General features: G+C 41.6%; 1 protein-coding gene across 1 annotated transcript; it reads right to left on the bottom strand.

Moving 5' to 3' along the window:
- Positions 1-10,226: 10,226 nt before the first annotated feature.
- Positions 10,227-28,891, bottom strand: GUCY1A1 (guanylate cyclase 1 soluble subunit alpha 1). Its single transcript, XM_056855008.1, has 8 exons — positions 28,589-28,891; positions 22,964-23,025; positions 22,123-22,181; positions 18,290-18,999; positions 15,779-16,264; positions 15,041-15,184; positions 12,163-12,317; positions 10,227-10,611 (listed from the first exon to the last, which is right to left on the bottom strand). The coding sequence occupies exons 1-8, from the start codon at positions 28,829-28,831 to the stop codon at positions 10,410-10,412; spliced, it is 2,061 nt and encodes a 686-aa protein (XP_056710986.1). The 5' UTR covers positions 28,832-28,891; the 3' UTR covers positions 10,227-10,409.
- Positions 28,892-60,969: the final 32,078 nt, after the last annotated feature.

Genomic DNA, 60,969 nt, shown 5'->3' with positions numbered 1-60,969 from the left:
CTTCCCTGAAGAATGAATCGGGACCTCCTGCATGCAAAACAGATGCTCTACTACTGAGCCATGATCTTCTCAGCTAGCCCCTGACAATAATTGGGCTGCCATATTCTGAATCAGCAGAAGTTTCTGGGTTGCCTTCAAGGGCATCCCAAAGAGTAACTGAACAAAAAGTATGGGTTAACATGTCCAGACTGATCGGAGAGACAGGAGATATTTGTTGAATCAGATGCTGATGACAGAAGGCACTCTTGGTCACTGTGCCAACCTGCTTTTCAAAGAGCAAGGCTGGGGCCTTAACCTGCTCAGCAAAAGCCAAATCTAGTCCATCCACTACAGGTAGATCTAACTCTTCTACAGAGTAAACTACACAATACCCTTCATGTGTCAGGTCATGGGTGGGTGACTGGACTTGCAGTCAGACATTCATTTGGCAAACTCACCTTAAAAAGCACTTGTTCACTCAGTGCTGTGAGGGAAAGCTGCAAGAGGGCAGAAGGAGCTTCCAGTTTCCAACCCATCCCGCTTTTGCTGACAGGGGTTAGGGAAAGTGATTAACCTGATTCAAGTTAAATTCTTTGCTCTTTCTGCTTTTGCCAAATTCAAAACTGCAAAACTGGCCCCAAATGAGGGGCAAGCAGATTTCCCAGGTTCCATTTTGTTTTGTTTTGTGCAGCACATTTTCTTTGTACAAAATCTTGAAGGAAAGCATGGAGAAATGCCTAATGCTTGTATTCATCTTTGAAAATAAGACAGGAAATGTCATATTCTAGAACCTTTGGAGAAATTTGGATGCAGTGAATTTTGGAAGGGTACATACTTTAACTCTGTATCTGTTATTCTGCCGAACTGGAGGGTGTCAAATTGCAGAGTCAGAAAAGACGCTTCTCTATTAATGGCCAGTGTTTTCAAGGAACTGAATGATGTTGGCCTGGTCACAGTAATCAAGATAGCCAAAGTCATCATAGTATCACTTTAGTGCACCAAAATATGAGCTGCACATCTAGAACATTGAGAAAAAACTTACATTTTGAAATTATTTTATAGCATTATTCATGGAAAATAGAATCAAATCATATTCCATTAGTTTCAATTTGTCATGGACTTCAGTGTTCTACAGATTGAATTCATAAAAGCGTTCTGTTGGCAGAAGATAATGATGAATTCAAATGTTTATATTACATTCTCTGATCATATGAATTTGCACTGTATTTTCAATGGGTCAGCATTGTCTAGTGGTTAGACTAGGGTCGGGAAACCCCGCTTTGCCATAGAAGCTCACTGGTTGACCTTAGGCCAGTCACACCCTCTCAGCATAACCAACCTCACAGGGTTGTTGTGAGGACAAAACAGAGAAGAGAAGACCAATGTGGTAAGCCACTTTGAGTCTCCATTGGGGAGAACAGTGGGATATAACTAACTAAATGAAATGTGTAATCTATTGTGGAACCATTTCCAATAGATAAATGGTAAAGCTTAACATTTTCTAAACACAGGACTGGATCCTAAAGACAACCAGTGGAATAAAACATGAAGATTGGTACTTCTTCACCTCCTTATGCTTACTGCATCTCACCAGATTTCTGTTCCGGGGCGGGGGGGGGGGGGTCAAAGGACTGCCAGAAACAGCATGGGAGGTATGTCCAGGATCTGCAGTTGAAGGGGGAAATTGGCAGAAATCATTGCACCTTGCCAATGAAAATGGGGTTCTGGCAGCATAACTACTGTTATGCTGGAGGAACAGCAACTTTGGATCCAGCCCATAATGTCTGTAGGGTATCCAAAGTATCAGATGGGAAGCCAAAATGGTTACTGCAGAAATGCATGAGAAAACACAGTTGCCAAGTCTGTTACTCATCTGACACAGACATCTCGACTTGGTGATGTGTGCCGGATGGAAGATGAATTCATTCCAACTGAACTTCTATACAGAGAACATGCAGATGTTCAAAGCCATGGAATCAAACAAAGCTCAGGTTTTAAGGATGTTTGCAAGTGCGAGGGCCTGCGGCTGCAAATGAACAATGAACACTTGGAACTGCAACTGGAAACAGGCTATGTGAAAGGTCAGCATGCAACCGAGCCAAAAAACAGTTTTTACTGAGTTTGATGTCATTGTTTGGGTGTTGGTTTATTTTAAAAAACCTCGTTGTTGTGTAATATGCCTATATCTTAATCTGTACTGTGGTTGCATACGGAATTTACAGTGTATTGCTTTAAATGGATTTATTCCTATATTGTTTTAATTGTAATTTGTTTGAGCAGTGTATTTGAGAGGCATACATAACTCCTTGAGGGCAACCCCATTGAGAACAGGGGATAACCTATTTCCTGGGTCAGACCTTCCCCCCACCAGTAGCATCTCCGTTTCATCAAGATCTTTTTTTCTTTTCTTTTTTTGCCGTCAAGGCACAGCTGACTTATGGCAACCCCGTAGGTTTTTCAAGGCAAGAGACATTCAAAGGTAGTTTGCCATTGCCTGCCTGCACATCACAACCCTGGTATTCCTTGGAGGTCTCCCATCCAAATACTTGCCAGGGCCAACCCTAGTTTGCTTCTGAAATCTGATGGGATCAAGCTAGCATGGGCTATCCAGGGCAGGGCAGGATCAATATGCCACAATTCAAATCTTTCTACAACTCATAATTATTAATACTGCTACCAGTACTCTCCACCACTTAAAGAAAGGAGTCAATTTCTGTTCAGGAGTTTGGGAAACTCAGTCCTCACTTCCAACTCAATCCATTGAGCGAACAATAATTGGAAACATTGCTTCCTGGCAGCAATGTTAGCATCCTTAGAAGATATCACTAGCATCTTCATTTGAAAATTAGGTTTGGATGCCATGGCAAACCCTTCTCACCATTCGGTTCCCACACACAAACACATCTTTTTGCCAGGATAAATGTTGGCAAAGGGGGAATCAGCAGGGAGGAGTGAGCACCACTGAGCTTAGTCTTTCTGAGTTTTTACAGAAGAAGCATTCCACAGATCCTGGGTCCACCAGAAAATTCTATATGAAAGCTCAGGGAAAGTGAATCAATTTTAAGACAAGCCAGAGAAAACTCATCATAATTTACTGGTGCAAAGAGAAAACTCATCATAATTTACTGGTGCTGCAGAACACTGAAATGCAGACCAAATAAGCTTTATTTGTGCAAATCTTAGTGCAAATGATCTGCACAGGACTGTTGCTGTAGGTGTCAGTTGTCTACTGGTGAGCCTCTTTTCTCCTTGTACTCACTGATGAAACTCACTGGTTCCTCCTGTAAAAGCTAAAGTACATAGAAGGAAGAAGAGTTGGTTTTTATATGCCAACTTTCTCTGCCAAGGGAGACTCAAACTGGCTTACAATCACCTCCCCTTCCCCTCCCCACAACAGGCACCCTGGGGTGGGGATGAGAGAGCTCTAACAGAGCTGTGACTAGCCCAAGATCACCCAGCTGTCTTCATGTGTAGGAGTGGGGAAACAAATCCAGTTCACCAGAAGAACTCCACTGCTCATGTGGAGGAGTGGGGAATCAATCCCGGATCTCCAGATCAGAGTCCACCACTCCAAACCACCACTCTTAACCACTATACCACGCTGGCTCTCAAGAAGAAGTACAAAGAGATGTTGTGTTTTCCAAACATCTCCCTCTAGATATAAAAGCTACTTCGTAGCCCTGTTCTCCTCTTCCCGCCCCCACCCCTCTTCATGCAGAAAATGAAGCTCTCCGATTTATTCCATTGTGCTAAGAGGTATTTCCTAACCAAAAGGCATTAATCCCTGTGCATTTAAAAATACCATTGTGCATGTGGCCTTGTGCCATAATGTACATTCACAGTTTAAGTTTGTGAAGACTGTAGAAATAAAGACTTCAGAAAAAAGGGGGAGTTTATTTCCACTTTCTGGCATAAGTAGAAAAGCTGCTTTACCATCTGCACCAAGCCCTCTGAAGCCCATGGGACGTATATCTTTAGAGGACTGTTTATTTTATTCCAGATTCCTGCACAGTTTATTATTTCTTTGACTGGATGTCTAACCTCATGTTCCAGCATAACTGCATATTTAACATTCAGATCCACCCATTGTACTTGGGAGAAAATACTCTCAAACTGTTGCATTTGGATACTGGGGAGGATCCAGATTGTTTGTGGGCACATGCTTCAACGTCCTTACAAACTACTGATAAAGTTACAGAGACGATACACTGTTCTCTAGTACGATATGAAGGAAACTCAGCTAGTGCAACTGAAAAGTAGGGAAAATTTATATCATTGTTGTTATTGTTACTATTACATTAAATTTTAATGGTGGGCAGCACAAGTATTATTTTACACCACAAAATGGACTAGACAACAGAGCACATATAGCATTAGGCAGTCATTGAACAATTTTTGCGTCCTCCATAAAAAATTTGTTGTGCTGGATCCCAGGAATCCATTTCACTAGTCGAAGCCTTGTATAGGGAGAAGCTTCCTATCATTGGATGAAAACAACTCTGCTAGTGGAAGGGATATACAGGATCCAAACCACTGTATCTTGCTAGGTAGATCTCTCTAGACAAGTTCTAATTTATTCCCAATGCTTGACAGTTATGGAAGATAACAAAAAGTGGGGGGGGGGAATCATTTTAGCTAGCACCATAATGACCGTTATGAACAATCCACCTTACTAATAAGCCAAACTTTGTCTAACGACAGGAAAAAATGGCACGTACGAACACACTGGATGGGGTATTCCATATGATACTGCAAGGTGTATGAGAATATCCTGCTATTCCTGCAAGCAATTGTATATCCCTGATGTAGATTCATATGTACTACAGGATAGGAGAAGCCAAAAAGTGAGTCTTTGGAAAGGGTATCTCTTTTATATAGGTTCTTGACTTGGTGAGAAATGTTGATTTTATAGTCTCATCGATTTTACTACAATTCACAGAAGAAAGCTTGGGTCTGTAATAGGGTTGCCAGCTCTCAGTGGGGAAATACCTGGAGATTTCGGGAGTGGCACCTGGGGAGGGGAGGGTTTGGGGAGGGACCTCAGCAGGACACACCCTCTAAAGCATCCATCTTCTCCATGGGAACTGATCTCTGTCATCTGGAGATAAATTGTAATAGTGGGAGATATCTAGGCCCTACCTGGAGGCTGGCAACCCTAGTCTGTAACCATATAGCCGCTCTGAGCCTGGCTTTGGCTGGGAAGAGCAGGGTAACAAATGGAAATAATAAATAAATAAATATTTTAAAGGACTCAAAATGTATCAATGTATTGCTGGTAATGGAACTGAAACAAAGAGTTGAATTCAAGTTCATTTTCTAGTTCTTAAATTTTTCTCAGCTTCAAAGTGAACACCAGAAGGTATCCTATCCACCCCCTACTTGAAAGTTCAGAATATTTGCTGCTACCAATTGTATAAAACTCTTCACACAGAGACTGGGATAAGAAATAGAGGTCGAAAGCCTAAGCAGGAATACTCTGAAGTAAGTCCCATGCAGAGCTTACTCACAGGAAAGTGTCCTTAGGATTGCAGCCATTGGAACTGTGTATCAAGTGCCATCAAGTTGCAACCAACCTATGGCAATCCAGTAGGGTTTTCAAGGCAAGAGACTTCAGAGGTGGTTTGTCAATGTCATCCTCTGCATAGCGACCCTGGTATTCCTTGGTGGTCTCCTATCCAAGTACTAGCCAGGACTGACCCTGCTTAGTTTATGAGATCTGATGAGAGCAGGCTGGCCTGGGCAATCCAGGTCAGGGCAATTGGAACTTTACCCTTTAACAATTCTTACATGAGAATGTAGTGTTAAGATTTTTTTTAAAACTGTATGCTGAAAAACTGCATCTCTCTTGTAGATTATTGGTTTCTACTTCACATCACTGTCACTCACTACAGTTCCAAATATTTCTTCAGGTAGGAAAGCTACCACTTACTATACCTGTGGAGATGAACTCCATATGTGGGGGTCCAGACAGGAATGTCAATAATACTGTGGAGGGGACACCCTTCACTTGTGGAGGGCTGCCTCCTCCTACGGAATAATTGTCTGTGGTACAGAACTACTATAAAATGACCCATAATTGCAGCTGTTTATCTTTCTTCCAAACATTGTAATAAAATCAAATTATGAAAATTAATTTACATTCATTTAATTTCTCATTATCCATTTTTCAGATTTTAGAATACAGTAAATGGACAAATATTGTGCTGTGCAAGTCATTAATGTCTCTATAGGCTACTGAATTGTCTTTGTACATAGTTTCCAATAATGGATTTCCAACTTTGCTCATGGTAGACCCATACCAGACCAAACCAGGTTTACCAGAACCCAGAATGGCTTTGCCATTTTTGAGGCTTAATTCATGCTGAAGGCCATACTATGCATATACAGGTGCAGTCTTAAGTGGTGCAGAAATATGCTGCTGGATTTCATATACAGTAGCATTTCTAGACCATAAGAGCCCCACAGAGCTCTACCATGGCTACTATTCCTAGATTCGCGTATTTATACACCAGGTCAACTACCTTCTTCAACCAGCCTGGCATCAACCATGTCAGACTGGCTTCAGGATATACCTGATTGTAGGATGGATTGACCATGGTTTACTGTACCGTGTTGGATGTGGCAAATACTTCATTGGCTTTGTTCCATCTGTTTTGAAGGAAGCCTTTATAGGACCTGTCCTTAAGAAAGCTATCCCGGACCTAAAACATTTTAATAGCTACCAGCAAGTAGAAATATACTCTTCTTGGGCAACATGTAAGTATATGGTAGCCATTCATATCCAAACTTTCTTGGGTAAAATGGTTATCTAGACATTTCAATCTGGCTTCTAAACTAGTTTTAGGGCTAAAATTGACTTAGTGACCTCAACATACAACCTTTGCTGGGAGACAGACAGGTCAGTGGAATTCTACTGATTTTCTTCAATCTCTGGCCAGCTTTCAATACCATGGTGTCTTCTGGCCCAACTGCCTGGGTAGTATAGGCACCACAATCCAGTGATTCCATTTCTATCTGGCTGGTAAGGTCCAAGGGAATAACTGCTTGGCATTCTGGATTAAATGTGAGATCCCACATCAAAGATTTTTGACACATCTACACACACTAGCCAAAATCTACATAAAACCATTGGGAGAAGTCATCCAGAGGTTTGGAACGAGGTGCAACCAAGACATGGATGAAATCCAAATCCACATTCTCAAGTGAGTCAGTGGATGTACTGAATTGGAACCAGAAATATTGCTGGTTGTTAATAAAGTCAGCTGGAACTTGAGGACTCAGTCTGTTCTGGATGAATTTGAACTTTTCCTGAAGAAGTGAACTCATAACTTGGGAGTATTATTAGATGGATGCACTGATCATCTCTGTAGCACATAAAGCCTTTAGTTGTCTATGCCTAGTGTGCTAGTTGTAGACTTTTTATGTATGATTTGGACAGTTACCAATGCGCTGGTTATATCCAGGTTCAGCTTCTGTACTGTGCTGCATGGTGGGCTTCATTTGAAGAGTGGGAAGAAGGTTCAGCTGATCCAAAACACAGCCAAGCTACTGTGAAAGAGCAAAGGGAAGTCCAATTTCCCCTCTTCACTGCAGCCCCCTGTGCTGCGGTGAATTTTGTTTACAAGCTCCAGCACATCATGTTGAGGCCAGTGAGGAAGGGCTGCTATGAGAAAGGGAAAACGGGGAAGATCCGCTTCCACAACCTCTCTCCATTTACATAAGTCAGAATCAGCTCATTTTACTGGGAGATTAAAATATCTGTATCTTAATCTGGAAAAGACAGTCATGCTAGAAAAAGTTGAGGGCAGCAGGAAAAGAGGAAGACCCAACAAGAGATGGATTGACTCAATAAAGGAAGCCACAGCCTTCAATTTGCAAGATCTGACCAAGGCTGTCAAAGACAGGTCATTTTGGAGGACTTTCATTAATAGGGTCGCCATGAGTCGGAAGTGACTTGACGGCACTTAACACACACACACACACACACACACACACACACACACACACCTTAATCAACCAATGCTTTGGTATGGGATGCCTGCGTTTAACATAGTCCTTTTGTTGAAGCCTCCACAGCCCTGGAATCTACCAGAGCTCTTCTCGCAGGGTCAACAAAGTGCTGGTAAGCTAGGGATTGGAGCAGATCACCTTGTCCAACCTGATGATATTCTTTTATTTACTACTAGACCTCAATTCACAACTGTTATTCAAAATATGCCACGTATCGGTCTACTACATTTCCTTTTATTGAAGTCATCATATATCAAAACACATTCACAGCATCTGAAGCCCATATATAATTTCATCTGAACCTCATTTCCTTGTATGCTTCTGTACCAAATGTTATGAAATATGCTTAGAAATGGTTGATACTGTAAAACACTTTATACTCTTTAACCTAAACACTTAAAATTAAATAGCAACTAAAAAGAAAACATTTATTGCTATAATACATTGTAGGGAAGATTTCTGCCCTATGCTGAAATAAAATTCATGATTTCAAGAATTAAAATGTTGTTTGATTATATTTGGTTATACAATATATTACACGTTTATATATATTTAATGTATAGACAATGAAAGTTCAGGAAGCAATGTGCCATATTCTTTATACTAGCACTGGAAACAGTTGACAGTCATACTAACTTAAGTATTTAGCCACTTGACATCTCGTTAACATCTGTATTCTTCAAGAAATGGGTAACACTGGACAGAACTATGCCTAAATGATGCAACAGAACTGGGATACAGCTTATCCCAATTTTTAGGAATATTTCGCCTACCTTGCTTCTTCCTGCTCTGAGTAAAACAATCTATATGACACTGTCTGGATCTTATGCCTTCTAACATAAGGCTTATGCCAGTGTGATGTGCTACATAGCATAACTACTCCCTGACTAATTATTTTGATGCATAATAGCACGCACCATAGTTGTATTTCACACAGAAAAGTGAGGGAAACAGAGCATCCAAAGGTATCAGAAAGCAGTTCTTTTTACATACAGGAAAGGGTAAGAATAATTGCGGGGAGTTATGCAGCTACAAAGGAACACTTGTGACCTTAAGAAGACAGGGGAGACAGACAGCTTTTACTATATTCCCTGACTTGAACCCAGAGAGGGGAGAAGTTCCTGGACAGAACTTGGTCAACTGACTCTAAACTGGTGGTCCCACAACCTGTTGAGTTTGCAAGCACTTTTGGCGTTTTGAGGAAGTATAGTAGACACCACCTCAAAATGGCTACCATGGGAGGACAATGAGAAAATATTTTGAGGTTCCAAGCAACACTTCTTCCTATGATGGAGACAACTATTTCTGAATGGTTGCTCCCTGCTGACTCAAAGCTGATGCTTTCTGGGGTCTTATGAGAAGCACATTCTGCTTCAATGAATTTGAGGAAAGCCAAGACTGGCTCTAAACTATATGAATATGTAGTTTCAAGTAGGCACACGGTGCTCTTATCCCACATCCCAATCTCAAAAGTGGAATACAGAATACAGCAAGCTTGCTCCTATTCCTCTCCTTAGCAGCTAAGGAGATAAAAGGGAGAAAGCCAATGGCTCTTTCTTCATGATGTGGGTAATTTCTCCAGCTTTCTATAGCTGTTGATGGGCAATCTTCCACTCTCGATAGACAGAGCTGACGGAGCTTTCACATGTCAAGTGTAACATGCAGCCCGGCAATTATTTTTAATAAGAATGTGATGATGACAACATGTGCCAACAATATTTTTTTGTTATCAAATCATAAACAGCAATTGACATTCAACTGACTCACAGGACAGGGTGTTCAGTACTTTTACACCAAGAGCCAAGCTACATGTTATGTTGCTCTTATGTCAGTTGCTTGATTCTTCTTGTCTGGCATGCTAAAAGCTTCCTCTGGAAGCTGTCCCTGAAGGCAAGGAAGGCTGGAGAAGTATGAAAGACCTATTCACTCATATTCTCTGCCCTTTTGGGAAGACGGGAGCTCTTATCAAACTTGCATGTCAATATAGCGCTTTGATAGAAAGGAGAAGCCGTTTGTTGCCTGATTTTTATTCTTCTGAGAACCAAATGATTTGCCCAAGAACAGTGTAACTTATAGCTTGCATTAATGCCTGAAGCATTATATGTTTGGTGCACTGTATGTTCAATGTTTTGAATACTCAGAACAAAAATAGAGTTTATACAATATTTGCAAACTGGTATAGGGAAAGGGGGCTTTAAAAAAGCATTTGAAACAGAGACATTGAAATGTAATTCAGTGAATATAGTTCTTACAAAAAAATAAAAATTTAAAATAGGTGATGTGCTTTCTGAAAATTTAATACTGGCTTTCATGTGTTAACAAGCTAAAGTGCTGTCATGGTTCTTTTTTCATTTTCAGTTTATACAAAACACAAAATATTAACTCATCTTTTTTTCCTGAAAAATGCAAGGATACACAATCTAATCTACTCCTGTCGGTGTCCCCAAGAAATTTGTTTTTCCATCTTCAGCACCCTTCTTTTGAAACCAGGCCTTTGAATTTGTTCCTTGAAGATAGGCATCAAGAAAGTAACAGATCCCAGGAATATCACTTGGAAAATTGGGAGGAAGTTCCTCTCTTGAACGAGCAGTAAACACAAACCCTGGGTAATCTTTTAGCAACCTGTAACAAAAATTAGTGTCATTAAATATAAAATCACATGTAAATTATAATCATTACAGAGAAAAAAATTAGAGGGGAAAAATCTGAAATAAAAAAGGTCTTTGCTGTCTGCATTAATGTGTGAACATTAAAGTTCTAAATGTGTGAACAAAAGCACAGCACGTTGGTATAACACCTTAATTATGACTATAGTGCTCAAACCATATTACTTCAACAGAAACTTAGCATTTTTTGAACTAGATGATCTCTTGAGGATTAAAATAAAGAACAGATGCCTTTATTTCCAGTATTTTTTAAGAGTTGAAAATAGAAATTGAGGTCAAGCATACCAAAGATGGCTGGCAGCTATAAAAGCATTTAGTTGTTCCATACTGACCAAGTCGGTATATAAATGCGAACTATTTGTGATTGTTGCTGTGTTACCAGGCTCTCTGAGAGAGGCTGCCCCTAGTTTTAAACACTTTGGTTCATGATAGCAGATTGCATTTAATATAGTAATATTTCCTTCTATGTAGTAATGGTGCCAACTTTTGGAACTGAGGAGTGCAGAAACAAATTATTTTAGGTTGAAATTCCTAAACCCATTGTAATCTGAGTCCAAACCACTTCAGGGCTGTTCTACAACAGCCAGCACACCCTCACCTAATCTTCCTCATCTTCCCTTTTGTTGCTCAAAACTGTGATCTTTACTATGAGACAGACCAAACAACTATAATAGAGAGACAACACTTCAGAACAACTACTTAGTAATGAGTCGTGTAAGTTTACAGGAAGCAAAACCAAGTGCAAAACTAGACGGGGGTTGAAGGAACACAACACAAGTACTATTCCCCTATTCCCCGTGCCCTCCCCCTCCCTGTGTCTCCAAAAGACCAATAATGACAATAACAGTAAGATCAGAAATGTAGACGAGTTTTGATGGACATGGACGCAAAACGAACTGTACAATCTTCCCCTTTCTGTCTCCCCCCCTTTTCCCCCCTTTTCTGTACCTCTACTAAAAGTGAATAAAACTATTTTTTTTAAAAACTTTTGGGCTGCGGAAGCAGCAGTCAGACTAGTGAGAAGGTTATTATGTCAAGGAGGCAGCTGTAGCAGCCTCCAAGGTGCCAGGACCCCTGCTGCTTTCTTGGCTATAATGGTGGCGCTAGCACCAGCTCTACTCTTCGCGGGCGTCTCCGGTTATTACTATCTGGTAAATTTTAGGCAAAGATAAAGGGAACAGTGCAAGGTTCAGAGGGTTTGGGAAAGGTTGTCTTCAAGATCACAATGCAAAACAAACCAAACACTATTAGACCAGAGTGTGTGTGTACTGGGGGCGGGGGAGGAATAATTTGATCGGCTTCCACTCTGGATTAAAAGGAGAGGGGCTCTTCCTTCACTATTTCTACGTAATGAATTTAGGGTTAGGAATTTTAGCCTCGCCCATAGTGAGGCTAAAACAGATATTTTAAGAACTGAGTGCTTTGGGGAAGAAAATGAATGCAGATAAATGTGAAAATGTTAAACAAACCATCTAGCCTAAGTGCTGTACATTGTAAATTATTGTACCTGTAAGTAGTTGGGCTCACGTTTATCCTCCTTGTCACGCTGCAGGACTCAAACTTGTTGGCAAGTGTTACGTTGTTTCCAAACAGACAATATCGTGGCATTTGAACACCAACAACACCAGCAAAGACAGATCCAGAATGCAGGCCTATCCGCATCTTTTAGAAACAAAGCAAAACATACAAAAATTGTTGTATTGTGAGATTAAAAAACAACGTTTCAAAGACTAACAGTTTTATTAGTTTCTCTTTAATTGTTATAAATTATGATCATGTGCAAGTAGAAGAACTTGTGTAAGTAAAGGACAGCAAGTAGAAAGAAACAAATGTTGTGTAGTTGTTAGAATGCTGGACTAGGACCTGGGAAACCCAGGGTCGGATCCCCAGTCACCATAAGACTAACTGGGTGACTTTGGGCCATTCTCTCTCTCTCTCTCTCTCTCCCCATAATCTACCTCACCAGGCTGTGAGGATACCATGAAAGAGGAGAGACAACTATATATGCCACCCTGAGACCCCTGGAGGAATGATGGGGGGGGGGTAAAATGTACTAAATGAATAAATAAATGGGAGTTCACAGAATATCCCCCCATCCAAGGCCCAGACCTGCAACAAATCTGCTGAATTATGTGACTTCAGACCATACCCTGAGTCCATTAATTTATACTAAGCATTCTCAGAACTCTTGAAGAAATGGAACTTGCATACCGGCAGTGGTTTGTGGATTGCTCTCGTAAGTGAAATCCGCAGGTCAGTAATAGATGGGAGAGGTTGGTTTCTTTATAGTTAGGAGAGCTACATAGTACCAGAGTCTTTAATTTGCATCTTATTGTGTCCCTGTGAGTAGATGGGGGCAGCTCCACTTGACACAATTTAAAGCATCTGCAAAGCAGCTCATATACTGATGCTGTGGCAATATGGGGGAGGGATGCTTAGACTCAAGGTAGCAAAACGAGCCCTTGTCTATGCCACACCGCTGCTAGGAATAATACGGCACTTGCATATGAATACAACTTATTCATTTTGTTTTTGAATTTCATTTAGATTTTTCCTTTTTTGGTCTTTTATTTAGAAAATGGTCTGCTGTGCCTTGCTATGACTGTTGTCTGTGCTCTTAATCTGCATTTCCCCCTTCTCTCTGTGTCTGACAGGGTCAGATAACTGTCGCTTAGAACATATAGGAGGCCTTGGCTTAGTTGTCCTACTCTTGAACAATTTATTTATTTATTTAGAAGTTATACATTTACGGGGTCTCCTCAGAATCCTACTCAAGTCTATTAAATGGGGTTTACTCCCAGGAAAGTGTTCTCAGGATTGCAGTTATTTACCCATTTCACACCTCCATGATTCTAAGTGGTTCAGCTGAATAAACTATACTATAAACAACAGCAGCAGCCAAAAAGTAAGCAAGGAAGGATACAAAGACATAATGTGCTTCATTTGCAAGAAACACTACAGTGGAACAATACAGAAAATATCTTGTTAGTACTTAACAGCTATGATTTTATCTCCTCTTTGGGATGAGCTAGTTCACAAGAATACAATTTTCCAAATGAGTTATAAGGACACACAGCAGATGACCTCTTTTTGTAATTCCAGTTTTCAAAAGTGTTAAATTTATGCACTGAACACTTTTCAGCAGATCTGCATGAGATCTAAAACAACTACCACCTACACAGTAGGATCAACAGATGACTGAAATCTGGCATTAATTCAACATTCAAAGTTAGAATAAAAACAAGGACCAAAGCATCCTTTCTATAAATTTCAAAGAGAAAAAAGGAATAAAATCAAGACGTATTTATTTCAGTATGTTTCTATTAGGTACTCAAAAGTGACAATAAAAGGACTACTTGAAAGGAAAAAAATACTTATATTTATATGCTTCCCTTTCAAGTTACAACACATTCAGAAATTCAATCGTTTGCTTTGCCCAAAAGCCAAATACTAACTACAAATTGCAAATCTGTTTTATATTCCATTTCATAATTATATTTAAATAATAAATGCACTGCAATTTATTCTCCTATATTCAACAAAATACTTAGCAACATGTTGCCTGTTTTCTCTCAAAAATACTAGTCATTTATATCATACCCACAAAAACAGACACCTAGAGAAGTTACAAACACAATTCATATTTCCTGATATATCTCCTGAGATATTGGCATAAACAAAGGCATCACCTGGGATCAGAAAATAGTTGCTCTGGTGGAGCTCAGGAAATTTCTGGCATTTTTCATTGAGACACAAACCAATATACAGGGCTAACACACAGGCTTTTGGTGCCCTAGGCAAACTTTGAGGCCCCCATCCAATAGACTTGTGCCTGGCCCAGGGAAGACAGCAAAAAGTCCTGGCCCAGTTATGCTTGGCCTAGGCCCCTGTTGCTCCATCAGTCACTGCCACTGTGAGGTAAAGGAATAAAACAGATGGGCTTTGCAACGTCGACCTCCCCCCTGAGTAAGGCAGATGGGTGAGCAGCTGTGGGCCAGGAACTCCTGAGTGACAAATCCGGGTTTAGATTTCTTAGACTGGGGAACCTTCTGAAGCAAAAGAGATTGGCTACACTTGAACCAAAAGAGAATCACGGTGCTTGTGCTTAATATCAAAAGGTGGCAGAGCAACTTTTAAACTAATCCCAGGGGAAAAGCCATCTTGAACTGGGAAGCCTCTGATTCAGGACAACTCAGTCCAAATGGATGATAGTATACACGCTCAGATTAATATTGGTAGGAGAAAAACAGAACTTGGGAGTGAGGGCAGGGTGACGAACGAGGGCCATCCAACAATTAAACAAAAGGCATACAGATTTCACTAAACAACAGAACTAAGGACATTTCCCCCCTTCAAATCAATACTGCAAACATTGTTATCCTCACCTTGATGGGTTCTCCATGTGGAGACATCACTTCATCCGACAGCTCCATCATCTTCAATGCCATTAATGCAATCTGAACAGCATGGGTGTCACTTTCTTTGTGTAAGCCGCCCGCAACACAATAAGCATCCCCAATGGTTTCTACCTGCACATGAAGATTCATTTTATAATACAGGAGAAAATATGATGAAAAAGAGTATGATTTAAAATGTTTTCAGTAGCTCCCCCCACCCCAATCTCCAACACTCAGCCACCTCAACCTCTGACTGTTACTCAAGGCAAATGGGACCTGGAATGTAATGGCATTTGCCACCTGCTGAAGCTAACTATTTTGAGTTGTCCAGGATGGTGAAAGTTCTATTACATCAGAATGTTTACTTTTCATTCACTACCTCTGAAGTTCTAGTAGCAATTCCCAAGCCACTTACTTCTATATAGTATCACTGAAATCAATAGATCTGCTTCATACTATAAATGCTAAGGACTGCAATCCTAGATATGTAATTTATTGAATTACTTATTTCAGAGTTACATTGTCATCTTCTAGGTTACATTACATCTCCCCATGGCTGCATATGCAACTCTCACTTTGCAGGCGACTTGGGCTTCATTCTCTCTCTGATCATACTCAATCCCCTTAAAGCCTGTGTCAAAATAGCTTTTCAGGTCCCATTCGTTCCTGTACAGACTCGCTCTCTCTTTCCAGAAGACCAATTTATCAGTGCAATGAACTCTTTACCTTGTAGACATCCAGCTCTCCACACTGGTAATCAAAGCGAGTGTAGAGTTCGTTAAGCATGGTGATAACCTGCATAGGTGAGCACTGGGAACAGATTGCAGTGAACCCTACGATGTCAGAGAAAAGCATTGTGACATTATTAAATTTCTTGGCTTGCACAACTTGTCCCTGCCACAGCTGTTGCGCAACCTCTTCGGGAAAAATAGAACACAAAAGATCTACTGTCTTCTTTTTCTCTTCTTCAAGGGCTTGGTGTGCCTGTTCGAGGGTAGCTTTGAGCTTCCCCAGTCTTTTCTTCAGTCCATCTTGAGCTCTGGCTTGCTCTCCTATTAAAACAACATCCCTTAATGCATTGTGAATTGGAATATCTGAAAGATACAAGCCACGTCCTGTAAAATCTTCTAGTCTGTCAACACAGGGGGATCCCAAGAACAAGATAGCACTGGACTCAAATATGTACATCATTTGCCCTTTGAGGTCCATAACCTGAAACAATGAGAGAAATATGTGGTGATGTGAGATTCTTGAGGAATGAAAATGTACAATGGGCAACTGGCAACTTATTTTTCACTTGGAACAAGTCTTCCCCAGCCAAGCTGTTTGGGAGCAGGAGTTCCAATGGCTATAACATCATTAGCACTCCCCCTGATGCTGAAAAGCTAGGCTGACCCACTAGTCTGAAGCGCCCTAAAGGTTCCCCTCCCCCATCAGGAAACGTAAAATGGCAGGAACACCCATTAGATAAGAAGATATGTTTTGCATGCCAAAGTGGCATGAGAAGGGGCGAACAGAAGACATTTGAAGGTGTTAGAATGTTTGCAGCCAGTTTCTGTGAGAGTAAGGGCAGGTTTCAATGTATATTAGATCATGAGAGGGAGGGCATCTTGGCAATCTTCTGGGCATGGAGTAGGGGGTCACTGGGGGTGTTGGGGGGGAGGTAATTTGGAATTTCCTGCATTGTACAGGGGGTTGGACTAGATGACCCTGGTGGTCCCTTCCAACTCTATGATTTTTCCCCTCTTGAGGGGCATTCCTTGAGGCTGGAAAGCAGGCATCTCGCGGGGCATGAAATGTGTAGTGGGAAAATGAAGAACCAATGAACCAAGAAGAAAGTATGGCTTCAACAGCCTATGGCTGAGGACTGCGATGGTTCCACTTTCCTTCCCCTTGTTTTTCCCCTTCCCCCTTCCCTTCTTTTTCTTTACACTCCCTTGATTATTCCTCCACGTGATTATTATTGTTGTTGCTGTTGTTGTTATGGGGGGGGCATCTGAAATTCAATGTTATGATGATTTTACATGTTTTAATCTATATATTTAAACAATATGTTTATTTTAATTGCATATATTTTACCATTGTTAGCTGCCCTGAGCCTGACTTTGGTCAGGAAGGGTAGGTTAAAAATTAATCAAACAAACAGACACATAGTGTGACTATGCCCAGCTTGAAGAAGGCAGTAACAATAAATATGACCAGGGGATAAGGGCATTTGCAGGGAAGAATAGACATGGAGAAGGTTAAAAACGCCCAACAATTGTCTCTTGTATATCTCCTTTGCTCCTGCGTTACAGCTGAAAGGCAAACTGAGAAGTGTGGGTTTTCCTCCTTCATAACATGTAGTTTGTATATTTCCTTTGACCAATATTCAACCAGACTGCATTAACAAGCACAATCCCACAATCCTTTTTCAGCTAAAGCTTGTATCTCTATTAAAAATGTGAGTGTGTTATCAGCAGGAATGTGGAATAGAGTGAATTCAGAATACCTAATATAGATTGGGCTCTTAGATGAGTAACAGCTGAAGCAGAAGCAATAATATAGCCAAATCCTTTTATCTATGCTCATCACTTAGCTGCAAGGACTATTGTGATAATTAAATACAAGAAGAACTGCAAAAGAAAATAGGATCTTTAGAACAGAAGACCTGACAGATCTGTACTGTGCTGGAAGCTACAGTAAAAACAATATAATAAGAGTCTGTCTTATCTATTTGCACTTGAGGTATCTGTATGTGCATGTTTAAATGTTCATCCATGGGGTAAAAAAATCTCCCTCACATTCACAGTGAAGGAAAAGTTGTACCCTAGACATTTTCATAAGATGCTATTTCTCAATGTACAAATATTGTTATCCAAGGTTACACAGTCCCAAAACAGCGTTACTATGATCTTTGATTAGGCTAGGTCTCCAGATGTTATTCAAAGGATAAAAAATGAATGCACAAGCACTTCATGCTTCTGCCTTTTACAGTTCTACTGCAATACCTGAAGAGGACCTTACACAGGGAAGACAGAACAAACTTCCAATGTGCATACAGCTTGCACATCTCTCCCATCCCCCACTCAGATATTAAAGCAACACACACACACACACACACACACAAGGGAGCAAGAGGCACTGTTGTGTCTACTTGTTGGAGCATCTACAAATATCCAAAGTGGCTCTCATACATGTGTACCCAACTTAGAGGGGGAGGAAGAGAGAACATAAAGGCAATGAATTATTTCTTACTCCAGTTGAGTTTTTAAGAATGTTGTCCCCTCTTCTTACTCTTATAGTAAACTGCATGTTCAGCATTGTCATGATACCACTAAATGTGCAGTTTATTTTTGGAGTCAGGATTTCAAAGCACTCCTCAAAGTTTGGCTTTGCTTGAAATTCTCTCCTGTTTAACAGTCTTCTTATACCGTTGCCAACTTGCAGAATAGCCATGTCCTTGTCAAACATGCAGTGAAATGGGAAAGTCTTGCAGAACATGGAAGCAGGAATCACAAGAGACGATTGAGGTTTACAAGGAGATAAGGACGGTTTTGCACTTTTGACTTGTACCGAATACAACAAATATGGTTGATTAATGAACTCAGTGCTGTCTTTGCAGAAGCAGGGGGGCATCAGCATCACTTCCACTTCTGTTTCATATAAAATATGAGCTGCTGCTTTAATAATGCCCGACAGGATGAGACTAGTTGTTTTCTTAGGGAAGAAATAGTAGACATGTAAGAAATCTGGGTCTTTTTCCAAGCACAGTATGGAGACTTCCTCCAGTCTCCTTTTTTTCTCTGCTTCTTGGCAATGGCCACTCTGCTTGAGAAGAGTACTGAAGCTGTTCAGAAAGTCTTTGAGGGTCCCCCCAACAACTCCTAGAATGTGTTCATCTTCTTCATAACATATTTTGAAAAGGTCTTCACCAAGAGATTCCTTTATAATGCTTACTGGGATTCCTGCAAGCACAAAACATTTCAATCAGGGGTGTTCCTCTGAGAATACTGTCATCCCCCCCCCCCCCGCTCAAAAAAAGAAGTATATGCCTTTGCATTTCAGAGTTTTTTCTTTCTTTCACCCATCCCATGTTTTTCCAAGACTGAACATCTCCAGTTTAACAAAATCATTTCAGCCTAGTTTCTGAAGGCTCAGTCTACACTCTCAGTTCTCCTCCTTGCAAAGCAGAGCAACACACTTGCACACTTCAGGCAGCTTGTTTATACTGAATAAAAATCTGGAAAGCATTTAGTATAGATAGCAATAAAGGCCTTTCTAGAGGGCCAAATAAAAATCAATTGTTTTCATTGTAAACATAAACAGTGAAATCAATCCTAAGCAGAGTTTCAATGACTTTAAAAGACTTACTGTGCAATTCCTAAAGGGGTGGGGGCAAATGCACTCAGTGAGCCAAATGATCATTATGCCAGCGTACCATGAAGATACACTGGTGTAAGGCTCAGTTACTCTGTCACAGGCCCCTAGCACCACTCTACTGCTCTTGGGTGCCATTCCCCTTACCCTTCCCACAATTCAGCTCCTGTGACCTGGCTGAGCTGTTGCCTAGTTGATGTATGATTGACGGAGGAGGAGTTCAAAAAGGAACCCTCCTAGGAGCCAGGGTCTCTTCCCACTTCCATGAATTCTGCAAGGGGTTCTGGTATGCTAATGGAACAATAAGTCAGTAAAGCAGCCAAAGAAGGACGCAAGTCATAAAAATAAAAGCTCCCAAGCCATGGTGTTTTCAGTGGGGCCATTGTGAGAGTTCAGGTCCCAGTGACCACCAAGAAGTCCAATCTGCCCAGCCAAGGAATTTGAGGTTTCTCATCAGAACTCTACTGCATCGAACTTTCACATGGGAGTTCTATGAGTTCTGAATGCTACAACGTATCGTCACATATCGTTACAGAATGACCCTCTCAGTAACCCCCGCTGGATGGGGGCAACTGGGGGGGTAACCATTCCATTTCTCTGGGAGGAGTGGCCTGGCCACTCCCTCCTCCCTCCTCGACTTGGTGAAAAATAGAAAAAAAATACTATTTGAAAACTGGGTGTAATTCTAAAAACTGGCAGCTACAGTTTCCATGCAATCATAATGCTTGCACTGTCATTCCCTCCCATCCCCCGAGCCAAGCATTACCATGGGGGTTTGTGGCTAGGACATTTGAATGTTCATTAAAAAAATCACCCTGGGGGCAAATACAGACCATGCCTGTATTTTCTCCCCCAACCCAAGGAACCAGGCACTAAAACTATTGGTGGAGTACAATGTTTTCACATTTGGGCAGCGCTGGCTTCTTTCAATGCAGTTTACCTCTGATTTGAGGGGTTCCACATGCATGACAGCAGCTTCACTTCCCACCCTGCCTCACTCACTTTCCTGCTGATCAGGAAGTGCTGGTGTGAAGGACAGGAACGGTCCAGCAGAACATGGGGAGGGGCTCCTTAGACCTCCAGGTCTGGTGGGGTCCTAGAATGCCAAGGGCCTCCTGTGGGCTACTTGGGAGACACTGGAGCACTCCCACATGTTGGGGGAAACCCACTGTGGCACAGGGACCCTCTGCAGCCAGAGTGCATTGGGAGCCCCAAGACCACCTGCAAGCACAAGGGGTTTCTGACAATACAGTTTCTGGAGAGTTAACCAGCTCCAAGGGCAGAAGAGAGGCAGCTGTCCCAGTTAGACATCTGGGGGGCAGGACACCTCAAGCATCATATGTGTCCTTATGCCGTTTTCGAGGCGTCAGCAGCTCTTGCACCATATGAGCAGAGGGCCTGCTTAGAGGGGGATTGCTAGGGCCCTTGCCAACTCACTGTCAGCTGCCCAGTGACTGACAGCAGGGCTCAGTCCCTTTAAGGGTGTGGGGGGTGCCACAGACATGGAGCCTCCATCCCTGGTGATGGCCCCTCCCACCTCTCGGCTGTGATGTATGCAGGGGTAGGCCCCTGGGCCTGCCAGCCCATTTGGCTCTGCCTGCCCTGTCCATCATGGCCCAGCCATCATGAAAAAATACCTGGTTGGGACGCTACAGCACGGTTGCTGAGGACACTGACATGGCTGCAGAAACCCAGCTACATGCTCTTTTTCCTGGTGGCCCCTAACTAACCAAACCCTTCAAGGAGCAGACTAGCAGCACACAGTAACACCGGTGGCCTGTTGCAGCAGCGCAGGCAGCCCTTAGGATTGCACTGCCCAAAAGGTGTAACTCTGTTTAAGATGGCACTGCAAGAGTCAAGGTAAGGTACGGTTACTATTTCTCTCCTGTAAAAAAAACACATGCATAATCTGTAGAGAAGCAGCATGCAAGGAACTGCTTAACCTCTCTTCTGCCAGCCAGTTATCCCCTGCAACCTACCGCCATGGCATGAAAGGGAAAAGTGGTGGGCAGGGGGAGGAGTTAAGCAATCCTCCACCTTCTACTTCTTGACTACAAAACATTCCTGCTGTTTTGCCCGAAAGAGACTGCAAAGATTTCCAAGCTGGCACAGCGGGAAGCAGATTCCAAAGAATGCATTTAAAGGAATGAAAAAGAAACATAGATGGAGTTGGCAGTGGTTGAGTACAAGCAGCATCCCACGCACCAGTCACTATCATAATAGATGTGCTTGCTTATAATAGAAGCATAACACTCACTATTGCTATAAAGTGCAAAAGATCCCATTTTCTCAGCAACCAAATATTACAGTTTGAATGGTGGAGGGATACAATTTTTGCTGCAATGCAAGCATCTGCTTTCCCAAAGGTTTTTAGCTCCTATAAAAAAAACTAAGCAACCATTTTCCATTTATTGCACTGGAAAACATCTGCTTGTACTTCCAACTTCTCATACTAGACAAAACAAGTTTAAATCATCCAATATATGAGGACTGTACAGCTAACAGTGAAGATAACTTATCTCCTACTGTGTTCTCCAAACTGTGAATGACTGAAACATGGGCAATCAATACTGTTGTCCTTACTTAGCTGCATCCCTTCCTTTTGGACAAGGACCACATCCTTTCAGTTTGCTGTAGAGAACTGAACCCATTTTCAGTGCTTAAGAAGAATAAAAAGCTGTAGTAGTTGATGTCCATAGATATAACATTACCTGCTGCATGTGCATGAACAGTGATCAGCTTTTCAAAATCTTCTCCTTCCCCAGACTTCCTACAAACAATGCAAAACAAAACTTTTAAAATGACCAAGTCAGTACTTAAACTAAATAAAGGGATACTTAAATAGAAATAATTACTAACCAAAGAAAGAACCTATCAAATTTGCAATGCTATTGGTCTGAAAGAATATTAGATCTTTTTTAACTCAGAAATTACAGCCTTTGTTCTTATCAGTCAGTTTTGGAATGCTGTCAAAACGCTAAATTTGTTAGCCTTTAAGGTGTTAGTCACTCCAGTCTTTTTTTACTGCACGGAGGAATCTGGACTAAAGGACAAAATAATTTCTCTAATAAAATTGCATTGAAATCCTAAGAAGACTGTCCTGGGAGTAAGGTCCATCAAATAGACCTATGATTTTTAGCAGTCCTAAACTGGATGGCCTAGGCTAGCCTGATCTCGTCAGGTCTCAAAAGCTAAGCAGAGACAGCCCTGGTTGGATGGGAGACCAACAAGGAAGTCCAGGGTTGCTACGCAGAGGCAGGAAATGGCAAACCACCTCTGAACATCTCTTGCCTTGAAAAGTCTACAGAGTTGCCTTAAGCTGACTGTGACAGGACAGCACTTTCCACCACCAGAATCTTAGCAGACCTGCTTAGGATTGCTTTCTCAGCCTCCTGGAAATTGGTTCTTAAATACTGTTAACTTCAGTCATAAATGTTCAACGACATGAAATAGGTGAGCAGAAATTCAGTATCAGCCATACTATATCCTAGTCCTTAGCTAAATGCATGTTGTATTTATTTGGTACTGCAAAAATAAGTTTACTTAACTAACCTGATTTCTTGTATTTTATATTTTGATAGTGTTCTCTGCAGAGCAAGATATAACTTTTCATACTGGAATAAGAAAAGACATGTTAATTAAAATGACCAAGAACTGGAACAGACATATTAGCACTCAAAAAAGACTTAAGTTGGTCTTTGAACATTTGAAAAAGTTTACTTTTAAACAATATTACCAATGGATGGAAAAGATCAAAACAACATCTAGTCTCTAATCCTGTCCTGTGGTAAATGTTTCTATACATTAAATCCATACCACATATTAGTACAAAGAAGTATGTAAAATGCACAGGCCCCGATCCAAAGAAACACATGCCTGGGACAAATGCTATGCTTCAGGAGACAGTAAGGATTCCTAAAGCTAAGTGCTACTACATGGCTAGGTGGAGGTAAGGTACCAGCTTTTAAATCTTTTCCAAATAGCTGATCAGTACTGCTGAGGATGTTATAATAGTTTCTGACTGTTTGAACTCACAAACTATTCCTTTTCCCAAGTGGACACTTTGGCAGAGAGTAATGAGAAACCTACTCATGGCTACCAGGTCTCCCACTATAGTGGGAGACATCCCAGTGGCAGCCCCTGACCCCTGCTACTGCTCAGTAGGGTCAGCGAGGACAAAATTAAGCCAAAAGCTGCTGTCACATCAATGGCATGACATAATTTCTGGGGCAAGCCTCGGGTGAATGCTAGAATGTTATGTCCGCCCTGGAAATAATGTTATGCTGTTAATGCAATGGCACCCTAACATGTCCCCGCCCCCCATCTCCCGCTAAAAACCAGCAGCCATTTGGCAACCCCAAAACTTTTCTGAATATTTCCTACACTTTCTATAAAATCTTTCACCAACTATTCTTTAAGTAAGGGACTAGGCAAGTAGGTGATGTGAAAGACCTCTGCCTGAGACCCTGGAGAGCCACTGCCGGTCGGAGTAGACAATACTGACTTTGATGGACCAAGGGTCTGATTCAGTATAAGGCAGCTTCATGTGTTCAAGTGTAAATAAAAATTTTAAGCAAAGTCCAAATACTTGTTTTATGTCCTTACCCAGCAACACCACTGATGACCGTAGGCCAGCAGTAGCTTTTTACTACGTGATCCACTCTTCTAATGTGGCTGCAAGTCAGCAACATCACCAACTGTTCTATCAAGTTTGAATTGGGTCTTATTCACATGTCAGTGTGTGAAAATGAATATGCCCTGTACTTGTATCGCCATTCAATTATTCAGACCCAGCAATTAATAATTGGCATGAGAGCTCCGACAGGGATAGAAAGCTTCTAAGCACTCTCCTATTCATTTAGAGGAAGGAAGCCAATATATCCATAGAAACCACAGGAAGAGAGCACAAGGAAACCCAAAGGGTGGATACCTTGCATATAAAATTGCAATAGCTTTGATAAAATCACTACATGGCCTAGACTTCCTTATCCAAGGTATAAATGTGCCATTTTCATTTTGTGAATTTTGGTTATGTGAGGAAATCCAAGTCTTAAGCTATTGTGTCTGGGTGGAAGAAGGGGCAGAGCAAGAGGATGTGGGCAATTGTGCCTGCCATCCTTTCTGCCAGGCAGTTATCTTGCTGCTTCCTGTGGCCTCCCCCCCATTTTGGCCAGCCAGATGGTGTGAGGTGGGGCAGGGGAACAGCATATCTGTCCCCGCCCCCCATCTCATTAGCTCCAATGTGTTCTGCATTGCCTGTTTAAAATGGAGGGAACTGAAGGAATTGAGAGCCATTGATAGGAAGCTTCATATTACTAGGGCTGTTTGGCATGTTACTCCCATTATCTCCGCAATGATCATTTCAACTTCCTTTAAGTTTACACTCAATGAAACTTGGCCAATTTTCTCATGATGAGCCTGCATCAAGATGCCAAACTCTAAATATCCTATTCAATATTTTAGTGGAATAGACATTCTGGAAATAACTGATTTCAGTGATCTTTTTAATACTAAGTTTGGACATTTGGTTAGTTTTACCGTAAGTCACACGAAAATTTGTGGGCAGCTGTTTCATGAAAGGAAGGAAGATTATGCTGCCTCAAGAAAAATGCCTTCTTCACAAAGGTTGTGTTTTACATTCAAAATAAAAAGAACAACCGAACAAATGTTCTTCATTATTAAAGCAATATTTAATTAATATTTGTATCTAAATAGAAACCATATGCACAGGGCTTTCCAGCTCCTCTTTCAACTCTACAACCCCTTTAAAAATGAATAAACAAGCAAACAAAAATCCGCATGCATTTACTGGTATCTAGGATCTCATCAAATGCTATTTTGGGCCACACTATACTCTCCCTTGATCCTTCCACATAACCTCTTACTGACGTCAATGGAAGCAACATGTGCTGATCTGGGACATGATAGTGACCCTCTCAGATTTGGAGTTTTCCATGTGGAAAATGGGTAACATAAAATGGGTGATAAACTGCCAAGCAGGCAATGGTTAATCAGGTTGGAAACAAATCCAAGACCATTTAAGGAGATGGGGCCAATTTTTCATGAACAAAACAATCAGTACTCATGCAAACCATCTATGTCTTTGCTAGTATCATTGAGACAACTGTTCAACTGATGAAACATAGGATTACCAACTTCCAGGAGGAGCCTGGAGTTCTCCCAGAATTACAACTGATCTGGAGGAAATGGCAGCTTTGGATGGTGGATGCTATAGGATACTAGAGTCTAGGAGGAAATCCCTCCCCAGGCACCACAGCCAAATCTCCAAGAATTTCCCAAGCGAGTTGGCAAACCAAGGTAACACAGGACTTTCATTAAACTACAAGCAGGCTCCACAGAAGCATACCCATACCCCCAGCATATCTATATATGCTTCTACACAGGGCTTTATATACACATGAACACATGAAGCTGCCTTCTGCTGAATCAGACCCTTGGTCCATCAAAGTCAGTACTGTCTACTCAGACTGGCAGCAGCCCTCCAGGGTCTCAGGCAGAGGTCTTTCATATCACATAAACTGCATAAAATTCTGCTTTAACACAAACAAGAAGATATACTAGGGTTGTTAGTGTCCAGGTGGGGCCAGGAGATCTCCTGGAATTACAACTGATCTCCGGAATATAGAGATCAGTTCTCCTGGGCAAAATGGCTGCTTTGGTGGGTGACTTCTATGGCATTATACCCAGCAGAGGTCCCTCTTTTTCCCAAACCCCATTCTTACCAGGCCCTGCTCCCAAATCTCCAGGAATTTCCCAATCCAGAATTGGCAACCCTAAGTGATACTAAAGTCAGTCAAATATTTTAATTAAACAAATACATTATCCGCATATTGAAGGCCTCATGTTCAGTGCTAAGCTAAAGGGTCCCAGACAGCAGCACTCACTGACTGAGATATTATGGATATCTACTGACACGTATCAATTGACTGCACTGTGCTTTCCAACCCTTCCGCTTTCTTCATTTTCTTGTTACTCATCCCACAGTAATCTGACTTTTGTGAGGTTCCTGGGTTGATTTTAAACTACTCTTCAGTTTTATATTGGTACATTTTAATAAATTTTGACACCCTATTTTAATATTTTGTATTGTTGGTTATTTGTAAGCTGTCCTGGATCCCCTTTTGGGAGAAGTGAAACATAGAAATTTTGAAATTAAGAAAAATTAATCAGAAAAATGCTTTCCAAATTTACCCATATGGTCTTGTAAAATGTTTTAAAGTTATGGATGTCTTCCCTACAACTACAACAGGGAGAAGGTAAGAAAAGATGTTTTATCAAGAACAGGAATCCAGAGCTAAGGAGTAAGAAATGAAGACTACTGTCACACCTGTCCTTAGCAGAGCTGCGGGGGGCAAGGGGTACCCACAGTCTGTTTCATTCCTCTTTTTTCCCCCACCCTCATTGTCAGTTCCAGTGAGTCTTTATTTGATCTTTTTCTCTTTACTGTTAATAGGCACTGTCTCTTCATATCTAGCCCTGTTTATGCCTTTCTTAGGTTTGGAGCCAGCCTCTACCAGCTCCGCCTCACATCAGGAGCAGTGTTGCGTTTGAGCCATTCTCCAAGGGGCATCTGTCCTCCAAAGTCGCTTTCCACACCTCCTCTCAAGCCAGGCTTTTCTTCAGCTTCCTCTGACAAGTGTGCCATTTGATAAGTCATCTCCAAACTGCTCCTTGGAAGCTTCTTCCCCTTTTAGCGTTTCTCCTTTCTCCCTGCTGGGCCTGGGCATTTGTTGGGGACCGGGATGGGGGAGGGGAGGGCCGCGCTGCCTGCTGCATCCCTGCCCCCATCCCACCCACTTTTATATCTGGTTGGACTGCCAGCAGTGCAGAATCGATGCACAACTCCCACAGCCCCTCTTCCTAGAGTTCGCAGTGGGAGTCTGGGAGGGTGCCATTGGTGCAATGGCGTTATATCACTTCTAGGGAAAAACCTTGAAGTTATTTCACACTGCTCTAAGAATCACCGGAAACTCTATGGTGATTCCTAAAGCAGCATGATGTCTCTTCTGGGTTTTCCCCAGGAGTGACACAATGCTATCATGCTGATGGCGTTTTTTAAATTTATTTTTCTCCTGCCTTTGGGCAGCAAGGGTTGCTAGTGGAAAGTCTCCCATCACAGTGGGATAACTGGCAACCCTACATCTCCCTTAAAACCATATAAATAGCAATTAGCAAAAATCCTCTTGTGATTTTTTTTTTAACCTGGCAGTTCTCAAAGGGCCTAGGGCGGCACACATGATAGTTCACTTCCCAATTCACAATAGCCCACTGAAACCCTGTGACCGGCCCAAGTCACACAGTGAGCTTCTGTGTGTGTGTAAAGTGCCTTCAAGTTGCAGCCGACTTATGGCTACCCCTTTTGGGGGTTTTCATGGAAAAACACTAACAGAGGTGGTTTGCCAGTGCCTTCCTCTGCACAGCAACCCTGGTATTCCTTGGTGGTCTCCTATCCAAATACTAACCAGGGCTGACCTTGCTTAGCTTCTGAGATCTGACAAGATCAGGCTAGCCTGGGCCAGTGAGCTTCTAGTTCCCACTAAATGGGCTTAGGAACAGTATGCGTCTCATTCCATCATTTCAGTCCATACCTATCTGCAAAATTTGAAGTCAGTTTATCAAAATTATACCAACTTTTCACTCCCACATATGTAATGCCAACAAGTATATGAAGAAGAAGAAGAGTTGGTTTTTATATGCCGACTTTCTCTACCACTTAAGGGAGACTCAAACCGGCTTACAATCACCATCCCTTCCCCTCTCCACAACAGACACCCTGTGAGGTAGGCGAGGCTGTACGTATTCTGTACTACTGGAGATATTCCTATCAAATTGAGTTGCCAGTCTGTAAATTCTGGAAAGTTAACACAAATTAAATTAAGTAAAAACATCATACTTAGCTACCTTCATCATCATTAGTTTCCTTTCCCTGAACATAGGAACAGTAGTGAAATAAACGCAGATGTCTGCGAGCAGCAGAATTAGACAGAAATGGAAACAGATGACTAAAAAAAAAGACTGAAAGGAGATACAAGGAGCGCTAAATAAGAATTAAGTAGACACAGTTTTACAGTCTAAATGATTGTTTAAAAGGCTTTTTTTTTTTACAAAAAAAATACCCAGTGATTATCTAAATTACCTTTATCAAAACATATTTACCTCAGGAAAGATAAGTTTGCAGATGCTCTCAGCTAAAGTGTGCAGATACACTTTGCTCTTGCTGGTTTTCCTTTGCGGGAGGTTCCCGTGAGTATCTTCTCTGCAGATTGGCAAAGTAGCCTTGGAGCTTTTTGGAGCTTCTGCACAGTCTTCTTCATGTTCATCTGAAACGCCGCTTTGGGCCAGTAAAGAGAAAGGGCACTCGCCAGTGATCTTCAGGTCTTTCAGTTTAGTACAAAACATACTGCACAAATCCTTTGCACTGAAGCTGTGAGAGCTCTACTGTGTGTTGAACATGTCTGTTCGGCTAACAAAAAATCAGACAGAAGCTAAGAGCAGCAGCAGTAAAATCAAATTCAGGAACAACGGTAGGTTTATACCCCTGCAATAGAAGCAAAATAAATAAATGAAAGGAAAGAAAACAGATATCACTGTACTGCATACTTGTTTAATTTGATTAAACTTTAGGTTTATTAAATTTCAGAAAAGGTAAGCTTTCTTAATATGCTAGACTCTGATCCTCCAAAGCATGCATAACTTCACAGCTGATCAAGGATTAGACAGGCTGTTTCAGATATACAGAGTAATGCTGCCAGGAAAAAAATGCCATCTTTTGAAGTTCTATAGATGCTAACACTTTGATTGGCTAATCTGCACAAGATAACTCACAAAAAGCACACCTGCATCAGTTTTATACCTCAGGCTGAGAAAGACTGAAGAACAATACTCGATAAAATATTACAGCTGCTGGGCCTGGAGCAGCTCCAAGCTTTCATGGTCACTGTTGCTGGGCCCGGAGCAGCTCCTGGCTCCAGTGAACAGTGCAGGCGGTAGGGTACAATTCTCGGCACTTGCTCCACTGTAGCCACCGCCGGGCTCAGAGCAGCTAACTGACTCCAATGAATGGTGCAGGAGGTAGGGTGCAATCTCTGCACTTGCCCAAAGAATGCTCTTTTCTTTTTTTTTGGGGGGGGGGGACACTTAAACCTCTCAATGTATTTTTTTAAGTTTTCAGATTTTTCTGCCAACCGGGGGGGGGGGTAGAAGAAGAAGAGTTGGTTTTTATATGCCGACTTTCTCTACCACTTAAGGGAGACTCAAACCGGCTTACCATCACCTTCCCTTCCCCTCCCCACAACAGACACCCTGTGAGGTAGGTGGGGCTGAATGAGTGTGACTAGCCCAAGGTCACCCAACTAGCTTCATGTGTAGGAGTGGGGAAACAAATCCATCTCACCAGATTAGCGTCTGCCGCTCATGTGGAGGAATGGGGGAATCAAACCCGGTTCTCCAGATCAGAGTACACTGCTACAAATCACCATTCTTAACCACTACACCACGCTTGCTCTCCAAATTTACAGGAAAATCTGTTTTGTGTCAGTATGGCCCTGATCTGCAGATTTTGATATCCACAGACTGGGCTCCCCTTGACTATTAGAATATGATGGATAGGGTTGCCAACCTCCAGGTTTTACCTGAAGAATTCCTGAAATTTCAACGGATCTCTAGACTACAGAGGTCAGTTCCCCTGGAGAACATGCCTACTTCAGAGGGCAGAATCCATGGCATTATACACCACTGAGGTCCTCCCCCTCCTCAAACACCCCTCTTCCCAGATGCCACCTCCAAAACTGCCTGGAGTTCACTACGCTAGATATCACTGTATTCTCTCATCTAAATGCATCTTACTCTAAGAGAAATACCCAAAAGGTTAGCTGGTGAGATTTTAATTGGCCTGAAGTCATTTGGTACAATGCTAATTGACTTTCAAAGACTGTAACTAGATTTCCATTTGGGTTTCTCAGAAATGGTACTGCGTTTGTGAGTGACAGTGTGCGATCCTCACAGGGACTATGCCAGTCTCAGTGCTGATTATGAGAGAATAGCAGGATCAGTAAAGATGGCGTAAGCACAATAGTGCAAAACCAGAAGCGGTAGCGCTGAATTGCTTGCTAGAAGAAGCATCTATCCTATCCTTGTCTCACTCAGTAAGAGCATGGGAGGATATGATTTTATTAACTGGGATTAAAGTGTACTACTTGTGTATCTCAAAATTATTTTGGAAAGCTTTCAAACCCACAAGAAAAACAAGTTCTTCTTTTCACCAATATAACTAATGTTTAGTCTTCTAGAGTCTTCCTAGTTTTTCTCATATGATTGTTTATATTCTGGAACAAATGTGTTGCACAAAGGCTAAGCACTAGCAGCTGGTGGCTTAGGGTACCCTTGTTATGGTCATCCTTGCAATCAACTATGTCAAACTTTGTATGAAACAGACACATTTCCCAGGACTTAAGTAGTGATTTAAAAACTCTCAGTACAATATGAAGGCTCCAAGAGTGAACTCTTGCTTGACCATTTAAATTATGGCTTATTATAATTATGATTCATTTCAGAATCCAAGGTGGAGTTCACAAATGACCAATAAATCCTGATTTCAGAGCTATTGCTCTCTCGGTGTTGTCTGTACAATGGTGCCCTACTAAGGGAAAGTTTCAGTGTTTGCTGTTATCTGATGATACTGCATGGCCATAATCTCATGTCCTCTTTTCCTTACCACATCCTTTTCTTTATGCAAATCAGAAGACATCCTGATTAAACCAAACTATGCAGGCACACACACACACACAACTTCCATAGGTCCAACAGAACACCCCTGTCACCCACACACACACACACACACACACGTTTTATCCTACTCTTAGCAACCTTATTCCACTCCTTCTGCCACTGGAGTTTGCTTTGCACACTGACAGGCCAGACGGAGATCAATGAACTTCCCAGGCCCTGCATGCAGTGGCCCGGTGACAGGAAACAGTTGCATACGTTCCAGACCTGTGTCCATATCGCTACAGCTGCATATGGAACTTAAAAGGCTTGGACTCTACCAGTTCTGGTAGAAATGAATGTCAGGGAAGGCTCAAAGCATTTCATCACCCCTTCTCCCATAGGGACCCAGCCATTTGCATGATGGCCTGTAGAAGCAGCAGCTCTGCAGTCAGCAGCACAGATGCAGAGGAAGAAGACCGCACCCCCACACACTCGCCCTAGTACTGGCTTACAAAGACAGCCTTGCACTCCAGCAGCAGTGAGACAGCTTGGGTGGGGTGAGGGGAACCAACCTCCCATACCTTCTCTACTGCAAAGCTACTTTGGGTGGTGAAGGCATTAGTTGGTTGCTGCATTAGTGTTGTCAAAAAACAAATTCGGTAAATTTCGGGTTCAGGTTTATTGGGCATGATTTTTTTCAGTAAACCCGAAATAAACCAAATACCCATACCAGTAAATGGGTATTTCGGCTTTATCCCCCCCCCCCCCAAATTGGATCCATTATAGTTTTTTGGGGATTTTCCTCAGAAGCTCCTGTGGGGGTATTTTTGGAAGTAGAGTCACCAAATGTGCAGCATAACTACAAGCGACTCTCCCTAGATGGATATCAAAGTTTGAGGAAATTTGGGACAGGGGTCCAATTTTATAGGTCAGCAAAGGGGTCACCCCCATCCTCCAGGCATTTGTGAGCTGAGCTGTCATTCGTTTTTCAGGTTCAGAAGTTCAGCGTTGCCAAGGGCTGGCAGAAAGAGCTAATTGGCAGGCCAGTGCCTCAAAGTCTGGGAGGGTCTGTTTGTATCTAGGGTGCATAGCATGATATCCATGCAAATTAGCTTCCAAACTGAGGAAACGGCTTAAATTCAAGAGAAATAAAGCATGGGAAGCTTTTTTTTGATGGCAAATGACATTCTGTGAACTGTCTTTCATTATAGTAATTAAAATCTGACTTCAAGAGATGGTCGTGGTGCGGGGAATTCAGCCACTATTCGAGGTGACCTTCAGTTTGAGAGCAGGTTTTCATAGAGGGTGGTAGTGATATCAGAGCCAGCCAAAGTCATGACGAATGCCGCTCTTGTGAAGGAGATTGCTCATCTGTGCGGGTGAGCAGTCTTCATCGAAATGAAGCTTGTTCAGCAGCTGTTGAAGCTGGTGCTTTTTAGTTGGAAGGTATATCCCTCCAGATGGGTTTTGGTGAGCCCAGTATTTTAAATGACCCTTCTGCCTCAAGACTAGATGGATAGTTTGGTCAGATCAAGTTGGCTCCGATTACACGACCCCTACCACAAAAGGGCTCCAACTATGGGGCTCTAACAAAACCAGTCAAAGACAGAAAAATGGCAGAAAGCATAGAGCCGTGCATCTGAGCAAAGGTAAATAGCCAAAACACAAAAAAGCTGAATATTTATATTTATTGAACTTTTGGAGAATCACCTATTGGACTTCAGGTAGATTCCCAGATTTTGGTATTCAGCCAAAACAAAACCCAAATATTGCAGAAACGGCTAATTTCGGTTTATTTTCAGTCCAGGTTTATCGATATGCATTGCCCTATGCTGCATGTAAGGATGGAGCATGTTGGCATTCCTACACCTTTAAGAGTAGGAAGTAACAATCATGGGCAAGAAGAACAGCTTCCAGACAGGCAGTACAAACGAAGTAGTTTTAATTTTTTGCACTCGTCTTGTCAGGCATCCCAGTAGCAGGGAATGGCGTGAAGCGCTGGTGGGAAACAAGCCTGGATTAAGCCTGGATTCTGCGTTCATAAATACTGTGGAATCACAGATAAAGCTAATTCTGGTTAATATACCAACGTCACATCCTGGCTTTTATCCCAGTTTGACAGACCCTCACTAACCACTAAAAACAACAAAAGTCATGTAATACATCGTATTAGGATCAGCCAAAATGACAAAAAATATTGTGCTAATATAGTGGCTCACATTATGGTTAGCTTAATTAAACCACTGTTTTCTGTTTTGTCAACTAACCCAATAAGTAGATGAATAAATCTATGATCTTCATCATATTCACTCTAAGACTTTTTTATACTGCTGAAACATTACTTTTCTGTAATTAGTTGAAAGTGGAATAGAACCAGTGCTTCCACACAGCCCATAACATAGAATTATATTTCCCTTAAATACTGGCAATACCTATCCCCAAGATGCTATCTTTATATTTATTTGTAAGCTTTGGCCAGGGAGGGTGGAAATATAATAAAACAAATAAATAAATAAGTCCCATTCAGCAAAGATTCTGCTTCTGAGCAATTACTCCTTTAAATATCCTGCTAAATATCCTGCCCCTTTGTGAATTAATTACTTTTTTCACTGTGCCAATTTGTATTATGGTTTGGTTGCTCATGACTGTAATTTCATGACTGGCCAATTAAAATAATTTAAAAAATGATTGAGCAATTGCTTTTGCTGAAAAGGAATAAAGTCCTTCCCTCATCCAGGGAAAAGGAACATTAAGGATCCATTCAGAGCACCAGGAATTCTGCAATGAGAAGCAAAAACCGCGCTAACATAGCCAAGGCTAGGAGGATTTAAAAGGACAATAACCCTGAGAAGTCTCTGTATTGCAAAGGGTGGCAGTACGGATGCGTTTGAAATGGGAAAAAAATGGCCACTTAATTCTATCTAGTAAAAAAAAAGTAAAGAAAAGAAAGAAAAACACAACACAGAAAAAAAGCAATGCATCAGACTGTCAACAACATCATCTGCATTCTCCGTAAACACTGAGCGAACAACTGCCGTTTGTTCTGGACTAAACAGCCAGCACTGAAGCAATCTAACACAGTCCCCACATCATTTCATGGAACATTTCACTCAAATGTACACATTTCCTAAGATAGGAAAGAAGTTTCAGGCATAAAGACATTTGTGTAAGGCATAGTAAAACACAGTTAGCTAATAAATGTAAAGTGCCCTTATGCAAAACTGACCTTTAGAAATGGCACTGTCTAAATATTTAAATAGTTGGGTTTTTTAAACACAAGAAGCCAATAACTGTATCATAATCTTTAGAATCTGGTTCTAGTATTAAAAAATCAAAGCACAGCCAACCTTCTTGGTAAAAAAGAATTTCTACTTGAGATGCATTTAAGAAAACAAAATCACATAAGGCACTCAGTAAACATAAACTGACAAGTACTTACATTAGATAAACAAGCTTGCCTAACTTTACACACAGAGAATAGAAAATATGCTATTCCATGTGATTTCACTATCCCACACTAGACAGAGGGGGGATGGAGAAAAGAAAGGAAAGATGGGATACTATTTGTAAGTTTAATCAAGATCAAAATTCAACAAATGAAAGCAAACTATGTATGCAGTACATCTTTGTTTTATCAGATTATCCTTCACTTAAAAAAACCCTCATTCTTACTCATTCTCAACATTACCCGCATGTAAATGCAAGGAAACAACCCAGAAGGAAAATGAATCTCAATTTAAAATACATGGTGACAAATCACAGGGTTGGATCCCATTTGTTTTTCCACTAGTGAAAAAGGGAGGAGAGGTGCCCTTTGATCATCAAAAAGGCTATGCTGGGGGTCATGAGAGCTGCATGGGCAAAAGCCATATGGGACAGGGGCTGCAGTCAGGAAGAGAATTGGCTAAGATTTAGCAAAAAAGCTGGCTGTGTCCAACCCATAGAATTCTAAAAGAATATGGTCCAACTGCCTCCATTAAAGAGGGATGCATTGCTTTCAGCATGCAGGAGAGATTAGCCCTCCTCACCCAGATTAAAGTATGCTACAAAGAAAGAACACAGCATACAAGAAGCAAGTGAAACAGGATCTATTGCATAGATGCTCAATCATGAGTCCTGCCTAGATGAAAATGGAGGCACTTTTGACTATCATGTTACTTTACTGTTTGGCTTCCACCAAACCCAACTTGCATTGCTTATGCACCACAAAGATACATCTGTCCTTTGGTTGATAAAAATGAGTTAAAAGAGAAAACCAAGGGGTTTTCAGTAGCCAGGTAGTAGTAGTGGTGGTGGTGGTGGTAGTAGAATAAGAATTGGTTTTTATACCCTGGTTTTCTCTACCTTTAAGGAGTTTCAAACCAGCTTACAATCGCCTTCCCTTTCTTTCCCCACAACAAACACCTTGTGAGGTAGGTGAGGCTGAGAGGGTTCAAAGAGAACTGTTAGTAGCCCAAGATCATCCAGCAGGCTTCATGTGAAGGAGCAGGGAATCAAACCCAGTTCTCCAGATTAATGTCCACCGCTCTAAACCACTAAACCACACCGGCTCTCATGAGGCAGAATCAAATAAATTGATTATATCTGGTCCAAAAATTACAAAAATGGTATGAGAAAGATTCTTCAGTTTGTCTTTGTATCAAATAATCTTGGGTGGACTCTATAGCTAGACACTTTAATAGAAGGCATGCTACTGACTTCAACTAAATAGGGATTACTCCCTACAACAAAATAAATCACAAGGTAAAACAGGAATCTCTTGGGAAATTGTTGCATTGTCTCCATAGGGGTTCTACTTTAAACATGTGTGTGTGTGCTTAGTTTCTAATGTTGTCTTTAATGCCTTTTTAATTGTTTGCTGCCTTGAGGGCCCTAATTGTGCAGAAATGAAAGATAAAAATGCTTCAAATAAACTTGCAAAATTATTTCAAAGCCACCTGCCATTTCTCTGCATGCAGATCAGGCATTCTGTACAATCTCAGTGGTATAAATATGGTCCTAACTAAAATGTGATCATAAACAAATATTTGTGGTTTTTTTTTTAAAGTAACAGGGATTCTTAAACGCTGCATGCACCTGTGTCAAACTCCAGCACTACTGGAAGCATGGTCTTGCCACCGGGCTTATGGACTGAACTTGTATTTTTCAAGTGTGCCATTTAGGCTGCAAAGGAAGTCGAATTAGCACTCAGTCCTGATCCTGGTTAAGCAGTCAGTTTCTCATAAGGCTCAATCTGATTTCCGCAAGCATGATAAAATTTCAGCCTCAGTGTGATTATGAGCAACTTGTGTTAAGTGGCAAGAACCCTGCCTGGCTAAGAAACTACTCCCTTTGAAAACTTTATCTCTTGCCTAACTCACACTGGGTTGGAGTCAACCTGGTGAAAAAGGGAGACGAAGGCTATGCTAGGCATCATGGGACCTGCAAATTAAAAAACCATGTGGGGTAGGAGCTGTACTAAGACATGAAATTGAGTGAGACTGAGTGAAAAAGCTGGCTGGATCCAACCCAACATGTTTTTTTATTTCTGGATCTTCTGATCTTCAGTTGCTTCTTGCAGAACTCGATCATTGTCCGTCTTGGACTACACTACTCACCTCTTGCACTTTTGGACTGACAGCCAGCACTCCTAAATCTTTACACTGGGTTGCACGGGTACCAACACCACTTTCCTCCATAGCCTGATAGGCACAGATATTCTCTGTGATGGAAATGTTCTCAATCATGTAGCAATAACAATAACTATATTTGCATGTGATTTGAAATGTGCCTTTGGACACTCTTTCGCGAGTGGCTAGTTGTTCCGTTCTTTATTTTGTTGGGTAAGGGGCTCTTACTGCCAGTTCTGATTGTCCATGTACAGACAACAAACTCCTGACTGGGATACAGACAGGCAAACAGACAGGCACCCTGGATGAGATCTTTGATCACAGTTGCTAAAAGGAAAAATATTTTTATTTTCTAAAAAAACAATCTTGATTCAGTAAAGCACAAGAGCACTGGAAACATGATATCAAAACACTACATAATATTACAGAACTAAGAAAATTTGCAGTCAGTGATGTTTTCTTGGCATTCCCTTCTGTGGAACAGACCCAAGCCCACACAAACTTTGAAACAGAGGCTGGTCAAGGCAGACTTTTCATTTCTTCCCTCTCCAATTCTCCAGTTTCCAGCTCCCATGACTTCTCATAGTGTGTCAGACCTTTTAACCCTTCTTGTCCTAGCTAGGAGAGTTTCATTTTGACCTATTCTGAAATTGGGTTTAAGTCCCCATGTGTGCTGCCTTGCACCTTTCTCTAATCAAATCAGGGTTTGCACCCCCAAATGTTTATGGCCCAACTCAGGATATCCAAATAACCATCTATCTACATATTGTCGAAGGCTTTCACGCTCAGAGTTCATTGGTTCTTGTAGGTTATCCGGGCTGTGTAACAGTGGTCTTGGTATTTTCTTTCCTGACATTTCGCCAGCAGCTGTGGCAGACATCTTCAGAGGAGTAACACTGAAGGACAGTGTCTCTCAGTGTCAAGTGTGTAGGAAGAGTAATATATAGTCAGAAAGGGGTTGGGTTGAGCTGAATCATTGTCCTGCAAAAAGTATCAAAGGTAATGTGCTAATCATAGTCCTGTAAGTATCAAGATAATGTGCTAATGAGGGTGTGGTATGTTAATATGGAACCATTGTATCCTGAAGTGATCTGTTAACATGTGGAATCCAAAACTAATCTGCATGGCTATTATTGACTGTAGTCTTTGTTAATCTGGAGGTTTTCAGGACAGGAAGCCAAGCCTTATTCATTCTTAAACTCTCTTTTCTGTTAAAGTTGTGCTGATGTTTATGAATTTCAATGGCTTCTCTGTGCAATCTGACAAAATATTTGGTAAAATTGTCCAGTCTTTCAGTGTCTTGGAATAAGACCCTGTGTCCTGTTTGTGTCAGTCCATGTTCAGCCACTGCTGATTTCTCAGGTTGGCCAAGTCTGCAGTATCTTTCATGTTCTTTTATCCTTAACGCAGCATACAAACAAGGATAAAAGAACATGAAAGATACTGCAGAAAAGAAGAGAGTTTAAGAATGAATAAGGCTTGGCTTCCTGTCCTGAAAACCTCCAGACTAAAGACTACAGTCCACAATAGCCATGCAATTAGCTTTGGATTTCACACGTTAACAGATCACTTCAGGATACAATGGTTCCATATTAACATACCACACCCTCATTAGCACATTATCTTGATTCTTACAGGACTATGATTAGCACATTACCTTTGATACTTTTTGCAGGACAATGATTCAACCCAACCCCTTTCTGACTATATATTACTCTTCCTACACACTTGACACTGAGAGACACTGTCCTTCAGTGTTACTCCTCTGAAGATGCCTGCCACAGCTGCTGGCAAAACGTCAGGAAAGAAAATACCAAGACCACGGTTACACAGCCCGGATAACCTACAAGAACCAACCATCTATCTTTTCCTTTCCTGGTAGGTGGGGAAATCTGTCTATCCTATTTTCCTCCACAAAGAAAATTTTTATCTCCTCTCAGTTTGAAATCTGAGGTGTTTATTGCTCCATGCCCAGGAAACAATGTTTTGGGCTCTCAACTACTGCAGTAATTTGTGCATGTGTGTGTGTGTAAAGTGCCTTCAAGTCGCAGCCAACTTATGGTGACCCCTTATGGGGTTTCCTTGGCAAGAGACTAACAGAGGTGGTTTGCCAGTGCCTTCATCTGCACAGCAACCCTGATATTCCTTGGTGGTCTCCCATCCAAATAGTAACCAGGGCTGACCCTGCTTATCTTCTGAGATCTGACGAGATCAGGCTAGCCTGGGCCATCCAGGTCAGGGCATAGGAGTTCTCAAACTTTAGAGTGGTTAAATGCAAGGCTTTTCTGTAACGCTAAAATTCCCATATATAGCCTTCCCCCATGGTAGTAATCATTATGCTTAGGGTTTTTTAAATGATATAAATTAGGCATGTTCTGAATAAACTTATTAAGTTATATATTAGGAAGAAAATTAATTTCCAGAAATCTGGGGTCTGGGATAATATTGTTAGAACTGTCTGGAGATGATTATTTGGAGACAAGTCTTAAAGAATTATGAGAAGAAACTTTTGTAAATCTAGTTTTTAGAAAGATCATACAGGACAGGAAGCAGAGAAAAGCATCTGGTGGAACAGGAGTATTCAGTACTACTGAGAAGGCATTGCCAATGACCGTGTAGAAGAAACAGAAAGCTGATTTTGGAACTGTTGTGCCAGAAGGAACTGTGCTACCTAAACAATTATTTCTGTGTCTTGTATATTTGGTTGCTTTCAGCTCCTTGTTTTATATTTTTATATGTGTTTCTTTGGGTAATCTCAGAAGACACTTGGTTAGTAAATGCTGTTAGCTAAAATAAAATGGATTACTTCCCAGAGCCACCAGCGACTCCCCCAAAAAATCTTACTATAGAAATGTAAACCGGCAGAGGCCAAGGTAAGTTTTGTGCCAGCCATCTAGCAAATTTGTAAGTTATCTATCAAATCACAGTGGTTAAATGTGGTGGAAAGTACCACTGCTTTCACATGCCTCACTGCACCGGACATCTGAATCAGGGACACTCCACTTCATCAGCCTTCTTCTCTGCAGGCTGATGCACCGTCAAAACACAGGAAAAGGCTGCATCAATTGACTGCTTTAGTAATCTCTCTAAGGAATAAAAAGATGTTCTTCTGCCTGTCCAAACCCCAATTACTCAGTCAGTATCAGGATGGAACAAAATGTCTAGTAATGGAATGTCTAGTAATTCTGGCTTTTGGCATTTATTAGGGTTTTGGACTTCTTCCTGAGCAGGAGTACAAATTGGAGATGAGAAGGAGAAGGGGGGAAGATAAGTGATATTCCCACACTGATAGACCCTGTCTGAGCATTGATGTTTACTCTTTAGTTTGAGCCAGAACATAAGAGATTTTTAAAACTTATTTTCTATGAAACCGAGTTCTTACTGAAAAAAATCATCCAATTTTTCAAGTATGTCCTCAGGCAATGGAGAAGTCAGTGATTAACAAAAACAACATTACTACAAACTGTTCAAGGTATTAGCCCTCTACTTCACAGAAGACACAGAATTCTTAAACCTTGGGCGAAAACGCACGGTCGCTTTATCCTCCTTTAATCCCTGTTTTAGCCAGGATCGAACACACATTAGGCAAAACGCATGCATTGAATCCTGGCTGAAACAGGGATTAAAGCACTTCAGCACAGGATGAGTTAGTGTAATGTGGATGGCACCAGCATCTGCCTCAAGGGGGGTTCAGGGTGAATGCCCTCCCCATGGGGCTGGGATTGCAGACATGGCTGAGCTCAACACAGCACTTATGCATGGTTGCCATTGCTGCTTGTCTCTGTTTTGCTGTCCTTGAAGTGACAATTCAACAAGGAAAGCTCGGGGTGTGGCCATCACTGCCCTTGCCCACTCTGCAGCCCCAGTCCACCTCCTGGAGTGGAGCACTGCACCCAGCTAGCTGTTTCATCTGTGACTTCACCGCGCTTAGATGCATGTCATGCCTGGGAAGGCTGAGTCCATCTCCCTGAGGCCCAAGGCAGGTGGCAACTTGAGTTATCAGACCTTTCTATGATTTGCAGGTGATTACAATCTGGGCACCACAACTGTGTCTCTGTTTGGTTCCAACTGCATGACAGGAGTGGCACACCCCTCCCTGCCCCACTCTCTCTACACTCCATCTGTGACTACTCTTTAGGACTGACTGATGACACATCCAAGAGGGAGGGCTCTGACCCAGGGATGCCCATTCTTGGGGGGCTGTGTTGGCTGTGCAGGTGCCAGTGGTCCCCCGTCATGGTCATCTGCCAAACATAGCAGTACCCCCAAGGCTGACCTGCAACCTCTGCAACCCCACTTCTCAGTCTTTTGCCTGCCTCCCAGTCTCTGCCAGAACCCTTTAGGGAGCAGACTAGTGGCTAAAAGTGATGCTAAAAGAAACACACTTTTGCAGCACCTTCTTTCCAAATGACATAATATTAACCATATAAATCTTCTCTAGTCAATTGAAGCCTCTGGCTTGGAAAGAAATTATTAAATTACTATTAGTTTTGTCTAAGCATCCAGGCCATCAACGTGTATTTGGTTCAGTGCATGCATTAACTGTTTTATAGCTGTTCCTTGAGCCCAAATGTCTGTGTATTGCATTCAAATGCCAATCATTATTTTTGTTTTTAAGCATTTCTTCTCAATGTGAAGTGGTGCATAAATCATGTATCACCTCATAGACCACTGTTTGACATTTGTTCTTATTTTAGAAAATTACATGTTATTTACTAGGATTGCCATAGCACTTGAAAAGTTTCAAAGATCTTAATAGGCACACATGCACACGTTAATATAAAAGCCAATCCACACAGTCAGAATAAATTGAAGATGCCAGTTGGCACTAATCTGCTCGATATAAACCAGAATGGTAGACAATATATATAGCTGTAGGCACATAATTATGCCAGTCTGACAGAGGTTGAGACACAGATGATAAGAAGGCAAGATTCGAGTCCAGTATCACCCCCTGAGCTTTGATTCTTAAAAGCTTATACCCTAGAAATCTTGTTGGTGAGGAAAGGGCGGGTTAAAAATCTAACAAACAACCAAACAGATGTATAAATAAATAAAGAAGCTACCGGACTTGAATCTAGCCCTTTTACTAAAGTTGCTCAATGTTGCACAGGTAGATCCTGAAACATCCAAGAAATGAAATAAAATATTGTAGTGCTGTAACCCCTCTTGAATACCCCTTCTTGTAAAATACTACAGTCTGTAAAGAAACCCAAATTTTAAAAAATCAAGTTTTTTTTTTAAGAATTAAAAAATATATTAGGAAGATGGACATGAGAGGCTACTTCTTAGATCTGGGTTTGCATAAGAAGTAACAGTATTAGGACTAAGCAATATAGTAACATGGTTAAAGTAGGGTGTGGCAAGAAGAACAAGGAAAACAATCAGAATTACTGGGTAGGGAAAAAGCTGGGCCAGAGTCAGAAATCCCAGCTGATGAGTTACTCCAAGATACTGATTGCATTAAGTTCTTCTATCTATCCAGTTCCATCCTGCCTTTCCCCCCACTCATTTTGTGCTTCAGAACAGCTTAAACTGTTAGAGAGTTCCCGGTCCAAGGTCACCTAGATGGTTTCATGAACCAACATCTACCAGATCCTAATCCAACACTTTCACCATTACATCAAGGAATAAGGACAATGAAAACTATAGGACAGAAGTAGAATGCCAGAAGGATGGACCAGAAATTCTAAGATCTTAACCACCATCTTTAGCTAGCTGCCTTACAGTAACAGACAGATAATCCTATTCTGTTTGTAAGGAAAGGACAAATGATCATGTTTATTTCTAGCTCTGCCATTCCAAAGACATGTTCTTGCTAGCCTGTCTGTACTGCTGGCAATGGGTCTGCTATCTCCAATGTGAGATCCTGCTATAATTTTTTTGTGAATGGCTTGTTCTAGCCCCTCATCCCTTAAACAGAGCACTGGAGCTAGATTAACAATTATGTAATGAGACTACAGCACAGTGCTTCAGCCAATTTTATGCCAGTACAGTAGTGCTGATATCTAGGAATTTTCCCACTATAAATATTGGAAACCTTAGAAACAGGCATTCAGTTTTTGACAGTAAGTCATTTTGGAATATTAACAGGCATGAGGAGCAGAATAAAGGCTGTATTGAACCAAGACTTCAGGTGCATGGATATTGCCACAGCAAAGTCATCCACGGTACCAGCAGAACAGCAAAATAACAACTTCATGTAAGAATGGTGGCTGCTTACAGTATATTTGGAATCTGCTTATAGAGGGGAGGGGCTATGGCTCAGCGGTGGAACATCTGCTTTGCATGCAGAAACCCAGGTTCAATCCCTAGTGTCTTCCGTTAAAAGGATCAGGCCGATGATGTGAAAGACCGTGGATAGGCACTGCCTGTTATAGTGGACAATACTGATAATGACAGACTTAATGTAAGGCAGCGTCAGGTGTTCAATTGTACAGAAAACTTCTAAAATACTGACAGCTTATACATTCATTAGCACATGAGGGTGCTTGGAATACTGTGCAAAATAAAAGAGGAGCAAGGAGAGTGAAGAAGGAGACTACAGTAGATGTAGATCCTTGGTCTTCTTTCACTTTTTGTTGATTTTATATCTCAGCACTTGTAAAACATAAGAAATCTTAAAAGATTTGAAAGACAAAGACATTTTAAGGCCAAGATTTGAAGCCCTTAATTGGACAGGACAGATGGGAGGATGAGAGGTGTTTTGTACACACTCAGTAGATGCAGGTGTTGAATACATTTATGTGAATAGTGGCTGGCTGGGGCTTATCAATTGCAAGATTGCTGCATGCGAATATAAACAGCATGTCTAACTGGAAAACCTGGTGGTAGTTGAACACATTTTAATCAAATTTTCTCTTAGGATTTTTCCCTGTATGTGTAAAGCATTTCCGATGTAGACGGAAATGAACTTTCCAAAAATAGAAACCACCAGTCTTCACCCTCAAATACTTCAGTTAAAATCAAGACTAGAAAGGAAAAAGCTAAAACAGGCTCAGTTACTTAAGAGTTTATCACTTCGAGCAAATAAAAAACATTCTTTACTAATCAAGTGTAGGGGTCAAGCAGACCACAAAATAAATCACAGAAATAAATAAAAATGCTTGGGTGTTTCATTGAACATAGCATCAGCTATAAAGAAAACAATAATTAAATACTTCCTTTTGGCAGTTCAGGAGTAGAATAGGAATGACACCAGGAAGAAAGTGTAAGAAAACTAGGATATAATTTTGTCAGCTTCATTCCATGTGCTCAAATAACTTTCCCATTCATTGCAAGCAATGACTCCATCAAGGTATAGACACTGTAATTTGAAAACAATTACAAGGGAATAGGCATGAAACATCAAAGGTCAATTAAGCTCATTAAGGTTGAGGAATACATGGATTAGTGTTGCAAAAGACTGAAAACAAGGTTTTATCATTTTCCCCCCACTTCCTAGAGTCAGTTTGATCACCTTTTCTCTTAAGGTTTTTAAGTAGTGTCTGTGTAGTCCTGAATTCTCAGCAATGTGCACCAATACCTTTACTGTAATCCTTTCATACCCTAACATTTTAAAAAAATTGAATAAATGTTTGATAACAACTTTACTCACATAAAAATATCCACTTTGTTTTTAACAACAAATGAGGAGTAGGGCAAAGGAGCTTCTTTTTTTTTAACAGAGGGAAGTATTAGAATATGATTATTGTGACATGCTATAAGAAGAAGAGTTGGTTTTTATATGCCGACTTTCTCTACCACTGAAGACAGAATCAAACCGGCTTACAATCACCTTCCCTTCCCCTCCCCACAACAGACACCCTGTGAGGTAGGTGAGGCTGAGACAGTGTGACTTGCCCAAGGTCACCCAGCTGGCTTCATGTGTAGGAGTGGGGAAACAAATCCAGTTCACCAGATTAGCCTCCTCTGCTCATGTGGAGGAGTGGGGAATCAAACCCGGTTCTCCAGACTCCGTCGCTCCAAACCACTGCTCTTAACCACTACACCACTATTTCAAGTCAGCCTTCTGATTTTCTGCCTTTTATGTTTTGGAATGTGAATCAAGTGTGACTATGAGAGCCATTGGTGCTCTCACTGGGCACAATGGCATGACCAATGTCAGCAAGACATGTACATGTTACCAAAACATTGATATACCTGAGCTGGATTTTTCTTATTGGTGGATTGATGAAAACAGATAATTTAGATTAGTTCAGATTCCAATGTGGAATTAGTTCAGTTCAGATACCTTTATTGGCATATCCATAACATAACATAAGAGCGAATTGCCATCACACCAACAAATAAATTAGCCACAATTTCTATGATTTTAGGGTCCTGGTTATTACGAAGGGTGAGAACCTTTGAACAGTTAGAAAATCCCTCCAACTGAATCAAACTAGTATTTAAGAGTTTTAATCGTAATCTGTGATACAAAGGGCACCGAAGGAGAACATGCTGAATAGTTTCTGTCTCTTCCATAGAGCAAGGAAACAGTCTATCGGGAAGGGGGACACCAGTATAAGGGCCAGTTAGTAAGGCTGATGGTAATACATTAAGTCTGGCTAGAGAAAAAGACCTGCGCATTTCTGGAGTGTACAGTTGATATAAATACGTGGCAGTTTCACCAGATTTAGAGAATATTCCATGGTGGAAAGGTGAGCAGACTCATATAATAAATGGAGCTCATGTTGAAGTAAATTGGCTCTTATAATTGAAAAGGCCGCAGATTCAGTAAGTAGAAAAAGGGAATCTATAGTGATGCCAATGGACCTTATTTTTGATTCTATATAAGAGATACAGTTCGAGTTGTTAGAGTCTAAGAGGAATTGAAACACATAACTAGATGGATTTGAGTGGAACAGAAGGCGAAGCCAATACTTAATAGTAATAAGCCACATTTTAGTTATTATTAGATTCTGTCCACATTCTAGGCAAAGAGCCGCATAGGGAACACATGGTGGTACTCCAAAAACTTTTCTCAAAAAGTATGATTGAGGTTGTTCTATGGATTTATCAGATGCTTGGATCCATATAGGGGCACCATAAAGTAATTGTGTCCCTATTTTGGCATTAAAGACTTTTAAAGCTGCCAGAATATACTGATTTCCTCTTCCAGAAAAATAAAATTTGGAGATTGCTGTACTATTTACCTTGGCGGTGTTAATGGCCCTTTTCCTGTGATGAGTCCAGGTAGCGTTATATTGGTAATGAACCTCAAGATATTTAAAGAATGTAACCTGTTCCAAGGAACAATGTGGAATTAAATATAAGGAAACTTACAAATGGTTCAATAGGTTATTCAGTAAATGATTCGAACTTTAAACAACTCATTTTTGGAATAGCATCGTTGCCTAAAAGCAGCAGGACATCTTGCTGTCCCCCAGAAGTCTGCTTCTTACTAGCAAGCTGCAAATCTCAAACCGTTTCTCTCTTTCCCTTTCTTGGCATACACATCCAAAGGAGAACATTTGAGTTGGTACCACCCTCTCACAGCCAGGTATGACTTGCATTCCAGACTGTCCAAATCTATTTTAATAAATCTCTTTGTTTACTGTGGATGTTTGAGCCACACCAAGCCTAATGGGACATACACTTTGTACAAGACAGTATGTCTATTACAATGCTATTAACGTCCTTGAACCCATGGGGACAGAAAATAAAGACAAACACAACTAACCTCTTCATGAACTTTATTTTAGAGCACTTGGCAATTAATGTGTAAAGTTTTTTATCATTAAATGGGACAACAGAAATGTTCAATTTCAGTGAAATAAATGCATTCTTAACATTGCTTTCTTTACAGAGTTGCATAATGATACTTAATACGCAGGCAATTTCTATTAGTGGGCATGTATGTGGGCCTCAAGACACATAACAACTGTTACTCTGTCCCGGTTTATAAATACACGTATACACCCACATAAACAAACTGAATTATCTTTAAGCTCCTCCACTGTAGAACGGACCTGTTTTCAGTATGGACTATACTATACTTGATAGGTATAACATTTAATGTAATATGAAAACTGGAAATTAGCTTTAAATGATTTGTTTCCAAACTTCCCCCAAACTGCTCCTATGTTCAGAAAATGTAACACCATTACATGGAATTCCATGCTGCAGGTATCAGGCCCCTTCTCTCTTGGCCTTCCAAAAATTTGTGAAAGTGTTTTATTGTAGAAGACATTTGGTGATTTTGTTCTGTCATGCAAATCTGTAGATTCTATGGGTTGACTGCAAATTTTCAAAGTGTTCTTGCTTTTTTATAACTGTAATTATTCCTCTGCTGGCTGCTGATTCAGGTTTTTTAATCAGTTTTATGGTTTTATACTGTTTTAATTTCATGTTGTGAGCTGCCTTGTATGTATGATAGACATGCAGAACAAAAATCGTCTAAATAATTATATTTATCTCAGTCTTTCATGTCCACCTTCAAGCTCTTCTGTATGATTGCACTCCTCTCTCTGTGAGAGCCAATATGGTGAAGAGTGGCAAACTCTAATCTGGAGAGCTGGGTTGGTTTCTCCACTTCTCCAAAGGAAGCCTGCAGGGTGACCTTGGGCCAATCTGAGTTCTCTGAGAACTCTCTCAGCCCCACCTACCTCACAAGGTGTCTGTTGGGAGAGGAAGGGAATGTGATTGCAACCCACTTTGAGACTCCTTAAAGTAGAGAAAAGCGGGTTATAAAAACCAACTCTTCTTCTTCTCTCTCACACAAAGATAAGCACAAAAAGGACATTGACTGGCTTATACAAAGGTCTAGTTGATCTAAAACCAGTTCAAAACAATTATAATAGAGTATATAATGGAAAATCACTTTAATCCAGCCTCACAGAAAACTGTAACCTACCATGGCCATTAAGTTTGTTACTGGTAGAACATTCAGTAGCCCCACAAGAAGTAGGGAAAAGATTTAACATATTGTAACTAGGTTTTTTTGTACTGCCAAGTGTTTATGCCACACAAGGATTTTTTTAATTGTAAACACCATGCTTAACATAAAGAAGAACATTTTCCAACAACAACATCAGATAATTATGTGGCCTCTGGCATAATTTATTTTATCTTTATATTGAAGTCTGCCTATATTCATAAAATCTTTTGTTCGCTTTTTGCAGAGCAATTTACTAAACTGATGCAGCTTGAATTCAAATACTGTAAAATTTGGTGTCATACATACTTGAAAGAAAAGACCCATTCTTAATTTATATCACTGTAAATAACTTGCGCATTGTGGGAATGAGCCATGAGCTTCCATTCTCCCTCAACATGTAGTGTGATGTACAACCTGGGCTTACTTGCATACATGTATGAACACGTGCTAGATGCTTAATCATATGTCCATGTGGGCAAATCAAATCACATTTATTAATACGGTCAACTGACCAATCACATGCCTACACATCAAAATGTCCAGACTCAACAGTTTTGCACCACAGAATCACAGACGGCCTGTACAAATAAAGGTGTAAAATCAATAAAAAACCCAGATTAAAACTATCGGCTTAAAATTAAAAAATTGTTAAATATTTTAATGATCATTCTCTAATAAAGTTCTCTGTGTTTTAATAGCAACAGCGCAGAACTTGGCAGTTTGGAGCGTAAGCTGAGGAGCTTCTTTGCCAAAAGCTCAACTGACTCTTCAGGGAATTTACCAAGCTAGGGGGAAATAAGCTTTGATCTAACTGCACAGTAGACTGGGCAACATATCACTGCATGTCCGATGGTTTCAATGTCCCCTATCCCTCATGGACAAAACCCTTCTAAAACAGCCAATGGTAGGGCCTGACATCTGCAAGGTTAAAGGCCTTCCTATAATTAATAGGCTCAAGATGAGAAATATAAGCCTCAGGTGAGACTAAGTATCTAGACTTATCACGTACTAGGAAAAATGGTGATTTTCCGAGGTCTACCTGGCATCCAATGTCTTCCACCCTTTGCTCTAAGTGACTTGATGCTCGGTCTATGCCCATGGCTAACAGGGTAGGTAGAGAAAGGCCCAGGCAGGCCATTTTATTAAGGACCATCTTTAGCCATGGTGACTGGAACTTATCCTGTAGAAGCAGGGTTAGTAGACCTTGAGGGTTAAGATTTAAGCCAAAGAATAATGGAAGCAATAAAAACCCTTGCCTCCACCCTCACCAGTCCTGCCTCCAGTCTAGCAGAAGCATTAATGGTCCATGTTCGTACTTTAAGGATCTCACCAAAGGCCATAACTTTTGTCTTTGAGTAATTAATGTCTAGTTGTTCAATAGAACAGTATTGCAAAAACCTCTGTATGGCTTTCTTAAGGCCCACAGGGGTCCTGGATAGCAGGACCACGTAGTCAGCATAGAGTAAGACAGAGATATTACGATGGGCTTGCTTTGGAGGGTATAAAGCGGGGGTCTTTTAAGTTGCTAACAAAGTTGTTAATATAGTAATTAAACAGCTTAGGAGCCAGAATGCAGCCCTGCTTCACTCCTTTGTAGGTGTTTACAACTCTTGAAAGATGCCCTTGTCTGCTGCATCTGACTTGAAGGGTGGTGTTATCATACAGAGTATGAATCAAGCATAGAAGCCTTCAATCTATAGAAAAACATTCTAACTTTTCCCAGGGTCTGTTTCTAGAGTCAAATGCCGCTTTAAGGTCTATAAAGGCTGCGTACAAAGCTGTTGGACCCTTAGAAGAATATTTTTCAATTAAATGTATTAAAATCAGGCAGTGGTCTAAAGTAGACCTGCCCTCTCTCTAAAGCCTGCTTGTTCATTGACAATAATGTCCTCTTGATCTAGCCAGTTGGTAAATTTATCGTGAAGGTGCTTGGCATACAATTTACTAATAATGCTAAGGAGACTAATAGGCCTATAGTTGGCCGGATTGTCCCTCTTTCCTTTCTTAAAAAAATGGCACCACAATTGCCCTGCCACAGTCCTTTGACATATATCCAGTCCCATCTACATAGGTGAAAAAAGAGGCCAGGAAAGGAACCCACCAGTCTTCATTGTTCTTCTTCAAAAGTTCGGGTGGAATAAAATCTGCACCTGGGGTTTTCCCTAGTCTAAGTTGGTCAATCAAGGATTCAGCCTCCCTTAAGGAGACAGGGGGCCTTACGGGCAGGTCCTCTCTAAGGAGGGGGCTAGAGAAGAATCCTTATACATATCCTGAAAGTAAGTTGCCCATATAGCTGGAGAAATGTGTGAATCTAAGGGAGATAGCTCCTTGGATGAGTGCCTTGATACCAGCTTCTAGAACTGGGAGGAATTCCTCTCTTTGGCTGCCTGTATAACACGCCTCCATAATGCCCAAATGTTTCCTTTCTTTCTGTGAGCGACAATTTGTTTATAAGTTTTCTTCAGGGTGAGAAAAGAGTGTTGAGCTGCTTGTCATTCCTCTCTGTCAGCTGTTCTATATAAGCAGCAGGCAACAATTACAGCCCTTTTGGCGTCTAAGCATTCCTTGTTGAACCATGGTTTAGGGGGGGAAAAACCTTCCTTTTTTTTGCAATTGTGCCATTATTGAACATCAAGAGGGGTTTAAGATCTTGTACTAGATTGTGATAAGTGCTCAAAGGGTCTGGGCCCAATTCCATACCCAAAAAGGCTATATTATATTTTTGCATTCTTTCAGATGCTAGGGACTTTTTAAGCTTTTGGTCCAGCTCAGATGTCCATTTGGCCCAACAGCCCATATGTTCTGTGGCTGTGACAGATATTGGGTAGTGTAATTTACATTATAATTGCCATGTTGGTACAGTTGTAGACATTGAGAGGGGGAAATGATCTCCCTCTAAATAAGGTGATACTTAGCTAATAAAAACTCACAAACTAGCATATCATCAATGGTGGTGTCCATGTGGGCAAGATATATGCCCTGTGTCATATTTAATGGTCTACATATTTGGGGGGGAAGGAGGAGAGCATGCACATCCCAAGGCTCACTGCCACTATGGGTACAAGCCACACATAATTATGAACTGACCCTCTGATTTCTATAGGACTGACTCCCGAATACATAGGTTTAGCACTGGGATGTTAGTGTATGGTTTTTAATTTCTCTATAATATTTTTGTCCCACTCTTTTGCTAAGGCATTCTGGGCATCTTCCATTAAACCCTGACAGCCATGCTGTATGGAAAGTTAGGCTGAGAGAATGACAGGCTCATGGTCACCTAATAAGTTTCATGGCAAGCATGAATTTGAATCCAAGCCTCCCCATTCCTAGCCCAATATTTTAACCAATACATCACACTGGGTTTCATTGGTTTCCAAGTTGTTTTGCAGATTTTCCAAGCAACGTCCACCAACGTAGTGCAAAGACATGGTATTAACATGAACTATGAACTTTGATTCTACATCTGCGCAGCAACAACAGCTGACAGTCTCAAATGTGAATCATGTGAAAGGAAGGACAATCACCCATAAGCAAGCAACTCTACCTATTGCGATCAATGTGATAAAGGTTTGTAAGACAAAATGCATGAGTGTCACATTACATTTCAATTAATATCTCCCCTCCTTCTCTTATATATGACTGATTCGATGAATAAACCACAGTTTGTAAACGAACAGATAGAATATTATCAAAGGGTGCAAATGACTGATTCACAACTACTTTACAATCTATTTTAATTTGTCTTTATTGTACAACTAAATTTATGTTCCGTTCTCATGGCACAAAACCCTCAGAAAGGATCAATGGAAAATGAGCATTTGGTGACTCTTTTCACTTTTTCTGTTTCTTCTCCTTCCCTGGTGCAACTGAAAGGATTTCTGAGCCTGCTCTAATATTTAGAGATAATGATCAGCTCAGCTGATCCTGTGTGTGTGTTTTTTTTAATCCTGCAACCTATCTTACAGTCTCATGACTGACAGAGTACAATGAGCTGCAAAATCCATAGCAAAACCACATAAAAGCCACATTCATTAAATACTTTTTAATGACATTTTTCTGATAGCATTAAAAGATATATATGCTGGTTGTTAACAGTAAGTCGAAATGTATTCTTTTAGCCTGTCTAACCATTTCAACCAAAGACTTCTATTGGGTAAAAAAGGCATATTTTCAAGGAGTAGCCATCAAGAGTTGCCCCCAATATAGGAATGACAATATGAAGCAGGACCATCATTCTGCTCCTCCCTCACCTTCCATATTCTTGAGGAAAACCCTCTAACCCTGTTACTGGCAATTTTGTGTCAAAAAGGTTTGGCAGATCCTGGTATTTTTCATCACTACAAACAAATTTTGCACTCATACATTAGAATTTGTGGATTCAAAAGCCAAATATTCCAGCTTAAAACATTAGATTTAATCATCTTGACTATTTGACAGCAGAAAGACAGACAAAATTGGTTTATTCAAAGATCAGGCTGTGCGTTGCCATGCTGATCCCCAAAAATGAAAACAACACAAAACTCTTATGAAGCAAGAGTTTTAAGTACCCAAATAGCCGTAAGTTCTTTATCATATATGTTTGTTTTTAAATCTGCTGCTAAGACTGATTCTTAAGCCAAACAAATCCCATACTTCTGAAACAGATGGTATTAGCCATCCGATGAAAACACTGTTAATTCCTCAAATGTATCAAATTTCAGATTTATGTCAAATTTGGAAATTCTGACATCTCTCAGTAATATAATTTTATATTTATAAGCTTTTTATTCACATAATCTTGAGTATCACAAACTAAACATTATATTGGTGTTTCTTTAGAATGGCTTGTGAAAGATTCCTTATTAAAATCATACCCTGGCATAGTTCTGGTATTACAGAATACAAAATTTTGAGGTGAAACATGGTGTTCTCTTCATGAAGACAACAGTCCATGTCAAAAATTAGTAGATACAATAGGCAGCAACCCATAACCAATTATAATGAAGTTATAATCAGTAAGTACAATCAGCCAAAGGGACTTTTTACAGTGTCATACTTGGATCGAAGACTTTCCCCTTCTGTTATATACTGAACATAAAAAAGATATTCATAATAGACCTAGAAAGTCTTCTACTATCTTGGCAAAATAATATTAAAATATTTTAAATTATATATAAGGATTTTTGTGCATCTGGTTAATCAGCTGAAGGTAAGCATTTTCCGGGAAGGCTTTTCAAACACACAAAACTATTCTATATTATAATTTTTTTTGCCCACTCTGCAAAAAAAAAGAGGGGGGGAAGCACTATCCTTTTAAACCCATTTCAGCTTGTGATGATTAAAGTAGTATTATGCTAGTTTACATCTGCTCTGCATTACTATTAAAAGAAGCTCTAAAAGTATAATCCATTGATAATACCGTCCGAAAATGTTATAAACCCCATATTAAGAACACATCAAATGCCAATTGCACATTTGCACACTGATTTTGAAAAGTTCCGCTGAGAAACAGAAGAAACTTTCAGTTACAGTATTTTACAAAGCCCTCATCTATCACTTCTTTTTGATAACAACCACAAACTCAAAGGCAAACGCAACATCAGAATCGATGCTTTCTAAGCCATTGAATATCATCTCACTATCCAACGCCTGGATGCCTCAGCGACCAATGAACTATGCTGCAGCACAAAGCTTTAACACTGCTTCCAATAGACAAGAGTCTATCCCAAAACAAAACATGGTACACCATAGTCTAATAAACAATCAATGCCCAAACAAGACAGGTTAATTAAAAAAAAAAATGAATTCTTTTCGGAGATTGCCAAAAACAGCATAGCTGAGACTACGGTACTATCAAGGATAACGGCAAAAAAGAAACAACAAAATTAAATGAACGCTAAAGAATGAAAACACAGTTAGAAAGCAGCTGTTTTGGGGCAGCCTAGGTCCTGCAGCCAGGGCCGGTGCTACCATTAGGCGAACCAGGCTGTCGCCTAGGGCGCAGACCTCAGAGGGGTGCAGAAGTGGCCTGAGGGACACTCTTTGATCTAATTCCTCATTTACACTTTTTATCAATGTTATATTAGGTATTGATCTAATAATGTTAGATAGGTTAAGAATATGTTAATTAAAATAGTATTGGGATTAGTTCTGTTAGCAAAGGTTTACACAATTTATTTTCAGATGGAAGAGGTAGAGGGAGAAGTCAATTTATTGTTAATTTAGCAATATATATATATTTTAGTATTATTATTATCTTTTAACACTGGATATTGTTTTATATGTTGATATACCAAATCAAGAAAATAAAAAATATATTTCAGAAGTGGCCCTTGGGGCACAGTTTTTTAACAAATTAGTTTCTCGGGGGGGGGGGGGGAGAAAGCAACTGCCAATTTATATTTGTTTATTGTAAGATAAGCACCACAACTATGGTACTTATTAATTCTGCTATGGAACAGAATTAATTATAACGTCTTATAAAACATCTTTGTGCTTTTTTTTTTTTTTCCTACAAGACATGTGTTTTTTCCAAATGGGTTGTGGGGGGAGGGGCGCACAAGTCCCTGCCCGCGATCCCCTCTGTTGACCAACCCCAATCTCCAGCCGCCGCCGCAGCTGGAAAGCGCAGCCTTGGAGCGCTCGTGCGCACCCGGACGCACCCCGTGCCACAACAGGGTTTGGCGCCAAGCGCCAGAGGGACGGCGCAAAGGCCGGGCTTGACCCGGGGCTGCCCGGGGCCGGCCACGAGGCCAGCGCCGCCTCCGCCGCCGAGCTGGACCCTCCTCGCCAAGCCCCTCCGCTCACAGCAAGGCAGGGAGCCCCGGGCAGCGAACGGCTCTTCCTTCCCCCTCGTCCCTCAGGTGGAGGATGCCCAAGGCGCCGGCTTCCTCCTGAAGCGAGGCCCTATAAGGCGGGAGAAGCAGAGCCCTGGTCCCCGTCGCGCCGAGAGGGGTGGGGGCAACGGCACGAGCCCTGCTCCTTCACGAGCCCCCTCCCCTCCCCTCCCGTCACCTGCCCCAGGTGGCTCGCGCTCGAACAACAGCGCCTCCCTCCCTCAGGCACGCCGCCGCACCGCACCGCAAGAGAGGGGGCAGAGGAACACATGAGGCTGCCTTATCCTGAATCCAACCCTCGGCCCATCAAAGTCCGTGTAGTCTACTCGGACAGGCGGCGGCTCTCCAGGGTCTCCGGCAGGGGTCTTTCCCATCACCTACCTGCCTGGTCCCTTGAACTGGAGATGCCGGGGACCGAACTTGGGACCTTCCGCATGCCAAGCAGATGCTCTACCACTGAGCCACAGCCCCTCCCCACGGCTCTCCAGGGTCTCAGGCAGAGGTCTTTCCCATCACTGGTCCCTTTAACTGGAGATGCCGGAGAATTGAACCTGGGACCTTCCGCGTGCCAAGCAGGTGCTCTACCGCTGAGCCACACCGGCAGCGGCTCTCCGTGGTCTCAGGCAGAGAAAGGGCTTTCACTCCTGGTCCCTTTCACTGGAGAGGCCGCGGGCTGAACCTGGGACCTTCCGCGCGCCAAGCAGACGCTCCGCCACCGAGCCACGGCCCAGCGCGTCCGAGAGAAGGGGACCGGGTCTGGGCCGCGGAGAGAGGAAGGGGCGTCTGACACCCCCCCGCCGCCGCCCTAGGGCGCGCGAGCCCCGCCCCTGCCCCGAGAGCTGTCCAGGGTCCCCCGCTGGCGGCCCAGAGGAGCGCCGCGCGCCCTTCCCTTCCCTTCCCACCTGGCCGGGCGCGCGCCAGCCTCCCGCCGCCGCAGGAGAGGCATCCCCAGGCGAGCACCCAGGGAGAAGCCTGGCCTCAACTCACCGCACGGCGCGCCTCCCAGCTCGCCTCCTTCGCTCTCTGGGGCGCGCCTCGGCTCTTTCTCCTGGTGGGGGGGGGGGGATCCGAGGACAACGCCGCCTTCCCCTCTCCTCCTAACTCATGTTTGCAACGTGCGTTTGGGGAAGGCTGGCCCCAGCCGCTTCTTCTGGCCCCGCCCCTGCCGCTGACTCCGAGGGGGGAGGCGCCCCTTGTCGGGGCCAATCGGAGGCCTGCAAATCGGAAAGTGGGAAGGGGGGAGAGGGCGGTGGGCCCAGCTCGGGAGAAAGTGGTCGACCGCCGGCGGAGGTAGAGGATGTGATTGTAGGAAGTGCCCTGCCACGGGTATTTTTGTAAAGCTTCGTAGCATACAGGGCGAAAACGCATGGGAGGGTTTGCATGGGAGGGTTTGCTGCTCTCTAGATGCACATTTTCTCTATCTGGATTCTCAAAACTCTGCACGGGGGCTTATTTTTGAGTTCTGAGAATTTGGCTGGGGGGAATGTGCATCTGGAAAGCAGCAAATCCAAGGCCAAACCTCCCGTGCGTTTTCGGCCACAGTTATCTGGAATGTAGTTACCCGCCCCATTCCACTATGCTTAGTGCCAATGCCGGTAAATGGAGCACAAGCATAGATAAGCTCCTGTGCCTGCCGCGGTAAAGGTATTATCCATCAATTTAGAGTTGTTTAAAGTATATGAAGGGAACCCTCCCAGCCATTTTCTCTCTGTCTGGTGTAATTTGTTCCAAACAGAGATGTATTCTACCACTCTAATCTTCCCCATTGTCTCAGTTCAGTGCTGGATTATGTGTGTGTCTAGGGATGTACTTGTCGGTATGGTGATTTTTAGTGTTTATAAGGAAACAGTAGGTTTAATACAAAAATGGAAAGCGCGTATGAACCAGAAGCACATATATGTACTGTCCACCTATGCACCAGAGCTTTTCTGTGAGTTTTGAGCTTGCTTTACAAAACCTAACTCTGCTTTCTGAACAGCACATATTCTAGAGTGTATTATACATTTTTCAGATTCTAACCAGTGTCATCTCTCAATCCATCTTTACCCTGCAGTTGAAAGATCTGCACTGGTGGTTACCCATCATTTCCCAGGCACAATTCTAAATATTTGTTCGTACCTTTAAGGCCGTAAAAGAAGAACCATCTTTTCCCATGCTCTCCAGCCAACAGTTAAGATCTACCTCTCAAACCCTGCTTTCTGTTCCCCCACCGTCAGAGGTGAGTCAGGTGGCAACATGAAACAGGGCATTTTTTGTGGTGGCACCTTGGCTTTGGAATGTTGTCCCCCTTGAGGCTCGCCTGGCACCTACTTCACTTTCAGGTGCTAGGCTAAAACACATATTTTTACCAAGGCAAAAAAACAATTAGGTTTTTATCTTATCAGCTTTTTAATTGCCTGCTTCTGTTTTAAAGATAGTTTTTATGGTGCTTATGACAATGGCTTGTTTTTAATGCTGTGGGGGTTTTACTTATAAGCCACCTCGAGCAGGTCTCTGAAGAGGTGGCATAAAATTATTCTATATAAATAAATACTCCACCTTTCCTTCAAGGTGTGCCTCTCCTTCATTTTATCCTCACAACCAACCTGTGAGGTAGGTCAGTCTTAGACTAGTGCCACCGGCATACTGGTTTCCATTTGGGGTACATCTGGCTCCTACTGTCAAATGTTCTCCTGTTTTACCATCCAACACCAGAAGAGCTGATTTTTAGTTATTTTTAAATTCTTTCAAATTATATAACATCTGCCCCACTGAATAACTTAAAGGTTGATTAGATGGTTTTACTGGATTTTACATTTTATTTAAGGATGGATTGTTTTAAATTGTTGTACTTTATATATGTTGTTAGCCACCCTGATCCCTGCTGCGGAGGAATAGAAATCAAAAGAATAAATAAAATAAATAAGACAGACTGTCTGACCCAAGTTCTCCCATTGTGCTTTGTGGGTGACCAGATCATCCTTGTCTTAGAACAACCCACTAAAGGTTATACCATGCTGGCTGACCTTTTAATAGATTCCAACCAGAATACTTCAAAATTCACTGCTTCCACTCCATATTAAACTATCTTTCTGTTGTGTATGTATTTAGTAGGGTAGTAAGCAAGGGGAGACTTAGGAGCTTGAGTTCCGCAAGAAGGATCCTAAACCCTGCTTGCCCTATTGGCTAAGCAAACGGATCCTATTGGCCCTAAGCCAGCATGTCCCATTGGTCACTGAGAGGGTATTCCTCCCTATCACGGATCATGGGGGGAGTGGCCGCAGGGGGGCATATAAGCAGGGCACGTTCAGTGTGTAAGTTAGTTCTGTGCTGAAATCAAATAAAGCTGTGTTGTTGAACTCCGTCTCTGATCTCATGAATCCTTCCCACGTGGACTTAACACTTTCTAAGAGAGGTGGACTCTAATCTGGAGAACTGGGTTGATTCCCCACTCTTTCACATGAGCAGCGGACTCATCTGGTGAACCGGGTTGGTTTCCCCACTCCTGCACATGAAGCCAGCTGGGTAACCTTGGGCTAGTCACAATTTGCTCTGAACTCTCTCAGCCCCACCTACCCTCACAAGGTGTTTGTTGTAAGGAGGGGAAGGGAAGACGATTGTAAGCTGCTTTGAGACTCTAAAGGTAGATAAAATTGGTATATAAAAACCAACTCTTTCTTTCTTTCAACTTGTTCCATGCTAACAAAAACAAAGGACCACGTTTCTCGTTGTTTTTCCAGTTTTAAAGTACCTCGGTTCCCTATTGCTTATATTTGTTGCAGCAAAGGCCATAAATCTATGTTATACAGAATACAATCTTCACTTTCTAGTATAAACACATTCCGTTCTTTGCATAGCTTGGCTTACTTTATGATGGGATGCATTGCTGACCAATGTAATCAGGTAAATTCCTTGCCAAAAGTATTGTTAGGTGCAAAAAATGTCCAATGTCCAGACTTTTCTAATAATCAGTGTGTCCTAAATAGATAGATTGTATACTAAATTTTGTGATAATCAGCTGCATGCTTGCTGAATTTCAGCTTTCTGTATGGCCTGGGAGTTTCTTACCCTTTTAAAGGTATACCTCTTACCTGTTCCTAGATAGTGATCTCTTAAATTAAACCATAATGCTTTGGTCTATACATATGCTAAAAGTCAACTTTTGTGGACAAAGGAAGTATCTTAACCTTGGGCGTGCAATTTAAGTCCACCTTTTTGAGGGAAAGCTATTCCAGATTTTTTCTAGTGCTCAGGATGTTTTGAATAATAGAGCACTAGCAGCTCATTGGAATGTACACTCACAGTTTCAGTCTCCTTATAAGTGGTTAAGTTAGTGAGGCACAAGTTTTCACACAGATGCATGTGCATGAACACATTCACACACTGAAATGAGCATGAATATGGCTCAGTATTTCATTCATATTCTTGGCTTTTCTCCTGATCCAATCCTTAGACCCCAGTGCCAACACATTGCTTTTGCTAATGCAGCACAGACACCACTTATCATTATCCTATGACTTCTTTGCAGAGGGGAAATGTTTAAGTTTGCACCTACCCCCTCTAACTTGGGGGTTCCCACATGGTGGGCTACCCCTGTTGGGGGATATAGTGTAACCGTTGGGCCAACACTTATCTGTCCCTTGAAAGGAGTTGTAGTGGAACTGTGTCTGCAGTCTGCTGGACCTACTCCATGGGGCTCTGATCCTGCAAGACAATTGGCATCGTAGGTGCTTGGCCAGTGGAAAGTAGCACAAATCAGAGTGGAGTGGCTGGTAGTCATCCCAGGGTGTACCTGTGCTCCCTGTTTCTACCACTTGCAGGGAGGGGGCTACATTGTTATGCTGGCAGCATGACACAGGCATCTATGCAAAGCCCCTCACATTTTGCATAGCACATACTATCAGAAAAAGCTGAGGGAGGGAGGTTTGGTGGAGCAATGCACAGAGTAGGTATGGGGTTTGGGGGAGAAAGGATGAACAGTTGTAGTTGTCATGATTTGGGTCATAAAAATAAAGAGTAATAGATTTGATTCGCACCATGGAGAAGCAAAATTGAACTGGGGATTTTTAGGCTGAAATAGCAGAAATGAGTAACTCAGACTCATTGTAACCTCAAGTCTGTTTTGTAGTAGGTTCTCTATAAAACTAGTGTCAATAAATGTATGCTGTGTTTTCATCTTTGGTTATTCTGTTTGATACTAGAACAATTCCCATATAAAAGCTCATAAAATGTTTTAACGTGTTGTAGAAAAGAATGATATTATTGCATCCAACTCAGCTGGGGTGGGTTTATTGGAGGGAGGGAAATTACTTATTTCTGTATGCTCAGTCCTGAGAATAATATACATTAGAGCTCTCTTTCTGCTAATACACTACTTGAATAAATTTGTATTACTATTTGACATACCTATTGTGAGAAGCAAAACCGAGTATGCGAATATGCTATTCTGTTCTGCGCTATTCTGTTCTCAGCCTAGGCTGCGATCTGCTTTGGGCCTATGCAGGGAGCACAGTGTGGAGCAGCTCCTAGTAAAGCCTTCTTTCTTGCCAAGGCACCCCCAGAGTAGAAGCAGAGAGTGTTCTGACAGTTGCCTGGCAGCCTTTCAAAGCGTGTGCAGCACTGCAGAAGCTTAATGGGGGAGAGTTATGCCAGAATTTTTGGAAGCATCTTTGCATCCTGTTCTTGATATGCAAAGAGAGCAGGATTCTGGCCATTTGGAACTATTGTAACATATTAAAGATCCCATATACATTTTTGTATGACATTTAGTATCAGGACATCTAAATTTAATTGGGCCCTTTGGAAAATACCAAGAAACTGTCTTCCTTTGTAAATAATGCATCAGTTTCTAAGATAATGCTGCTGGTACTGAAAATATCACTGTGTGGTATTGTAAGCAAAGATTACTAGGCTGCATTTTGGACCCTAAACTGTCTTGCATGGGATTTAGTTGATGATTCCTTGCTCTGAGATGAAAAAGAACAGAGAAACCAGTTTAATAAACTATTTCCTCAGAAAATGTGCTGTTGAATCGCAACCAACTCATGGTAACCCCAATTCCAGGACAGTCTGGGTGAGAGAGGAGCAGAAGTCCTTTGCTATTGCCTTCCTCCACATAGCAACCCCACTGTTCCTTGGTGGTCTCTGATCCATGTACTCACCTTGGTCAACTCTGCTTAACTCCTGCTCAGGTTAAGCCATGCTATCCATCCTGCTGGGTGCAAAAGCAAAAAATCAAATCAAATGCTGGTTTCAACTTAAAGAGAAAACTGCTTAGGACTAGACATAATTTTTTAAAAATCTTGAAGTAGATCGTGAAATGTCTTACAAACATCTGGATTCACTCTGTTTCATGGGGAAATCTTTTGTTCATGGACTGTATTCTAAAAGCCATTCGATATAAAAAAATTGAATGCAGATGAAATCTTTCTTATTCAGAAGGCTGAACCGTTAATTGGACATTTGACTGGCTGCAGTTGTGCAATTAACTCTGATTTATACAGATAAAAGGTAATAAATACCAGAAACAGTTTCACATCATGTTTTCTAAAGACCACATACCATATT

This window comes from Euleptes europaea, chromosome 9 (assembly GCF_029931775.1).
Source record: "Euleptes europaea isolate rEulEur1 chromosome 9, rEulEur1.hap1, whole genome shotgun sequence".
NCBI classification, from domain to species: Eukaryota; Metazoa; Chordata; class Lepidosauria; order Squamata; family Sphaerodactylidae; genus Euleptes; species Euleptes europaea.
The sequence above is the reverse complement of the archived record's forward strand: the minus strand, read 5'-3'. Positions and strand labels throughout refer to the sequence as shown.

What these genes read in the sequence shown, in the direction of transcription:
- GUCY1A1 (XM_056855008.1), bottom strand. Translation starts at nt 28,831, where the DNA reads ATGTTTTGTACTAAACTGAAAGACCTGAAGATCACTGGCGAGTGCCCT. An exon ending in TTCTTAAAAACTCAACTGGA is followed by an intron (nt 16,265 to 18,289) that starts GTAAGAAATAAT and finishes TCATTGTTTCAG; the next exon opens with GTTATGGACCTCAAAGGGCA. An exon ending in GAGAGCTGGATGTCTACAAG is followed by an intron (nt 15,185 to 15,778) that starts GTAAAGAGTTCA and finishes CTTCATGTGCAG; the next exon opens with GTAGAAACCATTGGGGATGC.